Source organism: Rhinichthys klamathensis, unplaced genomic scaffold (genome assembly GCF_029890125.1).
Source record: "Rhinichthys klamathensis goyatoka isolate OS25496 unplaced genomic scaffold, OSU_Roscu_1.1 h1tg000457l_1, whole genome shotgun sequence".
Taxonomy (NCBI): Eukaryota; Metazoa; Chordata; class Actinopteri; order Cypriniformes; family Leuciscidae; genus Rhinichthys; species Rhinichthys klamathensis.
In genome coordinates this window covers 249,701-309,550 of record NW_026606948.1, presented here as the reverse complement: position 1 = coordinate 309,550, position 59,850 = coordinate 249,701, and the positions used below count along the sequence as shown (strand labels likewise).

General features: G+C 39.2%; 1 protein-coding gene across 1 annotated transcript; it reads left to right on the top strand.

Annotated features, from left to right (window-relative positions):
• The first annotated feature begins 7,406 nt into the window (after nucleotides 1-7,406).
• kcnd3 (potassium voltage-gated channel, Shal-related subfamily, member 3) lies at nucleotides 7,407-55,514 on the top strand. Its single transcript, XM_056236612.1, has 8 exons — nucleotides 7,407-7,953; nucleotides 9,174-9,230; nucleotides 28,618-28,808; nucleotides 41,617-41,715; nucleotides 50,588-50,623; nucleotides 50,728-50,820; nucleotides 54,139-54,383; nucleotides 55,235-55,514. The coding sequence occupies exons 1-8, from the start codon at nucleotides 7,407-7,409 to the stop codon at nucleotides 55,437-55,439; spliced, it is 1,473 nt and encodes a 490-aa protein (XP_056092587.1). The 3' UTR covers nucleotides 55,440-55,514.
• The last annotated feature ends 4,336 nt before the right edge of the window (nucleotides 55,515-59,850 follow it).

Here is a 59,850-nt window from a genome sequence, read left to right as displayed (position 1 = left end):
GAGAGAGACTGTAACCTGTTGGTCTCAGTGCAGTGCTGTGCTGGTTTGCGTTCTGCAGACAGACAGTTGTTCCAATGAGAACAGGCTGGTTGTTCTGCTTTAGGTTTTCCGTTTCATTCTGCTTATTCATTTGGACTCTGCATGGGCTTGTGTTGGATCTGTCATCTCTTCCTGTTAGGATTCTTGTCCATGTCTCTCTCATTCTCTTTCTTTTTTCTTTTTTTTTTATGCATATGTAGGTTTTCTTCTTGTTGGTCATTTTATATACAATACCAGACTGTCTATCCGGTACACAGTATCAAATAATGATGAATACAACTGACTACACAAATCGTAAATCATTATTTTAAAACTAAAATTTGGGAATATGTTTGAGTTTGCTCCATATATTTGGCAGCTAATGATATTACTTCAGATAATATTTAAAAAAGGCTTTAGTGTGATTTGTAGTAAAGTCAAAAAAGACACCAGAAATTGTGCAATGAGATGATGACTTATGTCTAATGATGAAAATGACAATCACCATTTATGACAGTTTTGCACAATAAACGGTAACACTTTACTTGAAGGGGTGTGCATAAGACTAACATGACACCTTCATAATCATGACATGACACATGTTATGAATATGAAGGAAGTTTTATGCATGTTTGTGACAACTGTCATTAAGTGTCATTCGCTCAATTATGACATTTTTAATGCAAATATGACATTGTTTGAGATGTCTTTGTTATGACACCTTGACATAAACCAATATATCATAACCTGTCAATGTCTTTGTCATGACAACTTGACATTACTAAGACAACACAACCTGTCATAAACATGACATAGCAGATTAATTATCAAACTTAAGAAACCACTTAGCTTTATTGGTTAACATTACATTAAACTGACATGTGGTTGGTTTTGACATTGGCTGTTATGAAGCCATTATAACTGTTTAATGACAAATTCAATGTGTACCACTGTAGTTGAGGTCACGAAAAATATTCATGACACAGTTATAATGGCCTTATGACAGCCAATGTCAAAACCAACCACATGACAGTTTAACTTAATTTAATGTCAAGTTGTCATGACAAAGACACTGACAGGTTATGATGTTATGGTTTATGTCAAGGTGTCATAACAAAGACATCTTAAACAATGTCATATTTGCATTCAAAATGTCATTATTGAGCGAAAGACACTTAATGACAGTTGCCATAAACATGCATAAACCCTACTTCATATTCATGACATATGTCATGTCATGGTTATGAAGGTGTCATGTCAGTCTTATGTACACCCCTTCAAGTAAAGTGTTACCCAATAAGGTATAACCTCAAACATAAAGTAGATGGGTGAACTTAAACCGTTAACCAGAGCATTCATGTCCTATGCAAATAAACTCCTACTTCTAAACCACTCCAGCACCGGCCAGATTTATCGAAGTGAATCGGCTCTCAGACTGTTAATCTCCAGTGTAATCAGAAGATCACTGTGAAAGCTTTTACCCATAATTCATTTGTGGTCAGCAAGAAGTTTTTTTTTATGAAAATCCTGGAAAACAGCTTCCACTGCTCCCTTTCAGCTGCTAGGTTAATAAGGACGGGTTCTATCAGATTCTCTCAATGTCCCGACGCACCTGAGCTCTGCGGTCTTGTGCGAATCTGGTCCGCTGCCAGGCCCGTCTGGGCTCTCTAAACCCCTTGACTGAATTAGCCAACACATTTCGGTTAAATGTCACCAGTAATCTATTCTGAGCCAAATGAAATCGCTTCATAGAAATATCACCTGGATGCAGCTGCTCACAAAATATAAAAAAGGATTGAAACAGATTAAAAACCTGAGAGTGAGTAAAATTGTTTGTTTGTTTGAAGACAATAGAGATGGCTAGTACTTAGTTTCCAGATGACAATAATGTACTTTGCTTTCAGCCCTTTTTCCTCTTGAATGTTCAAGTAGGAAACATTAAACTTCCTCTGCTCCAAACACGTCAGTAAAAGACCAGCGAAACGTGGAGTTTTGACACACATTTGTCTCGTTTCTCTGTAAAGAGCCGAATCCGAACAGTGTTTTAGTTCCCACCTGGGCCTCATGAACCTTAAGAGCTGCTAGTTTTAGCTTCAGTCTCTCACTTCAATGTCATTACATTCCACAGGAACATTCTGCTCTTTGTCCTGCATGTTAATGGATCTCTCAAAAGAAGGTTGAGGGGAGAGAGAGCGAGAGAGATGGAAGAAGAAAGAGATAGATAGAAAGAGGAAATGGCAAAGTTATTTACAGCTGCTGGTATTGACTCCCTGTCACTGGATTTCCAACCTCTTGACATAAAGCAAACGTGCTGGAAGTGCTGGACCCTTCTTTTTTCCCCCTTCCTCTCACCTTTCACCATAAAATAAGCTTTGTTTTTCCAGGACTGCTCTCTAGTGCTATAGGAGGACATTAGGGGGAATTCACTATGAATGAACTGCTCCCACTGATAGTGTTGTTCGTTTCCACATGCCGTTTGTGATAATTTAGCACATGATTCAAAGGAATTATATGACAGACTTAATTTGGAGCAGCAATATACCAGCACAGATAGGATTAAACATGGATTATGGTTACTTAGATATAAGAATAAGATGCTGGGCCATAAAGTCTCAACTGAAGAAAAAACATTATTAAAAGAAAGATTTTTTTTTTTTTATATTTATATGTTTTATTATTATTTCTTAGAAGAAAGGGCAGTAAATCAGTTTAAATACAAATATGATTCATAATATTGGTATATATAAATTAATTAATTTTACATAAAAGTGGCAAAATTCGCCACTAAATGTGACACTACTTAAATTATGTAAATAAACAATTATCTTAATAAAGTTTCAATTGTTAAATACTTAATGTTCTATTATTATTTCTTAAAAAAATAGGTAGTGAATCAGTTAAGTAGGCTACATATACAATTCTTAATTTTTTTTTTTTATAATAATAATTTAAATTCACCCATAAATATGTGACACTAATCAGATAACAGTTTAATTACGTAATTAAAGTTCCAGGATGACCCTGGATCTGGGAAACAATTTTCACTCAGTAAATTATAACAAATAATTACACAAAAAAAAAACAGCAACACATTGAAATAAATGTGAAATTTGGAAGTAGAAAGACTGAAATAGTATTTTCTTGTAAAATGTACTCCAATAACTTTTGTTTTTAAACTTCGAAAACATTGATAAGTGGAGTTTTGAGTTTCATTTCACAACGTAACAGGAAAAGTGAGATAACTAGCACTTTTCAAAAGAAAATTGACATGAAATTGCTGTCTCACTCTCATCTTTTGATGTTTCCTGTATGTATGCCCTGATTCTCAGAGATGGCAGTGGCTGAATTATTTACTGCTCGCTGCACTTTCCATAGAAAGACGGTCAATATCCAGACAGAAAGAAAGCGAGAAAGAGAGGACACACTGACACCTGTCTGAATGCACCACACCAGACAGGACATACACACTCACGCATTCACTCTGGTGGGTTTCAAGCCGTGATGCTGAAATGTTTTGACAGGAAGTTGCTGTTTAATTACAGACCTGTCCTCTCAATATCTCTCAGGTTGTGTGTATTTTTGTGATTTCCAGGTATATTGCTTATCGTTTAAGTCTTAGGCTGTCACTTAGTACAATGTGTTACATTATATGTGTTTATGTCAGATTTTGTGGTCTTTGTGGGAACCAAATGCCCTCAAAATGATAGTAAAACCTGAAATCATCTACACTGGGGGGCCAATGAAATAAAGCCTTATTCACTGCACTTTCTTAATACACATTACTGGTATTATTGTGAACGATTCATCATCATAACTGGTTGAACAGAAAAAAAAAAATCAAATTGTAACTTTAGTAGAAAGTTTTCTTTTTAGCTAAAATCACAACCATAATATATAGAGACTTTACAAGATCAAATTAAGTACTGTCCTACATTTATACTCACTAAATTTCACTCTTGTTGTTATTGTCACATTACAAAAACAATCTTTTGTAAATGCCATTTCTTATTGGCTTTAATAAAGGGATTAAATAATGTCTTAATTAAAATCTAAAAATGCCATGATGTGTTTCTGTGGGGCTACTGTAGCTGAAAGGTTTAGCAAAAATAATTAGCTTAATATAAAAACAAAATAAATCAATGGGAAGTCCCTACCATCATACAACAAGATGGTGTTTGTGTATATTGCTATACTTGTGAGGGCCAAATATCCTCACTTATATAGTGAAATATTATGACAACCAACTGGTGAGGACATTTTACTGGTCCTCCTCACTAGTTAAGATGACTTATAAATCGGTCAAAAACATGTTTTTATTTAAATCTAGTGTTTTGCACAAGTTTCTGTGATAGGTAGGTTTAGTTGGGTTAGGCCATAGAAAATATCATTAAAGGGATAGTTCACCCAAAAATGAAAATTAAGTCATTAATTAATCACCCTCATGTTGTTCCAACCCCGTAAGACCTTCGTTCATCTTCGGAACACAAATGAAGATATTTTTTATTAAATTTGAGAGCTGGATCACTGCTACATAGGCTTCCTAAGGGAGTGAAAGCCCAGAAAGTCATTGAAGAAAATGTTTAAATATTCCATGTGACTACAGTGGCTCAACTATAAGTTTATCAGGCGACGAGAATACTTTTTGTGCGAAAAACAAAACAAAAATAACGACTTTATTCGACTATTCCTTTTCTTCCTTGTGGGCCTGAGACGAGAGTTCAAGAGATTTCCACGATGCATGCGCGAGAACTGAGAAGAGGAAGTTCTTCTACTACTTCTTGTTCAGTTCTCGCGCATGTGTCGTGGAAATCTCTTGAACTCTCGTCTCAGGCCCACAAGGAAGAAAAGGAATAGTCGAATAAAGTCGTTATTTTTGTTTGTTTTCCCGCACAATAAGTATTCTCGTCGCTTGATAAACTTATTGTTGAGCCACTGTAGTCACATGGAATATTTAAACATTTTCTTCAATGACTTTCTGGGCCGTCAAGTTTCACTCCCTTAGGAAGCCTATGTAGCAGTGATCCAGCTCTCAAATTTAATAAAAAATATCTTCATTTGTGTTCCGAAGATGAACGAAGGTCTTACTGGGTTGGAACAACATGAGGGTGAGTAATTAATGACTTCATTTTCATTTTTGGGTGAACTAACCCTTTAACCTGACATAAAATCAATGGAAGTCTAAGCAATGTCCTCACTAATATAGTGATACAAACGTGTGTGTGTGTGTGTGTGTGTGTGTGTTTTAATCACACTCACATTCTCATACTAGAACATTGCAGATGAGATCAACTGTGCAGAATAGTGTGAAGAGCTGAAGTCAGAGGACTGATAGAATGTTAATGGCGCTATATATTTGGTCAGATTACATCTAACACAAAACACAAAACCGTCTGGGTCACATCCCAGTCATCCAAATCTACAGTTTGATTATGATGACTAATTAAGTCTAGAATAATTTCAATACGAGAGCAGAATCATTTCTGAGCCACTAGTGTTACCAAACGTCATTATTTTTGCAGTGTTAAAATTTCATAAAATATGCATCATCTTGAATACACTACACTTCAGAAGTTTTTTTATGCTCACCAAAGCTCCATTTATTTGATCAAAAATACAGTAAAAACTGTAATATTGTGAATTATTATTACAATTTAAAATAACAGTTCTAATATATTTAAAAAATGTAATATAATCGTGTGATACTGATTTGGTGCTTAAAAACATTTTTTATTATTAGCAATGTTGTGCTGGTTAATATTTGTATGTAAACCCTGATACATTTCTTTCCAGGATGAAAAGAAAGTTCAAAAGACCAGCATTTATTTGAAATATAAATCTTTTGTAAAATGTGATGGATAATGGCAGTCAAAATTTACCATCACTCCCTCAGCAGCAGTATTAGGTGTCATAATGTGGGTCTTGTGTCCTGTCATGTTTAGTGGTTCCCTGTCTTGTCATTAGTTTTCCCAGGTGTTTCCCATTTACCACGCCCCCTTGTCATCCTGTTAGCTCGTTTGTACTTGATTATTTAAGCCCTGTGTTTCTGCCCTGTCTTTGTGAGTTGTTATATGTTTCAGGATTAACGTGAGTGTTGGTTTCCCAGTGTTAAGATTCTTGTTCCGCGTTCTGAGTTTCTGTTTGAGTCTATTTAAATAAAGCGTGTAAACTGCGTTTGGATCCAGCCTCCTATCTGCATTCACCGCACCACGTTACAGAACAACTCACCACAAAATGGATCCAGCAGTCGCTCCAGCAGTCTCTCCCACAGTTGTCAGCAACCAGGCCCTCAGAAGTTTCCTTGCCTCGATATTTCAGGAAGGCCAGTCCATCGAGAGGTACGTGAGGGATTTTATGTCGTGCTGTCGTCTGGGGGCTTTAGACGACCTCGAGCTCATGGACTTGTTTTGGAGCGGGTTGGACGAGGACGTTGCCCAGTTAATGCCGGATGACTGTACCACCTGGACCCTGGAGGGGTATGTCAACCTGGCCCTCTTCAGGAGCGGTTCATCATTTACTGTGGGCGTGGAGGAGAAGAAGCGGCGAGAGACCGCGCTTCACTTCAGCTCAGCCGAACCCGCGCTCCTAAAGCCCACGCTTCACGTCTGCTCAGCCGAACCCGCGCTGCACGTCTGCTCCGCCAAACCCACTCTTCGTGTCGGACCCCTCGAGCCCGTATTCCGCACTGGTCCTGTTGATTTTGCTAATCCAGAAACCGCGGCGGAGGTTTCACCAGCCGAACCGGAGTTTGAACGCGTGCCAGCCGGCGCGAACGAGTCAAGTGCCGCTGAGTCAAGTGCCGCTGAGTCAAGTGCCGCTGAGTCAAGTGCCGCTGAGTCAAGTGCCGCTGAGTCAAGTGCCGCTGAGTCAAGTGCCGCTGAGTCAAGTGCCGCTGAGTCAAGTGCCGCTGAGTCAAGTGCCGCTGAGTCAAGTGCCGCTGAGTCAAGTGCCGCTGAGTCAAGTGCCGCTGAGTCAAGTGCCGCTGAGTCAAGTGCCGCTGAGTCAAGTTCCAAGTCAAGTTCCAAGTCAAGTTCCAAGTCAAGTTCCAAGTCAAGTTCGCCCTGCCCATAATGTGGGTCTTGTGTCCTGTCATGTTTAGTGGTTCCCTGTCTTGTCATTAGTTTTCCCAGGTGTTTCCCATTTACCACGCCCCCTTGTCATCCTGTTAGCTCGTTTGTACTTGATTATTTAAGCCCTGTGTTTCTGCCCTGTCTTTGTGAGTTGTTATATGTTTCAGGATTAACGTGAGTGTTGGTTTCCCAGTGTTAAGATTCTTGTTCCGCGTTCTGAGTTTCTGTTTGAGTCTATTTAAATAAAGCGTGTAAACTGCGTTTGGATCCAGCCTCCTATCTGCATTCACCGCACCACGTTACAGAACAACTCACCACAAAATGGATCCAGCAGTCGCTCCAGCAGTCTCTCCCACAGTTGTCAGCAACCAGGCCCTCAGAAGTTTCCTTGCCTCGATATTTCAGGAAGGCCAGTCCATCGAGAGGTACGTGAGGGATTTTATGTCGTGCTGTCGTCTGGGGGCTTTAGACGACCTCGAGCTCATGGACTTGTTTTGGAGCGGGTTGGACGAGGACGTTGCCCAGTTAATGCCGGATGACTGTACCAGCTGGACCCTGGAGGGGTATGTCAACCTGGCCCTCTTCAGGAGCGGTTCATCATTTACTGTGGGCGTGGAGGAGAAGAAGCGGCGAGAGACCGCGCTTCACTTCAGCTCAGCCGAACCCGCGCTCCTAAAGCCCACGCTTCACGTCTGCTCAGCCGAACCCGCGCTGCACGTCTGCTCCGCCAAACCCACTCTTCGTGTCGGACCCCTCGAGCCCGTATTCCGCACTGGTCCTGTTGATTTTGCTAATCCAGAAACCGCGGCGGAGGTTTCGCCAGCCGAACCGGAGTTTGAACGCGTGCCAGCCGGCGCGAACGAGTCAAGTGCCGCTGAGTCAAGTTCCAAGTCAAGTTCCAAGTCAAGTTCCAAGTCAAGTTCCAAGTCAAGTTCCAAGTCAAGTTCCAAGTCAAGTTCCAAGTCAAGTTCCAAGTCAAGTTCCAAGTCAAGTTCCAAGTCAAGTTCCAAGTCAAGTTCCAAGTCAAGTTCCAAGTCAAGTTCCAAGTCAAGTTCCAAGTCAAGTTCCAAGTCAAGTTCCAAGTCAAGTTCCAAGTCAAGTTCCAAGTCAAGTTCGCCCTGCCCATAATGTGGGTCTTGTGTCCTGTCATGTTTAGTGGTTCCCTGTCTTGTCATTAGTTTTCCCAGGTGTTTCCCATTTACCATGCCCCCTTGTCATCCTGTTAGCTCGTTTGTACTTGATTATTTAAGCCCTGTGTTTCTGCCCTGTCTTTGTGAGTTGTTATATGTTTCAGGATTAACGTGAGTGTTGGTTTCCCAGTGTTAAGATTCTTGTTCCGCGTTCTGAGTTTCTGTTTGAGTCTATTTAAATAAAGCGTGTAAACTGCGTTTGGATCCAGCCTCCTATCTGCCTTCACCGCACCACGTTACATTAGGAAACCCCCTCACGGCAGTCTTCACTTTATGTAGTTTAATGCCAGGGAAATATAGCACAATGTATCATGTTATAAATGTACAAGAAGCTTTTTGTATTTTTATTGTGGATTTAAGATATTTTAATGCTAATTAAGGCATTTTTTTTACATTTACAATGATCCATGGGCACCCTGCTGTTAATACACTGTGAAATACAATGGTTGTACATATATATTGTTCATTGTTAGTTCAAATCTAATGTTAATATAGTGGACTTTACTGTGACATAGGGTTGTCAAACATATACGTTCATAGTATGGCAGCATTTCTGCAGTACTAGTAGTACTGGATATATTCAGTGCCACTGATACACAAAATCTGGTACCGTGACTACTAAAATTTTGTACCATGACAACTGACAACCCTGTGACGTGTTACTTATGTTTGTATGTATATTCACAAATAGGTTACTTTAGTATCAGCAGACTGTGTTTGCATATACAGTCTGAGCTTCTGAAGGTCAGTATGAGGGAGGAGGTTTTTACACACTGGAGAGTGGCTCTGATCCTGCTGCGGCCTCTACACCACAGGTGTGGCTGCTCTTTGTTGCATTATTAAAAGCCACATTCATGCCCTCTCTTTCTCTTTCTTTCTTCCTGTCTCTCTCTATCAGTCGAGATCACAGACATGGACATCAATGAACAGAGGGCAGAGAGGGGAAAAAGTGGAGGTGCTTGTGTGTTCAAGAGACTCCTTGTCCCATTGATTAGCTTTCAGTCACACACAAGCCTGGAAGAGGAAAAGGAACAGAAAAAAAAAATAACATCATGAATGATCTTTAAAAGGGTGGACACAGACAGACTTTCTCTCCCTTCATCACAGACTCACAGGGCCTCATATGAAACATTTGGTTATTGGTGATTAGTATGAGAAACCACGTTTTAATTGGTTACCATTGTTACTTCTCACTTCACAAGAGCGCAAACGGATCTGCTCGTGCGCGAGGTAAAAGTGTGCAAGCAGACCATCTACGGGACAAGCCGGATTCATTCCACCATATCTTTATGTACACAATAATAATCTTTTACATTGTAATCCTTTTATTTTGAATATTTGGCATGATTGTGTGCTGCTGTGCGTTCCTGTGTGTTTAATAAGCAGTGTACGCACGTTGTGGACCCACCTATAGGCGCACATTACTAATACGCTCTTTAAATAACCAAAAAAATATTGCGCCATTGACTTTAGACCCTGTTTCAGTTGGTCAATGGCGCAGTTCTATTTCAGTTCTCAATGAACGCCAACAATGCGCCTGAACACACCTCGTTTTCAGACCAGCACGCCCATGGGCGCACAAATGGGCAAAATGCATTTGCTATTTAAACAACGTGGCGCAGGATATGGGGGTGGGAATCTCTAGGCACCTCACGATTCGATTCGGTACGATTCAGAGGGCTCTATGCTAAAACGATTATCGATGCATCTTTTTTTGTGTGTGACTACTTGGTACTGTTAAAGCAAAGTATTTATAATGACCTATAAAGAATTTACTTCCAATATATTTTATTAATAAAACAAATGGAAGTGATTTGGCAAGTCAACTGTAAGGTTACATTTGCCAGCATATGTCCCAACATTGCAAAGAACCAACAGGATGTACTAGCAGCATACTTGTAGTAAATGAATACAAACTGCAGCATATTCTGAATCTCTAACATAAAATAACAGATTTCTAACCAACATCCTACACTCAGGTGTAAAAATGAGCAATATAATCCTTCAGACAAAAAATAAATAAACATTTTGCTGTAGCAAAATCACAAACAGCTTTCATACAAAAATATAGAATTATGTACCAGCAGCTTTCATACAAAAATAATGCTCGTGGACTAACGCATATTTTGAATAATTAGTAACATACAAAGCTGATCTCATACACAAATAATAAAGAGTCTAAGACTTATGACTTGAAATTGTTGCTGTATACCACAATCAAAAACAGCTCATACAAAAAAAGTAAATGAACATCTGCAGAGAGCAGTCAAATTGTAACTTTTTGTGACTGGCATTGCACTGATACACACTGTGTAAACCTACGTATAGCGTACGTATAACAGATCTGTTTACAGCATATTGATGTGAAAACAAAAAAATACAGAAAGCAGCTCTCATACAAAAATAGAAAAAAGGCCACAATGAAATTATGCCAATTTTCCATATGTTAGCTTTTAACGAAGAGGGTGCCGTTCGGATTTCGCGCTCAGCCATCATGCGTCTCTGTTATGTGCAAGCCACAGACTGTCTGGGCTCTGCACTTCCGCGCTTCAGAGTTCCGCCTTTTGCGTTCAGTCAATATTACGTCATTAGAAAAAAGAAAAAGAAAAACTTTTTTTAGAAAATCGATTTTTGACATTTGTGAATCGATTCAGAATCGTCCACGTCCGCATCGCGTTGCATCTAAGAATTGATTTTCCCCCACCCCTGGCGCAGGACGTGAAAATGATAACTGTGTCGGACTGAAACTAAACACTTGCGTCGAGCTTGGCGCTGCATTGCGCCGAGTGTAAGACAGGGCCCAAAGACATCAAACATAAGTACTTTGATAAAAAAAAAAAAATCGAATCTGTTAAATGGGACTCTAAAGATACTCGAAGATAGTAAGATATTATAAAAACATTTATATCACGATTTTCTATAAAGCTGCTTTGAAACGATGTGTACTCTGAAAAGCGCAAATTTGACTGATAAATTATTAATTAAATGATAAATATAATGCAGTCTCTCGTGATCTTATGCTTTCAAAGCTAGCTTGCTATTGCTAGCCTCTGAAATTGCCTACCCTACCTTTAATGGAATGAGAAGCTTTCTGATCACGGATGTAAATACATTTTTAACCTAGAGCCTTTTTTGCAGCATACATGCTGTCAATTGCACCGTTACATTATGTAAAATTATTAGCAGCAAATAGTCATTTGATTCTGACTGAAAAGTGCCTTTTTTTAAGCAATCTTTTCACTACAATGTAGACATACCAGTAAGTCGGCTGCATGGACATTCTCAAGTTGAGTTTGTTTTATATAAATTCTAACGTACGTCGGAAATCTGTATACACCCTTCACTGCCTTTTTTATGTGTCCTCAATGTTACTTCATAAAGCCCAATAATTCCTCTACATCAACAACTTCCGCTTAATGTAGTCAATATAGAAGCAGAAAGACAAAAAACACACGGGTACAGAGACACTGACGCACATTCTTCCTGAGTGAGGGAATCCAGCAAGTAGGATGATTAGAGGTGAGCTGAAAGAGAGGGAGACAGGTTGAGAACGAGGAGAAAGAAAGACACAGATCAAGGACATCAGGTGCCGGCGTGTGGGGTGAAGCTGGAACGTTTTACGTTCCGATCGATGAGAATCCATTAAAGGGGCATCTGCTGTACCTTTGACTACTTTAAACACACACCACACACACGTGCAGACGAACGCCTGTGGACGCAGACACATCAAAGAATGTGTGAATGATACAGGCCATCATTGATTACAGATGATGGCCGGCGTAATAAGACGAATGAGAAGGTTTCAGCTGAGGTCCCTGCTGTTAAAATCACCATGGAGACATATATTGATTAACCCCAGTGTTTGAGACCCTGGGTATCGGAGTCATGGTAATGATTCCACATGTCAAGAGAAATTGTCTTTAAGGAAAACGGAAGACGGAGAACGCTCCTCTGCCCCCGTTTCCTTCACGGTTAATGTGTCGAGCAGAGGTAGAAGATCAAAGAGAGAGACAAATGTTTCTAATATACTGCCGCTTCTGAGAGCACAACACAGCAGTCTTCCTTCAGTCTTATTCTGTCACCTTGGCAACTAATTGCATTGTTAAAAATTAGCATATTCAAATTCGCCAAATGTATCATGCCACATTGAGAGGCTGTGACACTATGTAAGTGGGATATGTTTCTTGCAGTACACCACAAAAGGGCACCTCTCCTCTCCAAACTCTTTTATGCAGCGCTTGAAAGGCAATTCCTCAAACATTCTGGTTTGAGGTTTGAAGGTAAAGGTGCACTAAGTAAGTTTTTCCTCATTAAAACAGTCTGACATATAAAGAAAGGAATAGCACTTAAAAACTTTTAAATAATGCAAACTCACTAACAATGACACCAAATTTTCAAGCAAGAGCACCAAGGTTTATCGATGAGAAATATGCTTAAAGTATAAAGTAAGTACATGCTTCTGTTATTGTAGTTATAATTATATAACAGGGTTATTATAATTAACCAAAACTATAGTGTATCAATATTCATATAACAGTGTACACGCTCATACATACATAAGCACACACACTTCGAAATACACAATGGAAATGAGAAGAGAACCACACCAAAAGAACTCAGCAGCGATTGTCCTTCCCATAAAGTCAGCTTCTCTGTTCATTCAAACTACAACATATAAATGAAAATATTCTGCAATAACCTTCTAATATACTGTATTTTGACTGAATAGATGTCATTGCTTGTACTGTACCAATTGATTCAATTACATGTTTTGCAATGCTCCATGGAATAGTTAAATGCCAAATAAAAGACAAAGCACACAGTACGGTTCCTTTCTCAGATTATCAAATACTTTTTTTGCTTCAAATCAAAGTTTTCAATGTTCTAATTCATCCCAGAGCTGGTTGGTTTGGTTCACAGCTCAGAACTCTAGACTGAATGATCTTCTGAAACCCCCTGTAGAGAAAAGAAAACGAATGGAAAATACTTCCTGAACCAAGTATTGGTCTGTGTTCGTTCTTCGGGAAATAAAAGTCTAGTTTTTTAAAGTTCTCTGTTCATTGCTGATTTCTTCACAAGAAGAGGACAACTGCAGGACTAAAACGTTCCACCGTGACATCATCAGCCTCAGAACACGTTTAATTCTGTGGGCCGATTTTTGGATCGTGTCATTGAGACCTAGTGTCAGTTCCACTGAGCCTGCCAGTTTTCTTTTTAAATATGCATGAAGGTGCACAATGTCGTAAATGGCCAACCCTTCGGTGAATAAGTGCAATCTGACTGACTGTTGATAAGACACTGGCAGATGACAGGTGGCTGTCATCACCAATTACATACCAGTTTAAGAGCGCTGAAATCTGCCGGGGAACAAAGAGAAGCATCAGGTGTGTGCCGGTGCGCTAACTGCATATCTGTAGCAGTAACTGAAGCTGCTTTGATTAGGATCGATGACCATCTGTGGTTTCATTAAAAGCCAATCAGTAAATTCGATCACTGACTTACGGCCGGGTGATACTGCGCTCCTGCCTGGGTCAAAGATCAATTAACACTGCACATCGCACTGGTGATTCCTGCGTTAAACCACACCTCCATTCTGACTGGCCTGAAAATGCATGTCCTCGGATATTAGCTTCCTTCCCAGCATTAGCTGGACCGCGTATCACTTTACCGAACCCTGCGTGCGTAACCGATCCCTTGTCAGAAAGAAACGCTGTGGGGTCAGAGGCCAGCGTTATTTAGCTGAGTGAAAGACGACAGATGAATTAGTCATGATACTGCAGATCGGGACTGTGACGCAACTGCATTTGACAAGACATGCTGCTTTCTGGAGAGGGTGTGGTAGCATTGATTGGATTGATCATTTGAGATGAGTAATTGATGTTAGGGGTGAGGTTCTCACCTTGGACCTGGAACAGGAGGGAAGACGATAAAAAAGTAGGAGAACAGGTTTATTTTATTATCAGTGTTTTCTCTTGTTTTCCTTTAAAAACTTGAACTAAATTGAGTTGGATAATGATGTAGAGATCTGCAACACTGACACTTCTTGAACAGAGTTGAATTAACACTGAATAACGGCACTATTGCCTTCTGTAGAGATGCTTATAGCGAAAATAAGCTTGTTCCCTTTCGAGGGAACTCGCGATGCGTCACTTGACGCTTTGGGAACGCCCCCAGCGTGAATGCGTCTGAGCATCAATGTCAACTAGTCCAATGGAAAGAATGAGCGTCACGGGCGGGTGACGTCATGACCAGGAAGGCATAAGAGCACATCCGGTGAAACGCGGCATTAGCTTCTGTGTCTCAGCAAGCGATCTGTGTTACTCTGTCTCTGTCTATTTATTGTTGTCTGTTCGATATTATTGGGAAGAGTTATGGCGAAACAACTTTACAAACTCTGTGCTTCTCCCTGCCCGCGTTATTTAACGGGTGGGGACACACACGAGCTTTGTGTAGTTTGTTTGGGAGTGGAGCATGCGGTATCAGCCTCCGAGGGGGCTGATTGCAACATTGTGAGAAGCTTTCGCTTCGCATGCTCCACTCCCGCCTGTCACTTTTCGAGGAAAGTGGCCAGGCTCGCGATCCTCGGGGTGCAGGACACGCGTCTGCCGAGGCAGCGCGGAGAATGCATTCCTGTGGATCGCGAATAGGATCTCGTTACGGGGTTGGAGACGGGTCCGCGGATCTTATCTCCTCCCTTTCCACGAGGGATCCAGTGCTCTCTCTCCGGTCTCGGAAGCCCGCGCTGCGGTCTCTTCCGCCCGGGGAGAGAAATCAATGCTTCAGTGCTCTACCTCCGAGGAGGTAGATGTGCTGGGCATTGAAAGTGTATACAATCATGGGGGAAGTGGATTTGCCATCTCTTCCCCAGCGTATGAGAATTATATATAGCCTATATATATATATATATATATGATAGTTTATATATTATATATAAAATAAAGTATATATATATAAAGAATGTATATATAAAAAAAATATATATATATATAATAATAAGCTGGTGGAGGTGTTTACTAAGGCTGTAGATAAATTAAATATTTAATGGCCAGCAGAAATAAGGGGGCACTCGTCCTTAAAATAAATTGAACGAGTTTCCTTCCCTCTATTTTTCCACCTCCATCACGGGGCCTTCCATTTTTCCCGATCTGCACAGCGAGCTGTCTAGATCATGGAAAAAGCCTTACTCATTTTTTAGCCCCACATTCATGTATATTCAGATATTTGGGGGTTAAGAGAGTATGGCTATGGGGCAATACCCCGGGTAGAACAGACACTTGCGAGCTATGTCCCCCGGTTCAGTATCGTCCCTGAAGGCGTCGGCTTCTCTCACTAAACCATTAAAGAAAACTATTTTTTAATCTAGTGGGAAAAGCATATATGGCAGTGGGTCTAGCACGAGCCTGCTTGCACACTATAGCAGTGCTGCAAGCATATCAGGCTGACCTGCTGTGGTATTTGGACAGAAGTGAGGGAGTTTGGCCCGATGGGGTTTGAGAACTCCGTCGGGCCTCAGATTTATCTCTCAGGGATGGCAGCCAAAGAAATGTGGTCACTGAGAGACACCTCTGGCTCAATTTGATGGGAATCATGGAGAAAGATACAAGATAATCTCTCCCTCGCTATGTCCAACCCACTGGGGCTGCTGGGCGTGAGCAGCTCCAGCCGGCTAGTTTCTCATACACAACACAGCAGCCAAAGCCTTCAAAGCAGAAGCCGGATCCGAGGACCGTTCTTCATGCTGAGAAGGCTGCGGCTCAAAAGAAAAGGTCTGGCGCCACGGCGTCAGACCGGTGAGGGCAGCCCCAACCGGGGTGGAATGGTGTACACCTCATTATACGGTGCCCTTTCCATCTCTGTGCCCTCAGGGGACCGTTCTGCCAACCCCGCCACCCTTGGTGCTTCGGGGCGCAGCGTTCTCCAGCGAGCTTCTGGCGCAGCGTCAACTCGACATTGCGTCGGACTCGCACCCTCTGAGGGGGGTTCGAAAACAGTCAGTTCGGGTGGTTCCTGCCAGTATGTTTCAGGTCCCCGAACTGGCTGTCTTTATTACACCAGAGGCCAGCCTCGAGGGGCTGGTTCCCTTGGTAGATTTTCTGGCAGCGCGGAAGCTACTGCCAAATATATCTCTATGGGTAATGGTAATCTCTCTGGTAATGGAGCAAGGGGTAAAGGCCCTGTTAGCAAAGAAAGCTATAGAGCAGGTGTACTCACCCGACATTGCGTCGGGTCTTTACAGTCGTTATCTCATTGTTCCAAAAAAGGATGGAGAGCAGCGTCACATACTAGATCTTCGTCTGTTTGAGTGTTTGGTGCTGGAACTCAAGTCCAAGATGCTGACACTCAAACAGATCGTGACTCAAATCAGATCCGAGGACTGGTTTGTCACGATAGATCTAAAAGACGTATACTTCCATATCTCCATCCTCCCTCAGCACAGGAGGTTCCTGAGGTTTTCTTTGGGGCAAAGAACACCAGTATCAGGCACTTCCTTTCGGTCTAGCTCTATCACCCCGCACATTCACGAAGTGTATAGACGCAGCTCTGGCCCCGCCAGGCTGCAGTGTATACGCATTCTGAATTGCATAGATGACTGGCTGATTCTAGCGGAATCAGAACAGTTAGCGGTTCGGCACCGAGGTGTCGTTCTCGCTCATATGCAGATGTTGGGGTTGAGGCTCAATGCCAAGAAGAGTGTGCTTTCTCCAGTACAGAGAACCACTTTCCTTGGTGTGGTATGGGATTCAGTGACGATGCGGGCCACTCTGTCGCCCGTTCGTGTAGCTGCTATCCTAACAGCCACAAAAGAGCTGAGGCTAGGCCAGTCACGCACTGTAAAACAATTCGAGAGACTGTTGGGTCTTGTGGCAGTAGCGTCCAACGGGATACCTTTTGGCCTGCTGTACATGAGACCTTTGCAGTGGTGGCGCAGGACCAGAGGGTTCTCCCCGAGGGGAAACCCACTTCGTATGATCAAGATCACGCGGCCGTGCCTTCGTGCCTTGGTTATATGGAGGAAACACTGGTTCTTAACCCAGGGTTCGGTGTTGGGAGCTCTTTGCCATCGAGTTGCTATCTCGACAGATGCTTCCCTCACCGGCTGGGGAGCGGTATTGGAAGGCCGCTCAGCTCAGGGCTTGGGAGGAGTCATCATCTCGCTTGGCACATGAATTGCCTAGAGATGATGGTCGTCTTCAATGCGTTGAGACATCTCCTCCCAGACCTGAGGGGCCATCATGTGTTGTTCTGAAACAGTGACTGTTAGGCCTCAGGGCAGCAGCGTTCAATGTGATACCCTTTGACCTGCTGTACGTGAGACCTTTACAGTGGTGGCTCAGGACCAGAGGGTTCTCCCTGAGGGGAAACCCACTCCGTACGATCAAGATCACGCGGCAGTATCCCCGCGCCTTGGTTATATGGAGGAAACTCTGGTTCTTGACCCACAGACAACACGTTGGTGGCCTATTATTTTGGTCCCTCAGGAAATTACGCTGTCTGAGGGCAGTGTATATTCCAGGGGGGCCAGAATATTGGAGCAGACACCCTGTCGAGGCAGGGGCTGAGGCCAGGGGACTCCACCCCAAGGCGGTGGAGCAAATATGGGAGTTTTATGGCCAGGCAGAAGTGGATTTGTTCTCGTCTCAGCATACGACGCACTGTCCACTCTGGTTATCCCTCACTCAACCAGTCCCCTCGGGGCTGGTTGCTATGGTGCAGACGTGGCTGAGGCTACGTCTGTACGCATTTCCCCCTTTTGCTCTGCTCCCAGGAGTTCTGGAGTGATTCCGCCAGGATGGAATAAGCCTATTTAGTAGCACCACCCTGGCCGAGCTGAATTTGGTTTACGGACCTAATTTTTCTCCTCGACGGACCTCCCTTGGAGGTCCCGATCAGGAGAGACCTTCCGTCTCAGGCAGGGGATGCAATATTGCACCCCCGGCAGGGGATTTGGAAACTGTGGGTTTGGCCTCTGAGGGGGCCCAACTCATAGAGAGTGGTCTCTCAACCGAGGTTGTTGAGACCATTCTAAGCTCCAGAGCTCCCGCTACGAGGAAACTATATTCACTATTTCGAGAGTTTTTCACGTCTTGGTGTTACCAGCGTCAGTGGGATCCGGTTAACTGTTCAGTAAACACAGTATTCGAGTTTCTGCAAGAACGCTTTGTATCAGGTCTATGTCCTTCCACGCTTAAGGTATACGTGGCGGCCATTGCGGCTTTCCACGCCCTGGTGGGTAGTACATTTTTGGGTCGAGACCCCCTGATCAATCGTTTCCTTCGTGGCACTTTGAGGCTGAGGCCTGCAACTTGCACTAGGGTGCTGGCTTGGGACCTTGCAATAGTTCTAGAAGGCCTATCTGGGGCTCCCTTCGAGCCCTTAGATTTGGTCTCAGAGAAGTTCCTTTCTTTTAAGACTTTTTTCTGCTAGCTATTTCGTCCCTATTAGAGTCAGACCTTCAGGCCCTTTCGGTCCCCACCTGCCTTGAGTGCACCGGGGATGGCCAAGGCATTCTTACCCGAAACATGGATATGTTCCAAAGGTGCCTACCATTATTCCGAGGCCTATTGTGCTGCAGGTTTCTGTCCTCCTTTTACATCTGCGGACCAGGAAAGGCTGAACCTCTTGTGTCCAGTGCGAGCACTGGATACTTATGTTCATCGGACATCTTCAATGAGGAAGTCCGACCAGTTATTTATTTGCTTTGCATCACCTAAGAAGGGTCTTCCTGCTTCTAAACAGACGGTTAGTAAGTGGATAGTCGAGGCTATTTCACTTGCATACGAGTACTCTGACCATCCGTGTCCCTTGGTGGTCAGAGCTCACTCAACGAGGGGTATGGCGGCCTCTAAAGCCTTGTTATTTGGGGTTTCTCTCCAAGACGTTTGTGATGCGGCAGGCTGGTCTTCACCGCTCACATTCGTCAGGTTTTACAGTTTGGACCTGGATGCTGCCCCAGGTTCTCAGGTGCTTAGTGCTTAGTTCCAACAGACTGACACTCAGGTACTTGGAATTCTGGCGTTTTGGGTATTCTCGTTCCCAAAGCGTCAAGTGACGCATCGCGAGTTCCCTCGAAAGGGAACGTCTCAGGTTACTACTGTAACCATAGTTCCCTGAGAAAGGGAACGAGACGATGCGTCACCCTGCCATACTTCCTGCATCCCTGTGATCGGCTTGCTTCGACTTTTTGAAGCTAATGCCGCGTTTCACCGGATGTGCTCTTATGCCTTCCTGGTCATGACGTCACCCGCCCGTGACGCTCATTCTTTCCATTGGACTAGTTGACATTGATGCTCAGACGCATTCACGCTGGGGGCGTTCCCAAAGCGTCAAGTGACGCATCGTCTCGTTCCCTTTCTCAGGGAACTATGGTTACAGTAGTAACCTGAGACGTTTTATAATGTGATGAACTTTGCACTATTATTGAATTAAACTGAGTCAACATTGACCTGACTTGAGATGAATAATAGCACTATTATCTTCTGTAGAGCTGCTTGTTTCTAGAGTTCGTTTCTAATAAACTTTGCAACATTCAGTGTTATTGAACTAAATTGAATCAACATTTAACTAAATTGAGCTGAATAATGGCACTCTTTTTAGAGCTGCTCTGCAGCTTTGCATTCATTTCAAAACTGAAGAACTATGCAAAATTAATACTGTTATATTCTTGTTTATTACTGTGAAGCTGCTTTGAAACTCTCTCTATTGTATAATGTGCAATATAAATGGGACTTGACTTAAAACAAGAAAAAAACATGAAAAATATTTTTTACTGGGGAATAAGACAACAACACGAATGAAGATACAGGATTGAGTGACATTTCAAGTTTAATGTGGAAGGTGAATTCAGCTGTGTGTACAGGTGTAAAGATCTTTTTTTCATTCTCTATTGCAGTCGTTTTCATCTTCCAGAATGTCACATCTGGAATGGATTGAGACTGTTGTTTATGTGTGTATTTGTGTAATGGGGTGATTAAAATCTGGGGTGGTAGGTCTCCTCGACTGAGGACAGAGAAGGAAGAAAAAACACGTCTGGAACACGGCAGTGGTGGAGGAGGAGTGGCCTAGTTTCTTCAGCAACCTACTTACAAACTTCAAAACTTAAGCGGGCAGTGGAATTCAGATGAGCTGATGAATCCTTTAGGAATGTTTGTGGCTGAATCTATGCCAAATGTTAGAGTGTGTGTGAACATCTGAATTTAAGCCAATCGCCCCAGAAACTGGCACTTTCCTGGATCCGAGCAGGTGGCAAGTGTAATTGAGGGTGTGTGAGCTACCTTAGGGTTTAGATCCCTTTATCCAGAGTATACGTGATGGAGTCTGTCAGGTCTGAACCCACACCAGTCCAAACTAGGAATGTCAAAAGTAGCGGTACTTCACTTCCAATTTCAGTAGTTCAGTTCCAGTTTCTTTCTATAGCATCGTTAATACTGAGGACTGACAGAATTCAGTACCTGCACAGGGGGTTTTGATGCTAAGGATCCCCAAATCTTGAGAGGGACTTCATACTATTAAAAAATATATATTATATATAAAAAGATTTATACTATGTGAGAAAAATATTAATCATAACAAGATTATCAATAAAATACACAATTTATTTGTTACTTTTCACAAAAAATATGATTCCAATGCAGTTTTATGAAGAATATTGCCCTAAAAAAAAATTTACAGAATCATATGTAAAAAAAAAAAAAAAAAATCTGTTTTATTGTTAATAGAATGTAATAGCAATATAAATCTGATTTTTGACAATCTTTAGCCAACCGAATAAAACTAATATACAATTCTGAAAATGTTTTACAAATTATTGCATTCAACATATTTAATTAATATCTTAATTATTAGTTCACTTTTTTTCTTTCTTTTTCTTCTTCTTTTGTTTACCCTCAGCATTTCTGGACTAGAGTGTGAAAACTCCTGGTCTAACTGACAGGCTTTCAATTGCCTACAAGCGCCTTGGTAATGTGTCTGAAGTGAATGCAAACAGGCGAAACACAAAAATTCAATATGTGTCAAAATATTGAATCTGTGCAATGAGCCTTGCGGTGTAAATGCAGCTTAATGACCTGATACTGTCTGTTGTGTTGTTTATATTAATCAAGAACAATATTGATGAGAAAAAGAAAAAAAGAAAACCACCCACGCATGAGTCTTGAACACGAAATTTGGGCTTAAAGACAAAAAGCAGGCTATAGCCTACGAAACCGCTGAAAATCATGAAATTTAACTGGTTTTAGTATCAACTGCTGAAATATTGGTATCATGACAACAACCCTACTACAGGCTCTTTCTCAAAAGCTCAATAATGCATGTGAAGCCCCACAGCTGGTCCAATTCCTCACAGAAGCGGAGGCTGTTTACGTAGAGGCGATTGGTGGTATGAATTCAGTTTATTCAGTGGAATCCTTCTGTGTGCATAACAGCAGATTTGCTGGTGAATGAACTGAGCTAATCTGCCGTTGAATTGTTGTTTCAGACATCACTGGGGCTCGTGAAAATCGGAGGGAATCGTGGCTCCAAGCGGGTCACACCGACTCACCGTGGGAGGCGGATCTGAAAGCATGAGGGGGTGGGGATAGGGAAAGAAAGGATTGAGGAGGATGGGACAGATGCAGAGCTTGAGATGTGAGTGGGATGAGAGTTTGGGTTTTGGGAGTTTGCGTGTTGTGTAACAGCAGTCGGGCTGTTAACGTACCGCGCGCTAACTGTGAGTCTGAGGCCCACAGCGCTAAAAGGCTAATGACACGCTCTCCATGCTAACGACATCCCTTTTCTCATTACCATGCCAGTGGAGTCGCAGTGGCAATAAAAGCAGTCGAATCAAGCGGTCGTCAAGCATGATAGAAACTGTATGTGACTGCATGTGCTACACACGGTAAAGCCATGTGACTTCCCTTTATGACAGCTGCAACAGATCCTGGGAGTTTTGTGAAGCTTAGAGGCTCATGAGACTGAAACAGAGTTCGGCATCAGATTTTTTCCAATGTCCTCTGAGTTCTCATTTGATATGCTATGCAGTTTCATGGACAGACTGTTTCGGTTGGGCAAGGAACAAAACGAATTATATTAAAAGGTTTGATTCAATCTGCACATCTATAAGTGTTCAGCACTAAATGTTTCTGCACTACTTCTTCTCTCATTCAATCCAAATCTGTCCTTTTGTGATTCTATCATTTTTGGTTTCAGTTCAAAATCATCAATAATGTGGATGTTGTTTTTTGTAATCAGGACACCTGGGTGTTGAAATGCTTGATTCCTGCATCTTAAACACTATTTGTGCTTCTCTAATGGAAGGCTGCATAATATCCCGGCTGCCACGCCGCTGAAGACCATCTCAATTTGAACGATAATTGAAAGGAAGCCTTCGTTTTGCATCCTTTATTCAGATCCTTTTGAAGGCTGCATCGTGTATCCTTCGTGTCCTTTAATCACCCACGATCCTTTGCACACATTCCAATTCAAGAAAAAGAACTGACGGAAAACGAGTCAGAGCTTGTCTGAGTTCATTATGATGTGTAAGACAAAAATAATACTTTCAGAGATTAATCCATACATGTTTTGGTGTATATTAATCTCTAAACTGCTAATAATGTAAGCCAGTGGCATTCACTGTACTGCACAAATAGAAAGAGAATTAATAACGAATTTTGATACAAAGTATTTTTCCAAACTTAAGTTTTAACAGTATTTTCGTGCCATGACCTTGGGAACGGGAACATGTGTGACGTATAGCCATGCACATTTACTTGATCGTTTCATTCTAGCGTTTAACGCTGAGGAGGACTTAAGCCTACGAGTCTCCGAAGAACTGGACTAGGACGGACACAACCTCATTAGGATACAGCCTTTTGTTTGAAAAGCACCCTTTTAATACACAGAGAGAGACCAAGGAGGCCTATAATAGCTGAAGGGAGCTAGTCATTAGCATTAGCCTTCTTGATCTCAATGGAGGTTACTCAGCAAGAAGTACGAAAGTCGCTATAGCAAATCGAAGGCTAACTGAAAGCACACGCAAAAAAGCAAATGTTTAATTTTTCATTTTTAGCTTCTGTGATATAATGAAATGTGTAATTTAAAAGGCAATCTTTAACATGTTTACAATTAAGACTATACACACTTTAAAACGTCCAATTAATAGAATCGCTTTAGGATATATGTGGTATAGGGTCTTGCACAACTTGCAAACAACATTGGGTATGTGTGGGGTTTTTTTGGCCAATCGCCTGAGCCATAATTGCCATGTGACTAATCACCCTGGAGCTGCAATAAAATGACATCATGACAGTGCTGATGACACCACAAGATACCAAAAAATACCAAAATGCCAAATCCAGTATCATTCAAATGTTTGGGATCAGTAAGATTTTTTTTTAAAGAAGTAATAGTTTTAGCAAGACATTAAATTGATCAAAAGTGACATTTATAATATTACAAAAGATTTCAAATAAATGCGGTTCTGTTGACCTTACTGAAAACAGTTTCCACAAAAGCAGAACAAACGTTTTCAACATTGATAATAATAAAAATGTTTATTGAGCATCAAATCAGCATTTTTAGAATTATTTCTGAAGGATCATGTGACACTGAAGACTGGCGTAATAATGCTGAAAAATCACAGGAATAATTACATTTTAAAATATATTCAAATAAAAGTTATTTTAAGTTGTAACGATTTCACAATAATATTGGTGTGATCAAATAAATCCAGCCTTGATAAGCATCAAGAGTAAAAAACAAAAAGCTTACCGACCAAAGTTTTTAACCTCTACTAAAATAAAATATTTACAATTGTTTTATTGCCTGAAAATAAGTATTCCATCAGTATGCACAGTTACTTTTGTGCCCCCATAATGGGTTACTTATTTCATTTACCAGCTGGAGTCTGGACCAACCCCTATTATTTTGCTTCCACAGACACAATAAATGATAATGTGAGTAACTACTCTGTGATCCACAGTAAGGTTGAATCAGTCCCCTGATGTCAAGAAGAGCAGAGCTCCTTATTAGCTCTATAAATGAAAGAAAACTTCAGTGAAATCTCTAAACAAACAACTAGCTCTAGCTTCAGTGTACTGGCGTGTGGATATCTTTGCTCTGACAGTCAAAACAACCAACACTCATTTGTTTCTCTCTTTTGTTTTCATTCTTACATTAATATTCTGCTTTCAGTCAGATCCAAAGCAGATATGGTAAGGTGTGGAATAAATAGATAAGCAGACACTGAGATGTGGTATAAACCTCAGTAGGCTATTACAATTCGAGATCAGAGAGGAATGTAGAGAAAGAGGAAAAAAGATTGCATCTGCAATGAGTTTTAAGAGTGACTTTTTAGTGTTTGGAGTGAGTTATTGTATGTGTGTGAGCTGGAATTCTGCATACTGTGAAGGATTTTAATTACAATCAATAAATGGTAGTGGATCGTATTCTCTAATTTGAGATTCAGCAGAATGAATAAAGGTCAAAGCCTTGATTACAAACACCATTAAATCCCTTACAGCGGCCTAATCAGAAACCTCAAATACTTGAAGTGTCTGTGTGTATTAAGCCAGACATTAGATAGAAAGTCCCATACAAACACACTCGCACCACAAAAGCCTGCACATCTATTTTTCACATCAAAGAGCATTTGCTTTGAGCAAATGCACATATACACAATGACTTGCAAAAGTAAAAAACCCTTAACCAATTTTCTTGTTTAGCCTCTTTGAAATGCAGTTCTTTGTGATATTATTTCTGAGCAATGAAATTCAAGATTAACTACTTAATATGACATTTATTTATGTTAGAAAACATGTTACTGAAATAAAAACTGAATTATGCTGTTTGTTAACGTATCCAGTCCCAGCTTTTGAATATTTCATACAGACACCATTTCAAGCAATTATAGCATTTTTCTTTTAGGGTAAACGCACTGTTCAGGTGTGATTCCCGAACAGTGATTCGCTCCAGGTTGTTGAGGTTAGACAGTCAAAAATACACTTCCACATTTGTCTTCACAGATCAAAGCAGAATGAGAATACAGAATTTACTCATGAATACACAGAGCCATTTTAGAAGTAAGCCGTAATCCTTAACTCAGTCCAGAGGGTGCTTTTGTTCGGCCTGTAGTTTGTGTAGTCAGAGCTGTTAAGCCCTCTATCCTGCAGGGTTTTTAGTTGCATCTTTTTTGTGTGCATTATCTCTGTGTCCCAGATTGTATTGTGTGTTCTTCTAAAGTGTATATTGCACGTTTAAAGTGTAAATTAGTTTAGATTATATAACACACTGTGAGATCTCTTCCTCAGAAATATTCCGACGTGGGCACGATCCAGTCCTCTTAGAATGACACTTTAATCGACTCTTGAAATGAGTTTCGAAAAGTGTTAAATAAGCCTCCAAAAATAAGACAAATATTAGCTTTGTCACAAATTTGTGTGTTCTTTCTTTCTTCTAGTGTTGACAGAGTTATTTGAATCATCCCTCATCGGCCTACAGCGAATAACCTGTTCAGCTGTCAGACTGCAGGGTTTTTCTGTGAAAGTGTACAGCAAACACTTACTTCGCCTTTTCACTTTTTTTGGGGGGGGGGGTATACTCGCCAGGCATATCTGTCTTGGGATTTCCTACCTCGTTCTCAGCGCCAAGTGTTTCTTGGCCTTCCTCTTTTCCTTTTTCCTTGAGGATTCTAGGTCAGATCTTGCCTGTTGATATCGGCTCCTGGAGGATGTGGCCTATCCTCTTTGTGATTTCATCTTGGGCTGTGAGCTGTGATGTTTTGTGCCACAGGTCCCTATTGCTGATGGTGTTTGTATTGCTGAGATTTGGAGGATTTTTCTTAAACAGGTGTTGATAAAGGTTTGGACTTTTTTAATAATGTTCGCATGCATCCTTTAGGTTTCAGCCCCATACAAAACAAGGACTGACTTGACGTTGGTGTTGAAAAGTTTGATTTTGGTTTCCAATGTCAGGTCCTTGGACTTCCAGATTTTCTTAAGATGGATGAAAGCAGCTCTGGGTAGCACCCTTATTTAAAGGAATTTTCAAGGTTCAATACAACTTAAACTCAATCGACAGCACTTGTGACAATGTTGATTGCCACAAAAAATGTACCTTTTCTTTAAAAAAAAAGCACAAATCTGGGTTACAGTGAGGCAATAACAATTGAAGTAAATGGGGTCAATCCGTCAACGTTAAAATACCATTTAAATAGTAAATCCACAAACCACAAGCATGGTAAGATGATTTTAATCTCCAAAAGAGTTGGTGTAAATTCACGACTTTGTTGCCATGATAACATGCATGATAAAACCCTAAAATGACCATAAAAATGTCAAGAATGTCTTTATGGCTCAAAAAATATATAGAATTTTATAAAACCAATTACATTAATTTTCATGTTAAAAGCTAAGCATCACTTTTCCTTCAATTAACTTACATTAAGTGCTTCACCTCAACCTTGATTTTGTCTGTCGGTTGAGCTTAACCATGAATACGTTTCACTGCTTTCAAGACCCACAACAGCATTGGCTCCTAATGAGTCATTTTGATTATTTGAGACATTTAAATTCCAACTTTAGTGTCTCTTTACTGTAGGCTGGCTGCATATTTTCTGATTGTGTTTGATTGAATTGTGCCTCACTTGCACAAAACTAATTTAATGAAAGAACAGGATTATCCATTGTTAGTTAAATCCTCACTGGCAGTCAGTGCATGGGTTTGAAAGAGCCAAAAAGAAAACTCTTGTACTTCTGAACATCTGCACATATGCATTTAAAACAATGCATACATGTATAATTCAGTTGAAACTCGAAAAATTTGAATATCGTGCAATTTCAGTAATTCAACTTAAAAGGTGAAACTAATATATTATATAGACTCATTACATGCAAAGTGAGATATTTCAAGCCTTTATTTGTTATAATTTTGATGATTATGGCTTACAGCTATGAAAACTTTTTCACAATATTCTAATTTTGACTTTGGGGTTTTGATAAGCTGTAAGCCATAATCATCCAAATTAATAAAGGCTTGGAATATCTCACTTAATGAGTCTATATAATCTTAGTTTCACTTATGTTGAATTACTGAAATAAATTAACTTTGCACGATATTCAAATTTTTCGAGTTTCACCTGTATATGGTTATTCTTGCATCGTTCCACCAGGTGTACCAGTCTTATTTTCTCGCTTGCTTTGTGGCTGTATTCCATCAGAATCCAATTACTTTAGTCTGTAGTTTTTTTAACTAACGTCTTCCTTTTTTGCTAAAGCCACCTTGAACCATCCAATTTGTTTGAATAGATATTTGGTCAGCAACATTCTTATCTTAAAAAAAAAAAAAAAGGTCTTTCCACTCCTCACTGCCTGAATTCAGATGGCAAGCCATCACACAAGCCGAGGAAGATCTACAGTGGTGCGTGTAATTGTATTTCCATTTTAAATAACTGTATCAAATTGTATTTGATGTCCTTGAAGTTGCCAGGGCATTGGTTCGAGGAATTTAAATGCTCCAATTTAAACATCTTAAATTACTTTCTCGTTCTCTGCTGGTTTTTTCTCCTGCTTGGTACAGGTCATCTCTTATTTAAAAGATGATTTTCACAACATGCTGATAATATTAGCATTAGTTTTGAGGGACGTAGACGAATTTAGACAAAGACTTTGTTTCCAAACAAATGGCCTTAGGACAGATTTTACAAACAAATCAGCTGACAAACAAATAAGTCTGCAAACAAACCGCTTTCTAAATAAAAGGCTTTCCAAATGAAACACTTCCCAAACAAACTGTTTTCTAAATAAAAGACTTTCCAAACGAATAGCTTTCTAAATAATAAACAAACTCTCAAAACAAACTTCTTTATGCATAAGTTACTCCAAACAAAGCATTTTCAAAACCCTCCAAATTTAGCAAATAAAAGATTGTCCAAGCTGTTTTCAAAATAAAAGACTTTCCAAACAAACTGCTTTGCAGACAAATGTCTCTTTATACAACTGGATATAAAAGTGTCGTCCCACTCACGCCTCTGTCACCTCCTGCTTCAATAATCATTTATTGCATTTAAAATCTGGCACCTCTAATGTCAGCAAGCATCAAAATAATTGTCCTGCTTTGTCTGCAGGGTACTATTAGGTGGCGTGCGGAAGTGCCAATCTGCAGTAAAAGCATACGATTATGTTTAGTAAGAGTTTGTGATCATTCATTATTTGAAATGTAAAAATAAAAACAGATGGAATATAATTATTACTAGGAGCTTGAGTTGTGTGTAATATCATGAATCTGTCTGCTTTTTTATTGCTGCTGATCTGTTAAATAAGAAAGAACATGTGGAGAAGCAGGCTGTGCATTTTTCAGTGACTAATGTCTCTATTTCTTGCTCTTTCTCTGCAGGTATGGAGACATGGTCCCGAAGACCATAGCAGGGAAGATCTTTGGCTCCATCTGTTCCCTCAGTGGGGTGCTGGTCATCGCTCTGCCTGTTCCCGTCATCGTTTCCAACTTCAGTCGCATCTACCATCAGAACCAGAGGGCTGACAAGCGTCGGGCTCAGAAAGTTCAGGTCTGTGAGGCTCAAAACTCCCCGAGGGGCATTGTCCCCTCTGACCAGAGCCGTTTTGGCGGAGAAGCAGGTCACTAGTGTTTAGCTCTGAATAATGCCCCTGTTAAATTAGATCATATTCCTTTTCCATGCTTAAACAAAGAGAAGTGACTCTTTTGGTGTCCCAAGTCCAGTTTCGAAGGCTATTAGTCAAGGGTGGAGAAATGCCAGAGGCTTTGTGGGTAAAAATCAGGTGACAGATGTCTTTCCCCTGTGGCGGTACCATGGTACAATGATGGTATCAGATGGTAATACTATGGTACTCTGGTAAACACGACTGTTCAAAAGTTTGAAATGTTCAAAAGATTTCTATTTCAAATAAATGCCGTTTATTTTGAACTTTCTGTTCATCAAAATATAAAGTAGTTGTTTTCAACATTTATAATAAGACATGTTTTTTGTGAGCACCAAATCAGCATATTATAATGATTTCTGAAGGATCATGTGACACTGAAGACTGGAGTAATGACTGCCCTAAATTCAGCTTTGCCATCACAGGAATAAATTACATGATTTCTCACTGTTTTTACTGAATTTAATAAACCTAACCAAACCCAAACTTTTGAACGGCAGTGTATATACCGTGGTACTGAATGATTACCATAAACATCTACCATGGTATTTACAGTGGTAGGTCTAAGAATATCATGTTACTACCATGGCATATGTAGTTTTTGGTCATTTGGCATTGATGTTCCTCTCCCAGCTTCGCAATAAAAGACATAATCCTTAAATAAAAATGTAATATTTAAAGCTTTGATATTCCCCTACAACCCGCCTCAGCTGCTCAGACTGTCTTCTCTCTCAATCGTCTGTTGTCTCACCACTATATTTTATAGTTCTTTGCATCATTTCTCGGTTGATATCCACTCAGCCATATTGCTGCTCTTTTTCCTTGTCTGATGAATAAGGTTATTAAACTTGTTTGTTTCCGGGTGCATGAAGGATAATAGTACTACTTCACCATCCTTTTCCGTCCCCGTATGAAATAACACCTCAAACAAACAGCCTTACATGTTAAATTAAGCATTTCTCTTCACCCTAGGCGAATGAAGGGATGACCTGTCACTCGTTTAATGGCAGCATGGCGTCAAAAGATTGAGTCTAGACTAGAATGAGATCCCAGCAGGGTTACATGCCCTGCGTCTATTCATCTATCACTCCATCCCTCCCCGTCCTCCTCCGAAACGTCTCTATATCTCTCTCTGAAGGTTATTTAGTTTAGGCGTAATTATCTTGTTAAATCACCACAGGCCTCTCAGCTTGCTTTTGCTATGCTAATAATTGCGAATGTTACTGGAGATTAGCTTGATCGCAGAAAAACAACACTAAGACCACTCCTATGCCATCCTATGTGTGGCGAGAGAAGTCAGCTCCTGCACTCAGTGTTATGTTATGCTTGCAGTCATGGATTTAATGTATGCTAATGAGGAATTAATGTAAGCTTAGGTTTTGGGTGGGCTTATGGGGCTGCATTGTCTCCGCAGGCAAGATTTCCACTGGCTTTAGCATTTTACTTAGTGTTCATTTAAAGTTTATCTAGTATGGCAGATTATTCCCCAGAATTCTCCATATTATCTCAGCTCGGATCAGCCTAAACCAAGTTTTGATGTGAAATTTCCGTCGCCAAACGTTTTCTGTTCTTTCGCAGCACGGCCGCAGGGGATGCGAGTTCAGTTTCAAGTCCAAACTGAAGCGGCCAGATGCGACCAAACCTCACAGGACCATCTTAAAAAATTTGTTGTCTGCAGTGTGTGTTTAAACACATCCCACGGTTAACTAATAAAAGAGTGGCATAAGTGCACGAACTTGCCTCAAGCCTCGAGTTAACCTCCACCATAGGAACAGCTGTGCTTACTGTCCAAAGGACATGAGAGAGAAAGAGTAAGACATAGAGAGGGAAAGAGAGCCAGGAGGGATGTTCATCCTAATGACAGTCCTTCCACAAATAGCTCGCCCAGACGAGACCTTTGGGGAGGGGTTTGTTTTTTATTCCGGCAGTCACTTTTGGGAGGTGACCTTCCTCTGTCTCACCTGTTGTCCAGTAGCCAAAATACAGCACTGGTACTGCACCAAAACTCTGTGTAATCCAGGTTAATAAACTTAAAGACTAGACAGTTATAACTAAACAACCCTGCAAGTTTAATATTACAGCACAAATATTAGTGGATGCATTATAGATTGAATGAATCCTTATTTGATGAACTGAAAAACTGAATTAGTGCTCCTAATCAAGTACAGTTAAACAAAATGTATATGTGGGGGTGTTAGAAGTGCATTCATATGTATATGTGGGTGTGTTTACTATTACCAACTAATTTTTATGGCAGCATTATGAGGTCTTTATAAACATTTACTTACTTATAATATCATAATCATAACATCAACAATTAAATTTGAGTCACAATGTGGGGCAGATTTAAAGCTATATGAGCGACATAAGTACTGTAAAGCAACAGTTAATGTTGTTCCAAACTGGTTCTGAGATTGTATACTGGATTGAAGGGGAGAACATTATGAAAGAAACTTACTCGACAACAGCAGTTCCTATATCAATAACCTAACAAACAGAATAACATTCTTGCGATCATCGCCTCTCATGTGTACCAGTATCTTTCAGCACATTCTACAAGGAGGCGCAAACAAAATGATACATGCGAATAAAAATGTCCTGCATCTGAGGCTATCACTAAATATTGAGAATAAAATGAGGAAAATCAGCAACAGCGCATATTATATTATATTTTTCTACATGTTGTTTTAGATCATGCATGCTCACTCATTTTTTAAAAGGACCCAAGTAGAGGACACATTCCTCAATCTTTTCACTCATGTTCTGCGCACGTTTCCTTCATTTTTAGTTGAACTAATCCTTGAACTGCATTTCATTTCCTTTATTTTTAAGATAAAATTAATAAAATGAAAGATTCAAAGTGTAAACTCAAACTGCCTTGCACTGTGCAGCAAAACATAGCTCATATAGCACCACCTACCAGTATAACTGATCTGGACGTTAATACCATAACGGTGTGAAAGTTATGATATCGTAAATCTATTCCATACCTGTATGTCATTATTCAGTGGATCAAAAAGGAGACTGTCCTGGTCACTTTTTTCCATCTAATTACACTGAATAGGAACTGAAGTTTTTATGTTTCCAAAAGGATCAAAAAGCACCCTAAAGTGTCGTAAACTTGATGTTGATGACTCGAAAACATCAGTCTGACTTATGAACGAATCATTCAGTCATTTTTCTGATCCATGTGAACGGATTCAATGAAAATAATTATTTGATCCCAAATCAGAAATTGGTTTTCACAGAATCAGTTGGGTTTGAAAAAAAATTGCCGTCAGGAAGGAAATTTTATCGTTTTTGCCTCGGGTCGAGTTTATATTTTTTTCTAATGAATGTATGCACGTTTGGGTAAGAAGTGGTTCGGGTTGGGTACAGATTTGAGGACCCCGAGGAGACCTCTATTCTGTACTGCCCTGATGAGATTTGTTAATTTCAAGGGTTTGGGCTCACTTCTAGAGCACTCACAGGCTTTCCAGAAGACTGTGCATTAAGAACACTGCAGACATGACAGGGTTTTATGCAGAACCATCAAAGTGAAATGAAATTTTGATCAAAGTGTGAAAAGCTTCAGATTTTATATGCTAATAATGTATTTCATCTTCCAGTGGCTCATTGTGTCTCACCTCACGAACATGCTGCAGTTCTTTTTTTATTTATTTTTTGCTGTTGTTGTTTTTAGTGACTACAAAAAGCTATATACACCTTATTAATAGCTAAATCTGCATAGCCAGAGAGATAAAGAGAACAAACAATTTCCTAGACATCACACAGTTCTTTCATGACTGATCGCTTCATTATGCTCAAACTCTCATGGTTGATCCAAAGGTCTGAGATTTGTTATAGTTCAGGAATCAGAGTTTTGATCAAAGTTGGTCCAGTAATTGGGCTGATCCATTAGTTCTAAGAACAGAACTTAGCTGTGCTACTTCAGTGAATGTCAATGACTTGTTCATTATTAATTCGGCACTTGTTTTACACACACACACACACACAATGCATTTATGAACATCTGTGATTCGTTTTGACATCTTTACTTAGTGGTGCATGCAAAGGCACGGTTTTGAACAAGTGTTTCCACTCTAAATATTAAAGCTACAATATGTAATTTCTTTCGCCACTAGGGGTCGCTAACCTCTTACAATAACAAAGGTGTAGATTGATGACGCAGTGATAAGCGGAATCATGGAACTTACCGTCATGCTGATGGATCTAATAATGTTTATGGATGAGTGAAAACATTCATGTTTTTTAACATGACTGTTGTATGAAGCAGGGTGCAATTGCAAATGAGAGACAGATATCAGCGCCACATGCGAGTCCAGCGGATATTAGGAATGAGGACATTTAATTCTACCAAACTACCCACAAGTGCTGAATTACTACTCACACAGGTCAGTTTATTTGACGAATTAAACTTGTGAGGTAACGCAGCGCTGTTTCACTTGGTCTAACGTTACACTATCATACTAAACAGCATTTGAGTGTGTTGAAAGTTATAATGTTAATATTCTCTGTGTTAGTTTGTTGCCTATATGAGACTAGCAGTAAGCTTGATCAACATCAGAATAACATACTGATCATCTTCTAACATTTCATCATGTTGAGCTATATTTATTCTATTTTTATTTTGCAATCAAATACTTACAGGTGACGGATACAACAAAAAACACAAAGGCCAACAAAACATACATAACAACAGCCAACATGGTGTGTGTGTGTGTGTGTGTGTGTGTGTGTGTGTGTGTGTGTGTGTAACTGGGTGTCTGAGTGGAAGTATCTTAACAGAGGAACATCTTATATGTACAACAGACGTAATAAATATTCATAAATAAATAATAAATAAAAAAAACATATTGATGACAATAATAATAATGATGATGATGATAATAATCGTAAAAATAAAAACTGGAGGATGAGGAAGATATGATAATATAGTCTTATATAATAATACAATAATAGTAAGAATAGTAATAGTAGTAGCAATAATGATAGCAACTAGACTTTTCATCAGGAATGAGGGGGAGGTTGGAGGATAAGGAAGAGGACAAATAATAATAATAGTAATAATAACAATAATAAGACTAATATGGTATTAAAAGGCTGCCTCTCATCCCTCCTTGGCCACGGCATAAGTTAGACCCCCGCCCACGCCACACTACAATGGGCCACCAAGAAGAGGCGCGGCGGGGCCCAAGGATAATGTAAGTACATGATTAAAAGAAATGTATAAAACTGTGCAAGTGGTTTTAGGATATTTTTATACAAAATTCTTAAATATTGTACCTTTAAGCTTTGTTTGACAAGTAATTCGTCATGCTCCGTTTATGCTATGGATAAATCATACAGGAGAAGTACTTTTACTTCTCTAAGTTATCATAAAACAGACACACAAAAATCACATTGACTTTTTTTTTTTTTTAAATCACATCGATTTTTTTTTTTAAAGGATCCTAAGGCATATTTGGAGCAAACAACCTAGCAACTGCGAAACAACAGTCTACAAAATACTTTACACCCCTTAGCAACCACATAACAACCTTCTCACAACAATCTAGCATTGCATTATAGACTGGTGCAGGTATGATGTCACTTTGTAGGCCAACCGGCAGTTAGCATCACACTGGTTCCCTCGACAAAAACCCAATAGGATTTTCTCATAGGCTTTTGGATTATCGCTAAAAACAATCTCTGTGATCAACAAAAGTTTATGATACTTGCACGTTTTGTCCATCAAGATAATTATCACAGATGATCACAAATTTTATGAATTTTGAAGACTAAATGCAGTCACCAGAAGTAAAAGGCTAAAGGTAGGCTATAAACGGACTACACTACGGTCTCACGAATTCAACGTCACCAAAACTAAGCTTCCGACAACTCTTTCAGTTTTTATTTAAAAACATTTTCCCAGAACGTTTGAGTTAGAGCAGTTTATAAGACCACGGTTATTACTGAGTTTACCTGTTCAGCGTGATGACGTTTAATCTCCTCAACAGCTTAGTCCCATTTAGCCGCTTGTTAGCAACCACCTTTTTCAGGACAAGTAACAGCTTCAAAAAAATCATGTGTGGTGTAATATTGATGTATTTTATGTTGTAGAATAAAACGTGAAAGTGTCTTGAGCTCGTGTTCACCCAGACCTTTTACTTCAACCACTTAACCAAAACAAAACCCCATTCAAAAAACCCATTGACTTCGGATTGATGGAACCGGAAGTGCTAAAATGCGAACACGTTTCTGCGTTTTGGCCTATAAAGTGATGTCATACCTGCACCACTCTTTTGAATTGTATTCACATCACTGACATATAACTCTTACATGTAATGCAACAACTCTGACATATAATGCTCTTTGTTGTGAACTGCAGCAAACACTGAAAGTGAAGAGATCTTGTTTAATTGACATAGATAATCCACTTTAAGCTCCCTGAGCTTCCATATTTATGAATGTTCTTGTTTCACAGCTGTAGAAATTACTGTAAAGCAAAAGGATGTAGGTGTGTACGTCACTGAAGTGACTCACAGATTAACAGATTTGTTCAGGTCCTGCAGTTCGGTATTTATATTGTAGATCCAGGTATCATTCTCTACCTCACCCAGACAATGTAGGTTCATTTTAAAATAAAACTAAACAGATGTAGCCTCTAGCCTGTTTTCGCAGGCACTGTGAAATTACATTTTTACAGCTCATCATTTGCTCGTTCATAAAAAGCAATGGTTCTAAACCAGAGGGCTAGTAGGCTTTAGCAAACTTCCAATGGGGCGGGGAGTATTTAAAATTAATATTTCTCTTTTTTTTATTATTATTATTAAAATCAAGATATATATTATTTAATTCACTCCCTCAAACTTTATTTTTTTCCCACAGCGTTCAGCATATGTGGCTTAATTTTAAAAGTGTGATTTTGAGACCTGTACATCAAGTCATGTAAATTAATATAAATGTATAACTCCATGGGCATTTATATAATTAATTTACAAGTCAAGCTCTTAAATATTTTACTGGCCAGAAATTGTGAATTAAAACACACCCTTAATCCCTATCTAGAAAAGTAATGTTCATACTTGCCAAGAAATGTAAAATTCACTGGTTAAAAAGAATGACCTTGTAGAGCATTTAAATCAAGTTTTCAATGTTGTTTATATGTCCATGTGGTGTTTTTAATATGCTTTAAGACAAACCTTGTGCACATTCATAAGTCAAAATTCTAAATGAAAATTCTAAATGAAATCGCTGGTGTTTCTTATGTCACGAACTACCAATCCTGTCAATCGGGGGCGGACTTTAGCATATCATTAACTATGCTGTGATGCAGGGGAGTCTCAAGAGAAGCCAGGTTATCCCAGTATATGAACAATCGGGTACATTTAGCAATGAATTAAAGGTGAATTAAATATATGATGTATATTACAATGTTATGGTGCACTATGCCTTTATCCACTGATGTTCTGAGTTGTTCAAAGCGTTTCTATAAGGATACTGATTTGAGCTGTATGTCTGACTCTGAGATGGCGAAAGGGAACATGGTTTGTGTAACTTTAGCAACATATTATTAGCGGTTTGGTAACAGTCAAGCAAAATGCTAATCATTTTAATTACCGTTATGTGTCCGACGTTGTAAAGAGCGATATTATTGAGCAGCATGCATTTACGACAGTTGAGCGTGTGAATCTCTGAGCTGGTGTGAGTGAGTGGAGGCGGGGCTAATTTGCATATTCATGGTTGGATCATTGAATTTACAGAAGCTAGTGTTCGGCCATCAGATATTGGGTCTCGAAGTCAAAAAAGGTTGAACGTTGTACAGTTGAAAGGTTGCCTTTACTGCTAATATACACCCTAAAGGGGTGGATAAGGTACAAATGTATATTATTTAGGGGGACATGTTTTTTGTTTTGCCCAATTTTTCTGACTTTAAGTATTTTACTTTTTCTATACTGAATGGATTTGTCCAAACTATATTAAAATAAATCCAGGTTCTTATAAAGTTCATTCATCAATAAATAAAGTTTCATTTTCAATGTAAGTTGATCTTGAGGATCTTGCAGGCTGTACAAAAAAAAGGAGGTACTCTGCGCACCGGTCTTTGGTGGTTTGCGCTAGAGCGAATGCTTCAAGCATAAACAACTCGTGCATGTCGCAATCTAGACAGCATCCCGTAACAATTTCATTTATATGGGGAATTAAATACACTTGATTGATCGAATGAAAACACGACATGCAATACTTCTATTATATCCAATATATCTACAGTATTCATATAACTGCGATCACTAAAATTATTCAGTAGTGACTTTGATAGGGACATGTCCTTATATTTTCCATTCCCAATTAATGATCTCATCCCTCACATGATCAAACCATCCATCCAATCTGTGGAGTATGATTTTGAAATCTCCTCTTTGACCGTGGCATCTATGCGTTTCAATCATGCAGGTCACACTTTTCCACTGCAGGAATCTGATCTTGTGGGACTAAACAGTTGATCACAAACTTCAATGAAAATCTCGGTAGAGATTGAGTATAACCCGAGTCCACCCAGGGTCGCCTTCCTTGAGAAAAAGAAGTGCACTTAATTGTATTGAATGTATTGTAGTGTACTTCAAATTATATAAAAATTTGCAGATAATATAATATTAATTAAATGAAAGGTCATTATTTTAGTTTACCATAAATGATTGCCAGTACATTTGGCAGTACACTTTAACCATATTTCAAAGACAATAGAGGTAATAATTCTGAAATTACATATAGGCCTGGTTTTACAGACAGGGCTTAGATGAAGCCAGGATTAAGCCTTAGTTAAATTGGGGCATTTAAGAAGAAAACATTAAGAAAAAAACATTACTGGTGTGCATCTTCGAGACAAAACAATGGCATTGACATTTTTTAGTTAAAACAGCTCAAACATTGTAGTCAGCTTAAGCCTTGTCTGTGAAACCAGGGGATAAATATGTAATTAAATTCTACTTAAGTGGGGAAAAATATCAGCTAATTGCATGCATTTAATATAAATCCGAACTATAATACATTTTCATTAAATTGCAATTAAGATGCAATTACGTGTTCAAAAACATTACATTCAGTTTGCACTTAATTATATTCTTTGAAAGTATAATATTTCCATAATACTTACCTTTTTTTTTTTTTAAATGTAAAGTGTACTTATTTTACACAAGGGAAGGCCACAATCTACCCAGACTGAGGTCTTATCCACCCATTCATAACTACCAGAATAACAATGCTAAGAAAAAAAGAGAAAAAATGTATTGCACATTATCATATTTCTGTTGAATACATAGTGTGAAAAATGCATTATTATTTCAAAAAGGAACACTTTGATATGAATAGTGAACTGAAATGGATCACGGGCCACAAATTTGCCTCATAAGGGACTTCGCATCATAATATTCAGGATGAAATTAGAGAACAGGCATATAACAGAGGTCATGGCCTCGCCACAGCCATAAAGTGTGTCACAGTGGGCTTTATAAAACTGTATGTGTAAAACTGAAATGTAATCTGTGTGAATCTGCTTTGTTCAGTATATCTGATCTCAGCACAGTGCGGTTAGCGTCAGCCGAGTCCTGAACAACTGTTCTCAGCAGCAATATTCTGTGTCACATTGATAAAGAACCCCGTCATTACTGCGGCCGTTCCCAATCTCCCATTCTGCAGGGGCAGATCCCCAGGAAAAATGTTTCTCTTTTTTGTTCCATGATAGCCGAAAATTGTTGCAACATTTGTTGGAAACACAAACGGTCTCCGAGGCCCAAACTGATTCCATTATGTGATGGCAATCTCCTGTGAAAAGAGCAGAGCTAGCACTCCTCTCACCCACAGGGACTGTGTGTGTGTGTGTGTGTGTGTGTGTGTGTGTGTGTGTGTGTGTGTGTGTGTGTGTGTGTGTGTGTGTGTGTGTGTGTGTGTGTGTGTGTGTGTGTGTGTGTGTGTGTGTGTGTGTGTGTGTGTGTGTGTGTGTGATGGTTTTAATGATGGTGTATGTTCTTTCTATCTGTGTTCAAGTGTGTGAGAGAAATTAATGAACATCAGAATACCGGTTTGATCTCTGCGAGGTCTCTGATGCAACTGAGACACAATTTGTTCCTCTTCAATAATTTAAAAACACACACGCACATACAAACACTCATTTAGGGTTATACCGATAATGATGATAATAGTGATATTTAAAAAATTAAATATCGTGCTAACCCTTATGCTGTGTTGAAATCACAGTAACACCTTTGGTGTTCCCGGTCAAAAATGACCGGCCTTTTAAAATTTGCTTGTAAATTGCTCGCTATGCTATTTTATCACCAAATTCAATCTTTCTGGCAACTTGTTTTTTTTTGTTTTTTTTTTGGAAAGGTTTTCTATTTATTTTTAGAACTGATTGGTCGTATTTAGGCCTCATTGATCTGAGCTTATGCACCTATATCATATTATATTGCATGAAGACAATTTTATTTTTATTTTATTTTAAGAATGTTTAGATATTTTTACAATTATTCTAGCCTGTTGAATGTTAAAATGGCAACAAGAAAAAAAAAACATGAAGGAGGGACACAAGCCATTCATACCAAAATAAAATAGACTCAATAGTCCAAGTTAAAAGAGTACCCTAGTGGAAAAAGTATACTTTATTGTATTTGAAGTATATTTCCTTTTTCAATAGTACATTGCAAATATACTAACAAAAAATGTACTCTCTTTAAATATATTAAAAGTATATTAGCATCATGCTTTTACCTATTTTCACAATACAACTTTTAACACACTTTAAAATAATTGTACTTTAGTATATTTTCTAAAAATATATTTTATATCTCTTTATATCTCTCTACTGTCCTAATTAAAGGTGAAAATGTAAAAAAAAAATATATATATATATATATAAATAGTATACCAAGGGGGTAATCCAGCACCCAGAAAGCGTACCTTCCATGGGGGCATCCATTGGCTAGCAAGCCTTCACCTGCTGTTAGCATTCCATTGACTCCCATTCATTTTGGCGTCACTTTGACAGCGAATAACTTTACATCTGAGGCGTTTAAAGACTCCATTTGTCCAATATTTATTTCTAGAAAAACACAACATGTATAAAAGACCCCATTACCTTGTATCTTACGTTATGGCCCCGTAGAAGCCATTTTTGTAAAAATAGGCTAACGATTGCGTCATAACCACGCGACTCTCTGTCGCACAGTAGAGAAATTACCGTATAGACATGCAGGAGGAGAAGCTTGCAGGCAATCGGGGGGACGTGGAGGCATAAAGTCAAGGGAGAAGCCCATTGAGAGTCATAAAGTTGATCCTGCTGCTAGCTCATGGACAGCTAATACTCACGCTCTCCATCTCTGCAAGACTTACAACTGTCAGACAGGTTGCTCACGTCACATCTTGTCAAGCTTAGTTTGAGCCTGCACAGTACGCTCAGCCATCAGGAAGTGAGTGCTTCTAATTGACTTCACTTTTCTCCGTTGAAGTCTATGGAGTCGCTGTATCCATTTCTTTTACTGTCTATGATAAATACACTTATGGAATATTGCTTGTATGATTCGAAGCCACTCGTAATGCATTTGTAATGTACTTGTAACACAAATAAAGTACACTTTAATATCACTAGTCAAGCATGTAATTAGTCCCTACACAGGCATATACTTAAAGTATACTTGAAGTTGGTCCAATTTAGTACACTAAATACACTTAAAGTTGTGCTTTACTACAATTTAATTACAACTAAAATATACTTAGTACAAATTAGTTGTTTCAAAATAGCACACTTCAAGTTAACTAATCATTAACACACTTGAGGTATACTGATGATTATTCTGGCTGCAAGTATACTTGCATTTTTTTTCGCCAGGGTATTTAAGTAATCTAGCAACACTCAAGAAACCACATAACACTAGCAACTGCAAATCAGTGCTCTAAAAAACACTCAGAACACATTAATGACCAGATAGCAACATCCTGGCGACCACCCTGCCCTAACACGTTCAAGAAAATATAAAAACCTAGTGTATCCATGTTTATTAATGCATTGCAAATGTAAACTCTTTTTATCATGTCAATAAAGCTTAACTCTTAAGGGAACTGAAATATGAGAGAGCTTCAGTTTTCTATGAGATGATGAAAGAATGAGAGCACAAATCAGATCATTTGATGCCTCTGGATTTGAGAAGATTAAAATACTCTCATTCATTGTAAATATTAAAATTTGATGTTCCACAGAGGATTCGACTGCTGGTTTCCACCCATCATCCATGCTGTGCCTATAAAAACGACATAGACTGAGGGAATGTGAACCGCTGCTCTATCATTTACCGTTACACAGCTGTGCTAACCGTAATTCAGCATTACACAAGACATTTACTGTAATTAACCAATACACAGCTGCGTTTCTCTAAATTATCATTCTTCTATGCTTTGTAGTGTGTGCAAGCAACAGCTTTCTTATTCCCTGATCTGTGCACATTTTCACTGCATAGCTGTCAGGGACTTTTTTTAGGCACTTGCATTTTTCATCATCTCATGACGGACAGCAATCTATGTGAAAATCCATTTTGTTTCTTAAAGCACTTTGATCTGAATTGCTCTTTCAACAGGGATCAGATTGAGACTCAGACCTTTGTGATGGAAAAGCACTGGTATAGACTGAGTTGTAACTTCCTCTGTGTGTGTATGTGTTAACAGAAAGCCCGACTGGCCCGAATGAGAATTTCCAAGGCTGGCAGCTCTACAGCCTTCCTGCATAGCAAAAGAAATGGACTCAACCAATCACTGGAGCTAACGGTAAGAAACACACACACACACACACACACACACACACACACACGCACACGCCCACGCACACACACACACACACACACACACACACGCACACATGCTTTCACAAATACAAAACACACACATCCAAGCTCATTTTTTCCATATTTTTTGTTGGCTCCCTTGACTGAGGTAAACGTGTCAGGTTGTTTTGCTTTAAAAGTGTTTATTAGAGATTCATGTGGGCTGATCTTCAGCACTTAAAGGGTTAGTTCACCCAAAAATGAAAATTCTGTCAGTAATTACTCACCCTCATGTTGTTCCAACCCTGTAAGACTTTCGTTCATCTTCAGAACACAAATTAATATATTTTTGATTAAATCTGAGAGCTGGATCACTCCTCCATAGGCTTCTAAGGGATTGAAACTTGCCGGCCCAGAAAAGTCATTAAAGACATCGTTAAAATAGTCCAAGTGACTACAGTGGCTTATTTTATTTTATTTTAAGTTTATCAAGCGATGAGAATACTTTTTGTGCGCAAACAACTAAAATAACGACTTTATTCAACTATTAATTATTAGTGAACTAACTCGAGGCCAACAGAGAAGGAAATTAATAGTTGAATAAAGTCGTTATTTTTGTTTGTTTTTTGCGCACAAAAAGTATTCTCGTCACTGTAGTCACTTGGACTATTTTAACGATGTCTTTAATAACTTTTCTGGGCCAGCAAGTTTCAATCCCTTAGAAGCCTATGGAGGAGTGATCCAGCTCTCAGATTGAATCAAAAATATCTTAATTTGTATTCCGAAGATGAACGAAAGTCTTACAGGGTTGGAACAACATGAGGGTGAGTAATTACTGACAGAATTTTCATTTTTGGGTGAACTATCCCTTTAAGAGCGATTATGAGATGTTCATGTTTGCATATTTGCACAAACATCAACATCAGGACAGAGTGATGAACTGATGTGAAAATGTCTTAATGTGTTTCTAAACACCCTCTGAGGAGATAGAGAGATCAGTGGCCGGTTGCATAAACTGCTTAGGCCCTGTCCACCCGAACACGGGTATTTTACAAGCGGTGGCCGGTTGCATAAACTGCTTAGGCCCTGTCCACCCGAACATGGGTATTTTACAAGCGGGTATAGAAAAAGCTGCGGTTTGGCCATTCGTCCACATGCAAACGCAGTGTCCGGTCAATGAAACCAAACTTTTTTGAAAACTGCCAGGGTGAGGATTTTTAGAAACTACGGTTGCAGTGTTGTCGTGTAGACGGTGAAACCGAAGATTTTGGCTTGTGATGGTAATAACCTTTTTTCCAGGCTTCTGATTGGCCAACGTGGCTTTATGGTTTTATCACCACCTGTTGGTTTGGCATGCTCTTGACAGCGCTTCATAGCGTAAAAAATAAATGAAGGAGGAAAAACTCAGTTTATAAAAATACCCTTGTACGTGTGGACTAGGCCTTAGACTAGTCTTACAAAGTTAGTAATCTATTTTTTTCTTCGAGACTGGTCATAACTTTTTTTTGCCAATCACATAAAAAGGTAGATTGGTCTAATTTGAATCCGAAAAGTGAGACTGATTAGTCTGACCAACAAGCAGTTAATTAAAGCTAGTGTTCTAAAGACACAGTCTATGTTTATGCAACTGGCCCCTGGTCTTTATTACTGCAGATGTTGGCCGCTAAAATGTCTTCCTGAAAAAGAAACCGTCGATTCTCTGAATGCATTTGAGAAATGAGGAACATGATGTGAAAGTGAACAGCGAGAACAGACAGAGACAGATTGCAGGCCACTCCACAGCTAACCAGTTTTACAGAACATCCTCAGAGAGGTCCAGTGAAGCAGACGGGAACCTGAAAATATTAAGCCTTATGTTCTGTTCTCAGACCTCAAGGCTGTTAATGACTTAAGAAATATACTTATATATATATATATATATATATATACACACAGTTGCAATCGAAATTATTCAACCCCCATTGCAAATCATGTAACATGTATGTTCATCCAAGTTCACTCGACTACATACTCATGATGTCATATACATACTCACACTATCAGAGAAACAGAACGAAATAAACTCATAACACAAAATTAATGAATAAAGGAAACCTTGAAACACATACAATAACACTATACTCTGTACTTTATCTCCACGGCAAGTTGCCTAACCATGTGCGCAGCACCGATCGTTAACACTAAACAGAGTTTACAGACATATCACTCTCATATCGAAAACAATTAATATAGTGACCAGTCTTTCTTAATATGAAGCTATTAGAACAATGATGGTGTGCATTTTATACATTTGATACCTGTAAAGGATGATATTAATATTAATACACGTCCAAGCAATGCTTCTTCACCGTTGCTTCTTCACTGAACTCCCTCTACAAATGTACGCAATGACGTGCACACACACGTATAACCACTAACACACATCCATCTATAGCTACTACGATACTATATTGAATTAATTCGAAACAGTAGCGCTTATTATAGAACCCAAAATATTTGTAACAAGCATTTAGATTAGGGGTGTAACGATATTTGAACCGAACCGAAAAACCGCGATACACCACCCACGATACGTATCGCGATACTCTCATGGCGAACCGAACACGCCCCGCCCCCTGCTGCCCCGCCCAGCCCCGGCTCATTGCACCTCATGTGTTATGTGTACACAACGAATAGGGCTGTTGCCTAACCACCATTAACCACATATAATCGCAATAAGCTCAGTGTTTTGTTACTTTTGATAATAAGCAAGGTGTAATCTTTCAAATTATGTCTATTTGATCACGAAATGCAAACAATAAATGCCGTTTTGGCGCTCTTAGATGTGGCGTGACAGATATCATTGTATGCATGCGGCAGCGCGATCATCTCTTCCTCAGTTACAGAATAAACATGAATGGACACCTGAAGGTATGTTGAAAGATACAGTATACTTACTGAAAGGCATCATAACTCGTGTAAACACTCAATCAGTGTTTCAACAGCGGAAATACGTCAATAAAATGCTTAGTTTTTCACATAGCTTTATATTTACCTCAGGCAAGTCATTCAGTGTCCACAGCTTGCTGGTTTGCTAACTCTTTAACTAAATAAATGCTATATATTAGCCTATATATTATATTTTACTTAACCTGTTTATGATATCTTGATTATTTAATGTATGTTTAAAATAGTTGTCATGAAAATAACAGCAACTGTGTAAATTATTATATAACAATAACAAATTAGAGTAAAAACATGTTAATGCAAAAATTGCCTTATGTGCAGTTTACATGTTTTCATACAATTTGTTATTTGAGTGTTGATTATTATTATATCATTTAGGCTAAAAGTCTAGGCTCTATTGTTAAGCTTTAATGTTATAGTAATGTGCAAGTAAGGGCTGTAGTTTACAGCATTAGCAGAACATTTTGTTATCCTTGAGAAACGTTTACTTGTAATTGAATTAATTTAAAGACAAGGACACAATTTGTTCATTAAAGCACTGTTTAATAAAAAATAAAAGCAATTTTAGCTTTCTAAACCCCCCCCCCACCCCACCCCACCGAAATGAACCGAACCGAACTGAACCGAGACCTCAAAACCGTGGGACGAACCGAACCGTCAGGTTTGTGTATCGTTACACCCCTAATTTAGATTAAAACAACAATGATGATAATTATATAAATCGAATATAAATCTGTAAATAATCCCTTATAACACATGAAAATCACAGAAATACATAAGAAAACTGATAGTGATAATAATTATGCAACTTATCACAGGAAAATATATATAGAAATAAGAAACTGTTAATTTAATGAGTACTATTCAGCATACCACACTATGACCTGCTGCAAACGAGATGTATAACCAGACACCAGCTTCTGACACCGTTTCTGAGGTATCTTAGCCCATTCCTCATGAGCAATGGCCTCCAGTTCAGTAATGTTCTTGGTTTTGCGTGCTGCAACCGCCTTCTTCAAATCCCACCAGAGATTTTCTATGGGCTTCAAGTCAGGTGACTGTGATGGCCACTGTAGAATCTTCCAGGACTTCTTCTGCAACAAAGCCTTGGTAGATTGTGAGGAATGCTTGGGATCATTGTCCTGCTGAAAGGTCCAATGACGCCCAAGCTTCAGCTTCCTCACTGACGGCATGATGTTTTCTCCTACAATTTCCTGATACTTCAATAAATCCATCTTGTCTTCCACACGCAGTCGGTTTCCAGTGCCAGAAGACGCAAAGCAGACCCAGAGCATCGCCGAGCCACCACCATGCTGAACTGTAGACAGTGTTCATTTCAGCATAGATGCTTCTTTCTTCTTCCTCCAGACATACAACTGATCCAGAGGCCCGGAAAGTTCCAGTTTTGTTTGATTGCTCCACAGAACAGAATCCCAAAACTTCTGTGACTTATTTATACGATTTTGAGTAAATTGGAGCAGACTTTTCTTGTGCTTCTGGGTCAGTTGTGTACATCGTGGGGTTCTGGTATGCGTTTAGTACGTGCCTTACTGTGCAGCTGAAACCTCTGTGCCTGTCACCACCATGTCTTGCTGCAGGTGTTTTGCAGTCACTCAAGGGTTTTTCTGAACCTGCCTTCTTAGAAATCTGGTTGCAGCCGTTGATAGCTGCCTTTTTCTACCCCGTCCAGGTAGTGTAACCACTGTTCCTTTAACTTTGAAAATGCAAACTATGCTTCCAACGGTCTCTCTAGGAACATTTAGTGCCTTCGCTATCTTTTTGTATCCTGTTCCTTGTTTGTAAAGGGCGATGTTACCTTCTCTTAACTTTTTTGGCCATTCTTTTGACTTAGCCATAATTCTAACTTGCAATCAAACGTGACACTCAACAAACCTAGCCAGTTCAGATATTTCATGTGTTCTAGCTTAAGCACACCTGGTGCAACCAATGAAGCCCTTGATTATTTTTGCAGATTTGTGCTGTTGTGAGGAATTCTATTCAGGGGATTGAATAATTTTGCAGAAGTCAGTTAAATTTGGGGAAATCACTTGAAACATTTGTTGTTGAGCTATTTCAATTACTTTTGTTTGATTTGTTCATTAAACAGCTGAAAGTCTGTAAATTTTGCCAATAATCCTGATTTGCAATGGGGGTTGAATAATTTTGATTGCAACTGTATATATAAATATACACCAGAGATGGGGGACTCGAGTCACATGACTTGACTAAAGTCGCAAATTTAAGGACTTGAGACTTGCTTGACTAAATTAAGAAAATGACTTGACTTTGACTTGAAATCCAATGACTCGAGAATGACTTTATATAAATCATCGCAACATCAATTGATGAACAAAATGAAAGCAACGGAACCATTGACGCCAGTCATCAGATTCTGCGCGATTTCGTGACGCTGCACAAGCACAGAAAAAACATACAGCGCAGTGATCGCGCTAAATACAAAAACATCCCCCAGCATGGTTTCTTTTTGGATATAAACACCATATTAATATTACCATATTAATGACTAATTGAAAATAGTTGTGCTCCTTGGATGACAGCTGTATTTTTTCCAGAATTCTGTGATGAACAAAGTTGAAAATAACACACTTCAAATGTCCTACATGAGACCCCTGGTATAAAAACAAATTAATACAATGAATTTTCACATAATTTTCTGATATACTTCAGCCAATTCAGCCACATATTTTTTTACTGGGATCCAATTGACCCCAAACAACATTAAATACAAAATGGCATTTCTGGAAAATACATGTTTACTTTGTGGTAAAAAAAAAAAAGAGAGATGAAGTATCAACATCAATATCTGTCTAAGGTTTGATCAGATCAAGGGATTTTTTTAAGGAGTTTGGGAAAGAAATAAGTAATTATTCTCAAAATACTACTACAGTTTTTACATACATCATTGGGGTCTCTAGGGCCCTGTTTACACCTGGTATTAAGAAGCATTTTCGTCAATTTCTTTCAGCTACTTTAAGAGGTAGTCGAAAATGCATTTGACCAGATTGCTTTCATAGTGTAAACGCTCATGCCATTTGGGTGCCCTAAGCACAAATGCTTGGTGGTGCCCCCCCACTCACCCACTTACGCACCCACTTACCCAAGGAATAAGAAGCATTCAGAATTTCTTAGTTAGGTTCTCTTTACTTCCAAAATAACTGCTGCAAATAAATTATTTTACATTAACAATGGCACCAAATATGAAAAGAAATAAATAATATAAAGGTTAAAATTATAAATACCAAAAACCACCACAATTACTAAAAACACAGATTTGGAACATGAATGATATATGTGTGTGTACTGTGTATAATTATTTTGTATATATATAAATACACATTTGCATGTATGTATTTAAGAAATATTTGTTATTTATATATAAAATATTTAAATTTATATATAATATAAATTATATATAATTATATACAGTATATACATGCAAATATTTCTTAAATATAGACATGCATATGTGTGTGTATTTATATCTACAAAATAATTATACACAGTACACACACATATATCATGTAGACACAAACTTTTATTTTGGATGCGATTAATCTTTTCCCAGCCCTAATAATTTAACAAATCTGAATATGAAAATATACAAACACTGAGATTGTGGGTTTTTTTTTTTCTAATTGCAGTTTCACCAACAGATGTCGCCCTTGGGCCTTGGCCTATGAACCTCTTGAAAATTATCCGCATAGAACAACAACGAAAAAACGTATCTAAGCGGTCTTCCTTTTCTTCTCAAACAAACTAACTGCATCTTAAACAGCCCAAGTTTCAAAATTCGAGAAACCCCCGGACCCCCGTTAAAATAACAGATTCAACATGCAGGGCTAAAAAAGCCCCGGATCATTTGCACTACTAGCGACGCCCCCCTGGACATGCATTCACGACGCAAGGGCGCCCGCGCTACAAAACTAACATTTTTATTTTAAACATTATCATACCTGCAAGCGACGTGCGAGTATCATCCCGCTGTCTCTTTTTTTTCCTTTTTTCCGCCCCCGACTCTTGGTGCCTTTCCGAGGCCATGTCTGAGGTCGGTGTCTGCCAAATTTGACATTGATTGAGGCATAATCGAACAGACCACTGGGAGGTGGGGAAGGGGGGGCACCAGAGGGAGACTGGCACAGGAGATTCACCTTTTTCTCGACTAATTTGGTCTAGGCCTATATTACTTTTGTATTGCTTTTGTATATTAACATGCTTTAGACATATTTTATTTGTTATTTATACTAGTAGCCTATTGTGATGATTTTTCACGACCCAGATTTTTTGGTGCCCCCCCAAGTACTTGGTGCCCTACGCGCAGTGCGTGATGTGCGTGTGCGGAGCGCCGGCCCTGGGTCAGAAACTAAGCGGCAACCTTCCGGTCTCTCTCTTGAATCCAACACGGAAGTGACTTAAACTCCAATTCATCGACTGACCACTAGAGACAGGCTCCAAAAGAGAGTCAATCCCATAGAACCCCCATGTTAAAACTTCACAGCAGAAAAAGATTTTTACAGCCTGGTACAAAAAGTGGTATTGGTCTATATAGCTAATTTAGACAACTGTGAGGGGGGTTAAAACTCATCCGTTTAAATTATATTATGCCTTAAAGTACTGCATAATTAAGGGCGTGACCACTTGAGTTACAGGTGGATTGCTGCTGTCACTACTAGTCGTTTGTCTGCTGTAGACGTCACATCACCTCAGCTAATCCATCCTCTTTGCCCATTTTCGGTTATTTGAGAGTGACGCGCTGCCAAGATGACGACAGCCAGCTCCGCCCACTTTGGGCTTCAAAAATGCTCTTCAGAAACCTAGGGGTGACGTCACGGACGCTATGTCCATATTTTTTTACAGTCTATGGTTTGAACAGTACTCTCCACCTACTGATCTAATGCATAAACATGTAGAAATCAGTACAGAAGTGGTCGAAAGTGGAAAAAATAGATGCATTAAAACAACAGGTGTAAACAGGTATGTGTCTGCCTCGTCTACTTGTGATCCGATTGACCAAAATGCATCTTGATACAAGGTGTAAACAGGGCCAAGGACTCCAAATATAAAAAAGTAGTCAATTGCAATAGAAAAAAAAAATAGGTTTAAAATACACATCTGTATTTTTTCCTTTAAAAAAAAAGAGGCCTTGGAGGGTGAATCACAAAAACACTGAAAACCGTGAAAAATGTGCTTAACTGTCATGAAAATGTCACAATGGGAAAATGTGTAATGGTCCTAAAAATAGGCTTAATTTCCTTTGTGCAAAGTATGCTGCAAAGCAGTCCTTTGATTTTAGGGTTAATTTGAGGTTTCTTAATGCGATTCACCCATGAATGGTCTGACTTGCATCAAAGAGAAAAGCTGGTTCTAGTTTAGCCTGTCTGAATAGCTCATAAATACCACACAGTTCACACGCAAACATGCAGTCTGCTCAAAATAAGAGTACTCAGGGTTTGCTACTGTAAAACACCTAATTTTGCTCTCTTCATTTCTATCAATATCTTTCTTTTTCCTTCTGTCTCCTTCTCCTCCTACACATCACTGACTGACTCACTCATGTTATTTTGGTGCTCGCGTTGTGTTAAGACGTTGTGGAAAAGGCGAAAAATGTGGAGCAGTGTATGTGCGTTCAGCCGAAGGGCCCAGTGTGCGAGCACAAGCTCCCAGGCAAAAGTGCTACAGTAAAAGAGACAGATATGTGGAGTTATAGTAACTGTACCAACGGATTTGTGCAACAGGAAAGTGGAATCACTCTGATTCGCCCAATCCTCTGAGGCCCCTCGTCCTTCCTTTCTCTCAGGCTCTGTTTATTTAAAGTTATAGATGATATATTGTACTGCTTTGTTATGGATGAAGTTCCTTCCAAAAGCAGTAAACCACTCTCCATGTCTCTCCCTCGCACTCTTACACAACAGCAGCTTCCCTATTACAAGATGAAACTTTCACCACAGGTACTGAGCCAAACAACATACACTCTGTCCCTCTCTCCACTTCATTATTCATGCATGAAATCTGATGATTCCTTAAAAATCTATGTCTGTGTGTGTTTCTGCAGGGCTCCTTAGAGGAGGACCAGCAACTGAAAAAGACCACATCTCTGCTGGAGAGTCAACATCACCATCTTCTGCACTGCCTAGAGAAGACTACGGTCAGTTAGAAGTAGTGATGGGCACTTTCCCAACACTGCTTCATTAAGCTTTACAAATCTTTTATATCGATTCGAAACCACAGCATGTATCAAAGTATAGCCTATGTGTATTGGCATCTCGCCATGTAAAGTCACGTAATTTCAGCAAACAAGGCATCGTCATACCATTTCGAACGTTTCAAAGTTCTGACGGGTGTCTCCACAATGGATTAAAAATAAAAAAGGTAATTGCGACTTTTTATCTCACAATTTCGAGATATATTTAGTTCAAATTGTGAGATATCACTCGCAAGTTTTGAAGAAAAAAAGAGAGAATTGTGACATAAAAAGTCACAATTAACTTTTTTGTTTTTATTTAGTGGCTTCTATTGTTTCCATCATTGATTTTGTGAGCCCATGAATGGGGTTTGGTTTGTGATTTCAGTATGTTTTTTAGTGTAGGTTTATTTTTTATTACTGTAATGAATTTGATACATGTATAATACAAAAAGGATAAGTTAAAAAGTAAGAAAGATAGTTAATTGTTTCTAATTGGACTAGTTTGCCTAGCCTGACTATGTCAGACTTCGTACTTCCGCTCAATTTCAGTTGGCTTCTGTACTCAGTCTGAGATAGCGACCTATCTCTCATTTTTCCTCCGGCCTGAAAACAGCCGGCCAATCAACGAACAGAGCGAGAGCCGTGACATAGACGCTAAGCGGCGAGTTTAAGATTGTATTTTAGGTTAGGGAAATCGAAAACGACCGCGGATATGGAGATACGGGATGCAATTCGCTCTGTTGTGGAGAATATTTCTGGCATTTGCAAACTGAAGCGCGAACAAGAAAAGTGTTTGTTAAACATTTTGAATGGAGGTGATGTTTAAGTTGGAGAGAGAGGTGATTGCGTTATGTGATTGGCTTACGGGTAACTAATGATTTCATACTTCAGACAATTTTGCGAAGAAATTGGTTCAACTGACTCGAGCTTAATTTCTTCCAAGACTAGTTAAAAGCATTCCGTTGCTATCACGTCAACAAATGCAAAACTGGGACGTGACGCAACAAAACAAAACAAAACCCAGCCAATCAGAACAATTCTTAACAGGAAATTGGCAATAAAAGCGAGGCTGTGAGCCATATGCCTTGTCCAAATACCCACACTTGCGGTCTTGGCCACTTATAAGTGTGTGCATGCGACAGGAAGTGCGCAAGACTGTCCCATGTCTTAAAAATGCCAAAGTGCAGTGCCCTTAATTCACACGATCTCGAATACCGCTCCGGCTAAGCGTATCCCATCATGCATTATGTTCGTGATCTCATGTGCCCCGAAATCGTGAAATTAACTAGATACATATAATTTGGTAGTAAAAACATAAAGTGTTGCAAATTTTATTGGTCCAAAGATGAGTATGTTTATGTTATGTGTAGGCCTATTTTGTACAACATTTGCGATTGTTTTATCACTTAATTAGAAGCACCAAAATTTTAAAGTTGTGTCTTCTGTTAGTTACATAGCAACTACTGAACCGACATGTAAAAGTTTATTTGAAATAAAATAAATATAACAAAAAATATAACAAATAAAAGCTCTGTAAAATAAACACTTGCATTTTTTGCAAGACTAAGTGTGTCCCATCGAGTAATCAAATCAAAAGTTCTACACACACTTGCAGTTTTTACGCCTACTTGAACACTTGGGTCAAATAGAGGAAATACGTCATGCAAGTAGACAGTGGTCAAGTGTGGTCAAGTGTGGTCAAGTGCAAAGACCGCAAGTGTGGAAATTTGGACAAGGCTATAATCTCTTCCGTGAGATGTAGCCTACAATGTGTTTTTGGATTGTTCTGCTGACGAAACACTGCAAAAATATCTTTCCAAGAAATTTCAATAGACAGAAAAACTGCAGGCAACATGAGCCGTGGAAAAAAAGTGATCTTGGAGCTTTATACAGTGGATGCCATTGAAAAAACGGTTAGTCTCTCACTCTCAGCTTTGCTTTCAAACCTGTCATGGCGGTAATGGCGCTGCTCTGAATAAGGTCTATTCACTCTCGCGCACGCAAAAACTGCACAGTGTAAAGCACATACCTTGCATGTCAATGACATCCGCGATGCTTCTCCAGACGTCACGCTCTTTTCGGTGCCTTGAGGAACTTGAGACCTGTGTCATGACTCTGTGTATAATTCAATGTTTTTCTTCAACACAATCACACCTCCTCCTCAGACGTTTAACATTGAGGAGCGAATGCGATATTTCGGTCCAATTATTGTATTTTGTTGTGGGTGGGGCTACCTGACGCGACCCCGCAGAAGTAACCTAGGCCTACAAGGGACATATAATAGCCTATAGCCTAGTATATAGGCTATATATTTTAAATTATTAAACCTATTTTAACAACAAACAGGCATTATCATTGTCAAACATAATACATCAAGCTAAATGTCATATAAATAATAAATACAGCAAATAATAAATAGGCCTACAAAAATTAAACTTAAGGTAGGCTAAGGGTATAGGCCTATCTACCTTATTTTTCAGGTAAGAGCGGGCACTGCCATTTGTAACTTTAATGTGTCTGGCTTCCGATATCATTCGCTTCTAGCTTAGTTTGTTGTTTAAAAATAACAGTTCGTTATGCTGCTTGATATTTCAAACTGGTATTTCTAACGATATTATTTTAATGTATTGTCTTAATTATAAACATGCTGGTTTGTAGCGCAAACAGTTTTACAGTTTGCTGCACTTTGATATATTCTTCTCGTTATTTCCCTATAGCGACTAATAAATCGCAAGTGTATTTCATGTATTGATAGCCTATTGATAATCAAAAGGAGGATATACAAAATGCATAGTGTTGTTCGGCATATTGTATTGAGTCTGGTAAATATATATATATATATTTCTTCAAAATGTAACTTTGCCTCTGCAATGCAATATATTCCTACAATGACCATTCAGACGTAATCAAGACAAGGACAAAAGACAAGAATATATATATTAACTAATAATATCATAGTTTCACCCCGCCCATGCCCACCCTACAGTATTATAATATTCCATTTTATAGATGCATTTAATTACATCCTCAAACTTGTCTTATGCAATGTATAACTGACAAAAAAAACGAAGGAATTTATTTGATTCTGATTTGCTCTCATTTGTCACATTACAGAAGTTAAAATGCACCAAATGCTGTTTCATGTTCTCTATAATATGCAAATATTAAAATGCACATGTAAGGCTTTGAAGTAAAGGCAATTACAAAAAAAGGCTTTTGTAAATAAAACATTAGAAACCAATGAACTCGGGGAAATAATCTTTGTGTTTCTGTGAACAGAATCATGAGTTTGTGGACGAGCGTCTGTATGAACAGGGGTACCTCCAGACAGCCCTGCAGAACTTCCCATCGCAGAGTCCATCTCTCTCCAGTGAAGAGGGCGTCACGGGCACCTGCTGCTCTCGGAGAACCAATAAGAACATCCAGGCTCTCAATGCCACACACACACACTCACACACGCACAACCTACAGGAGCTTAGCGCCTTACACATCCATTGTGGGGAACAGCAACCACTCAACACCAGGTAAGCACTCCTTCCTTAAAAAGACATGCAGTCCTAAGTGTTGATTTTTATTGGAATTAAATTTTTTATATATATGATGGTCACATGACATTTGTTCTAAAAAAGTAGGCATTAAACAGAAGTTGCGATAGTCTTTTGTGTGACGTCACTGGCGTAGCTATATCCGAGGGAAACGGCTTCTCGAACAAGAAAAAATGTAGGGCGGGGCTTGATTTTGTCTATCAGGAATTGATTAGATGGTAGTTTGCCATTGCTGAGATCTCATGAGTGACAGGTTGTCACACTAGTAAACATGTCATCAGAGAAGAGATGAAATTGTCGCTGCATGAGGGAGGGGACTTTTTTTAAGATTATGAGGGTACTTGAATTTAAAAAAAAAATTATGTGCACAAATCATTTACAATAAATACTTTGTCCATTTTGATTTCATGGTGACTAACATAATTTTTAAATGCTTTAAAATGCTTTTAAATGCTCAAAACTATGCAAATCCATTATAAAAATATGAATGACTAAATGTAAAATCTATGACAATTTAAACAAATAAAAATAAACATAAACCATTTTAACAGTATTATTAGGGTCTCACGGGACCCCAAACATGAAAAGTCGTATAGTCAATTTCAACTGAACATGAGGGTTAAAAGGTCAATATCACATGTGAACAGCATGTTTTGTGTGTCATTTCCAAGATATAATTTCTGTCAAATAAGGCAAGGAAACATAATTGTATTCATTTGTGTGTTTAGGATGTATGCTATCTATAAAAGTAGCCTTAGTAGAGTAATTAAATGAACAAGTGAGGGTGTGAAAAGAGTTTTAAGACCTCTGTCTCTTTCTCTCTGTCTCAGTCGTTCCAGTCTCAATCTGATGTCGGATGAATCAGGGAGTCTAAACTGCAAGAGCAGTGGACTGGTTACCACGGCAATCATCAGTATCCCAACCCCTCCCTCAAACAACTCTCGAGCCAATCCCGACGCTCCTCCCCCTCCGAACCCAGATGCTCCGCCTCGTCCGAACACTGGCTCTGATGTGGTGAAAATCTCTGCTCTGTAGAAAACAGAACTCAGGAAGAGAAACTGATGAGTAGCCTGCCCCCTAGTGGGAGAAGGAGTGCACTGACTCAGACTCTCTAAAAGAAATAGAACAGCATTGATGCGTCTGTGTAATTGAGAGAGAAAGGACGACCATGAGTATTCAAACACTCTCCATCAAGACTGATAAAGATGAGGGTGTCACTGCAGTGTCACTGTGCATAAAACATTTCTCCTTTTTCCTCTTAGTTTATTGTCGGGTCATACTGTTTTATAAATCGTGAAAAAGATTAATATTTTGACTAGAGATGGAGGCAAGAGGTCAAGCGTTTTGTTTTCATCCGAAAGTCTTGTTTGTTTATTATCTGTCCGTTAATCTGTTCCAACATCGCAGACAGCCTCTCAAAGCCTCGGCTTTCTATATCCCACTAATGTTGTTTTGATGTAGGGTAATTCCTAAAGGATAAGAGCAAGTCTGAGTGAGACTATATGAGGGCGACCATGCTAAGTTTTTATTTTTGGAATATTTGGTCAGAGATAGGTCTAACTTGAATGTTTCTGCCCCGCGTGTATGTGTGCGTGTGTGAATTACTAAAGCGTCCCTCAAACTTTCAGCCTCTCACACAGTTCGTGCCTCTCAGGGGGAAGAGAGTTTCCTTCTTCTTTAAGCCACTGTCTCTCCACGAGTCCAAAACGCTGAGCCGACTTTGTAACGTTAGCTGTGACCTATCAAACATTACTATGTAATATAGAACCAAAAAAAAGAGAGAAAGAATCATGAAAGTGTTTTTAAAAACTCTGTGACTACAAGCACAAGGTGTCGCTGAGATTTTGTGACTACAATGTGTATCAAGCCTTGGTTTAACTGTGAATATTGTTGATAGAATATTTTGTAATATTTAGCCATTGTTTTGGCGAAACCAGAGCAGCTGCCTACCCCGCCCCTTTTCGTCCGCCCCGCCCTTTTATGTATGCCCCGCCCCTTTCCTCTGTCCACTGCTGACCTGCTTCCCGTAGTTGTTCTGATCTAAGTGTTATTGTCATTATCGCTCAATGGGTATTTAAAAAAAAAAATGTGTCTAGTTTGTGTAAAACTACATGGGTAGGAAACTTTTGATGTTTGTGTTTTTTTCATTAACAGTGAATGTTTTCGTTACCTCTAGATTTTCAGTCATACATTGCTGTGAGAGGAGAAACCGTCAACCGTACAAACCAATTAGAGAGATTCTCCACCTCTTTTCTCTCCTTCCAAACTCCCTCCTTTTCTGTCTGTGTCTTTTTTGTCAGCCATTCTCAGGAGAATGGCACTGCCAATGAGATAGTTCAAATTTGTTGTCATGTAGTGGAAAGACCGTTTCGTCTGTGTTGTTTACAATTCCCAATCCTATTCTCAAAACTGCCAGCAATCAACCACATGTCCCCCTGAGCTCTGCTTTTCTGTATCATAATCCCCGTCCCAGGACTCTAAACCCCACCCATCCCCTTAAACCCCACTCACTTGTGCCTCTTACACCAGCATACATAGGAAGTGACCCCCCCTCCCCTCAGGACGTTATTGCTCCAGGGCCACTGAGTTTTAGTGTTCAGTGCAATGCAACACACACTATCAACACATTTAATCTTGGTTTTGGCCCCTTTTAGATAGAATAAGCCATATTTTCCAGAAGAAAAAAAAATCTGATTTAATAATTGCATAACAGATAAATAACCTATACTTGAACTTTAAAGCCGAAGTGGATGTCCAGTTACGCAAACGTGAAAAGAGTTGTAATTTGTTGGACATGACAGCAGTATTACAGGGAAAAAGCACATTGTGATATTTAGGAATATCAGGGTATCCGGCCCACACCATTCTTGTGAAACTCTTATCAGAATGTTCTTTGATGTCCCATGTGATCATATGACTTATGATCCTGTTTGTTGTACATACAATCCATAACAAACCTCTAATGATCCTCTTTTTATGGTCCCAAATGATGTTTGGTCCCTTTGTGATTTACATAAGTGTACATAATAGATGGGAAATATGGAAATTATCTAATGTTTAATTAATCAGAAGGGAAGGTGTGGCCAATATATTCTAAAGATTAAGATAATAAATGTTGAGTATTGGATCGCCTGTGGTCAATGGCGAGCAGTAATGTGTTCGATTTTCTTTCTTTTGCTTTGTCTTTACATCCAGCCCAGCAGGGGACACTACAAAACCATCAATGTAATAGAAGTAAATCTAGAATCCTAACAGCTTTGTAATCATTCATATGTGCAGTCCGTTCAAATGACAGAACTGGTCGTTTTGAATATATTACCAAGTGGAGATCTGTATGTGCGCATCTGCATACCTGTCGAGGGTCTTCTTTCTTCCTCTGTGTGTCTGTGCTTGTTTAACTCTTTTACTCTCTTCGTTTTTTTTTCGTTTTTTTTTTAGATAGTCATGTTGTTGTATTCAGCAGATTCCTGTTCACTGTCCGATGTTCAATATTATTTATGATCTTGTCTTGTGTCACAGTTGTGAAACGCCTGATAAATGAATTGTATCTGCCACAAATCCATCTGCTGTTTATTCAGTTCCTCTGACAATGCTGAACCGTGATCTGACAGCAGTTTAATGATGAAATCACATAAACAATATTTTGGAGCTGAAATAAAGTATACACATGACATTACAGCTGATAGATATTACATCAGTCAGGATGCAGAAAACAAGCTGCAGCTGAAAAAGAAATCCAGACTCCATCTTAAATCGTCTTAAAATTTATCTGAGCACCTCAAAAATATAATTTGCTTCTTACAATAAATCATTCTATATGAAAATATCGTCCATCATTTAAAACACAATATGACTTGCTACAATTCCAATTGTCTCTTTTCATCTCATTAGCCACATGCAGCTCATGGTGATATGAGCCATTTAGGTGCATTTTTGTTTATTTAGGTAGAAAAAAAATCAGTAACAATAAAATTTCTATTTATGTTTTACTGACTAACAATTTGCAATGCAGTTTACGTGTGCTTTATAGATTAATAGCAGATTAATTGAAATATCTTTATATGATTGTGTTTTTAAAATGATAAAGCCTTGTAAACTGTACCTTAAAGGGACAGTTCCCCCCAAAATGCAAATGTGGTCATTAATTTCTCTCCCTCAAGTTGTTCAAAGCCTGTATGACTTTCTTCTGTAAATTATAAACGAAGATATTTTGAAAAATGTTGATAACCAAACAGTTTTATTGACTTCCATTCTATGGATAAAAAAAAAAAAAAAAAAAAAGAGACATTTCTCAAAATATCTTGTGTTCCACGGAAGATTAGAAAATTACTGTATACAGGTTTGGAACGACATAAAGATGAGTAAATGACAGACTTGTCATTTTTGGGTGAACTTTCCCTTTAAGAGCATGTCAAAGAGTTTAATTTATCTTGCCTTTGATTAACACTTAAAAATAAATAATAGCATATTTAACGAATCACCCACATCACGAAAAAAAAACATGTTCTTTACCACCGAGCGTTTAGGAAAGTTTCAAATCAAGGCCCATCGCTTTAATTGCTCGAGTCGATAAGCATGCAGGCTGTGATTCAAGAGTGTGTTCGGGAGTAGGCTACTTTGTGGAGTTGTGAACGCAGCTGTCTGTTTCTTAACAAAAGGATTTTTTTGTCAGTCATATTTAAAGAAAACAAATATCCCAAATGTGTAAAAGCTTGCATTATTCTAAATGTTCTTAATGTAAATTATATTAACAATTTCAGAGTGTTTTAAAAGTTTCCAATGCGCTCTCTGTAATCTATCAGATAAATGAGTTCTCACTTGATTCTGGCTGCAGTCCTCACACACGTACAGCACGAGGATAATAAACAGCGGAGCCCAGAACACAGTGGCCGTGATGATGACGTAGCCGAACCTCTTCGCCATGCAGCCCTCCGCCCTCTTCTTGTCCAGCTCGAGGGCCGCTGGGGTCAGACTCAGAATACACACTGCACCAGCTATATGCTTTGTGCCGTCTGATGTTAAAGGGGCCACACGGTTTCATGGAGGTGTCTTCCAAAGTAAGGTTTAAACTTCAAACCTGTGTCAGTTATTTTGTTGGTATGCTGTGAATGATTATCAGGGTCATAGACAAACCCCAGACGGGAAGCGGCACGTGCACACTAAAGGGGTCCGTGCGTGACCCTGGTGACCTTTGTAAATGCTGGCACATGACGTAACAGGAATTATCACATTGTCAGCGACAGAACTGCGAATCCCACAAACCCAAATAAACAAAATCCATTTTCTCATTCCTCATCTTGAAAGGAAAGGCGATGGCCAAGAATCTCTCGCTTATGAGCAGGAGCGTCATAAACTGCACACCGCTGCACAGAGAGAAAGTGAACTGCTGCAGGCAACACGGAAAGAGCCCAACCGAGTCTCCGATTAAAGACACTAAAAACACCGG

What these genes read in the sequence shown, in the direction of transcription:
- kcnd3 (XM_056236612.1), top strand. Translation starts at nt 7,407, where the DNA reads ATGGATCCAGCAGTCGCTCCAGCAGTCTCTCCCACAGTTGTCAGCAAC. An exon ending in AGAGAGGGGAAAAAGTGGAG is followed by an intron (nt 9,231 to 28,617) that starts GTGCTTGTGTGT and finishes ACTAATGTCTCT; the next exon opens with ATTTCTTGCTCTTTCTCTGC. An exon ending in ACTGCCTAGAGAAGACTACG is followed by an intron (nt 50,821 to 54,138) that starts GTCAGTTAGAAG and finishes TTCTGTGAACAG; the next exon opens with AATCATGAGTTTGTGGACGA.